This window comes from Lycium barbarum, chromosome 4 (genome assembly GCF_019175385.1).
Source record: "Lycium barbarum isolate Lr01 chromosome 4, ASM1917538v2, whole genome shotgun sequence".
Classification (NCBI taxonomy): Eukaryota; Viridiplantae; Streptophyta; class Magnoliopsida; order Solanales; family Solanaceae; genus Lycium; species Lycium barbarum.
This window is the reverse complement of record NC_083340.1, coordinates 119,947,097-120,019,185: the sequence shown is the minus strand read 5'-3', so window position 1 is coordinate 120,019,185 and position 72,089 is coordinate 119,947,097. Positions and strand designations below refer to the sequence as shown.

The 72,089-nt window shown below is 37.0% G+C and overlaps 4 protein-coding genes across 8 annotated transcripts; 2 read left to right on the top strand and 2 right to left on the bottom strand.

Moving 5' to 3' along the window:
* Window positions 1–13,232: 13,232 nt before the first annotated feature.
* Window positions 13,233–18,347, top strand: LOC132636301 (transcription termination factor MTERF9, chloroplastic). The gene is made up of 7 exons (XM_060353112.1): window positions 13,233–13,653; window positions 15,436–15,514; window positions 15,585–15,659; window positions 15,758–15,771; window positions 15,849–16,541; window positions 17,274–17,706; window positions 17,815–18,347. The coding sequence occupies exons 1-6, from the start codon at window positions 13,408–13,410 to the stop codon at window positions 17,586–17,588; spliced, it is 1,422 nt and encodes a 473-aa protein (XP_060209095.1). The 5' UTR covers window positions 13,233–13,407; the 3' UTR covers window positions 17,589–17,706; window positions 17,815–18,347.
* A 2,570-nt stretch (window positions 18,348–20,917) lies between these two features.
* LOC132636298 (uncharacterized) lies at window positions 20,918–25,256 on the top strand. 3 transcript variants are annotated; one of them, XM_060353107.1, is made up of 3 exons: window positions 20,918–21,125; window positions 23,049–24,093; window positions 24,708–25,256. In XM_060353107.1, the coding sequence occupies exons 2-3, from the start codon at window positions 23,094–23,096 to the stop codon at window positions 25,115–25,117; spliced, it is 1,410 nt and encodes a 469-aa protein (XP_060209090.1). In that variant the 5' UTR covers window positions 20,918–21,125; window positions 23,049–23,093; the 3' UTR covers window positions 25,118–25,256. The 3 variants fall into 3 exon arrangements, with proteins under 3 accessions (XP_060209090.1, XP_060209091.1, XP_060209092.1); XM_060353108.1 differs by lacking the exon at window positions 20,918–21,125 and adding an exon at window positions 21,203–21,398; XM_060353109.1 differs by lacking the exon at window positions 20,918–21,125 and adding an exon at window positions 21,469–21,773.
* Window positions 25,257–25,411: 155 nt separating this feature from the next.
* LOC132636299 (disease resistance protein Pik-1) lies at window positions 25,412–26,114 on the bottom strand. 2 transcript variants are annotated; one of them, XM_060353111.1, is made up of 3 exons: window positions 25,920–26,114; window positions 25,734–25,812; window positions 25,412–25,639 (listed from the first exon to the last, which is right to left on the bottom strand). In XM_060353111.1, exons 1-3 carry the CDS (start codon window positions 25,923–25,925, stop codon window positions 25,497–25,499), a joined length of 228 nt encoding a protein of 75 aa, XP_060209094.1. In that variant the 5' UTR covers window positions 25,926–26,114; the 3' UTR covers window positions 25,412–25,496. The 2 variants fall into 2 exon arrangements, with proteins under 2 accessions (XP_060209094.1, XP_060209093.1); XM_060353110.1 differs by lacking the exon at window positions 25,920–26,114 and having other exon boundaries at window positions 25,734–25,913.
* Window positions 26,115–35,176: 9,062 nt separating this feature from the next.
* On the bottom strand, window positions 35,177–40,560 carry LOC132636297 (DNA-dependent metalloprotease WSS1-like). Of its 2 annotated transcripts, none has more exons than XM_060353105.1 (4): window positions 40,150–40,557; window positions 38,974–39,169; window positions 36,494–37,177; window positions 35,177–35,760 (listed from the first exon to the last, which is right to left on the bottom strand). In XM_060353105.1, the coding sequence occupies exons 1-4, from the start codon at window positions 40,308–40,310 to the stop codon at window positions 35,569–35,571; spliced, it is 1,233 nt and encodes a 410-aa protein (XP_060209088.1). In that variant the 5' UTR covers window positions 40,311–40,557; the 3' UTR covers window positions 35,177–35,568. The 2 variants fall into 2 exon arrangements, with proteins under 2 accessions (XP_060209088.1, XP_060209089.1); XM_060353106.1 differs by having other exon boundaries at window positions 35,618–35,760; window positions 36,594–37,177; window positions 40,150–40,560.
* Between the last annotated feature and the right edge of the window lie 31,529 nt (window positions 40,561–72,089).

The window sequence follows — 72,089 nt, the reverse complement described above, 5'->3', positions numbered from 1 at the left end:
TTGGCAAATGCTTTTGTGGATCACTACAAGTTTCATGTTGAGATCGCTCCTGACAGAATCTCAATTACAAAGTTGAAGAAGAAGTTCACCGAATCATTTCGAGAATATGCTATACGGTGGAGGGAAGAAGCATCTAGAGTACACCCACCCATGGAGGAGACAGAAATGGTTACTTTCTTCATTCAAGCGCTAGAGCCGGAATACTATGAACGTTTGGTGACAATGGGTGGAAAAACTTTTGCAGAGGTGATCAAAGCCGGGGACATGATTGAAGATGGCATTAAGACAGGGAGAATAACAAGTCTTGCGGCTTTACAGTCTACTAGTAGGGCCATACAAACAGGTACTCTCGGAAACGGAAAGAAAAAAGAGAAAGAAGCAGCATCGGTAATGGCTTTGGGAAACACATCATACCACCATCAACAACCCCCGCGATATCATTCTAACGCTCACCACTCACAATATTTCCAATATTCTCCATATCCATACAACCAAGCTTTATCATCTTACCAACCTCAATCACCACAAATTTCCTACCCCGTTTACAACACACAACCAGCATATCGAGCTCCACGACCACCAACATACCCAGCTCCACCATCACAATCTCATTATCCGAACAACGCATCCGCACCTCGCCCAAATAAACCGTTTCGCAATTTTACACCATTGGGAGAGCCATTGAGCGTTGTTTTTGAAAGACTGCAAGCTTCAGGCTTAGTATATCCTGTGGAAGGTAGAATTCCAGATCCATTACCCAGAAGCTTTGATCCCACTAAAACATGTGCATATCATTCGGGGGTAAAAGGCCATTCCACTGATCGTTGTTACGCATTGAAGCATAAGGTTGAGGATCTTATTGAAGCAAAACAGATCACGGTCAAACCACCAACACCAAATGTGGTTAACAATCCACTCCCGACCCATGATGGGGCCACGATAAATATGATTGGAATAGATGAAAATGTTGACGACCCAGCCGAATTTATAGTGCCTGTGGATCGTGTGGAGGATCATGATTTTGTAGCCGTTGCTTCTCCGGCTGTAGTGATAAGGGGTTGTGTGCCTGTCGAGATATTAGGAGCTTCATCAATACCTGTGGAAGTAGTTCGAGCACCAAATCAGTTGCCAGTGCTCGATACAAAAGCCGTACCATGGAATTATCAACAAACTGTGATGGAGTGTCGAGGAAAGGACACGATCACTGACAAGGTTAAGACGTCAGGAATGACAAGGTCTGGGAGGTGCTATTCTCCAGAAGAACTAGTTAGATTGGGGCAACTTAAGGAAACCAACGTACCTCCCAAAAGGGTCGTGACAGAATTCGAAGCAGAAGAATTTTTGAGGAAGATTAAGGCCAGTGAGTACTCAGTTGTGGATCAGTTGAAAAAGACCAATGCCCAAATTCCTATTCTCTCTTTGCTTTTGAGTTCGGATGTGCACAGAAATGCGCTCTTGAAGATTTTGAATGAAGCATATGTTCCAAGTGAAACAACTAGTGAGGCGTTAGCTGGGATGATTGAGCGCGTACTTGATAGCCATCGAATCAGTTTCGATAATGAAGAACTGCCGCCAGAAGGATGCATGCATAACAAAGCACTCCATATAACTGTCAAATGTCGTAACATGTTTGTGGCTAAAGTATTGATTGATGGGGGTTCTGGACTCAACATCTGTCCATTAGCAAGTCTGAAGAAGATCGGATATAATGTTAGTGAGTTCAAGACCAGTGATATGAATATTCGAGCATTTGATGGGGCTCAAAGGCGCCCTATTGGGGAAATAGAGTTGAAAGTGTTGATTGGCCCTGTTGAATTCATTATGGACTTTCAAGTACTTGATATTTCTACATCATACAATATGCTGTTAGGTAGGCCGTGGATTCACCTGGCTGGGGCCGTACCATCTACTTTGCACCAAACTGTCAAATTCGAGTGGGATCAGCAACAAATATGTATACACGGAGAAGGAGACACGTCTTTCTATCTAGAGCAATCCACCCCATTCGTCGAGGCAGAAGGAGGGTTCGACGGAGCAGCTTACCACGCTTGGGAGGTTGTGAATATCACTAAAGAGAGTAAAGTGTGTCAAACTCAAGAGTTCAAAAGATCATGCGCCGCAATTATGGTTGCAAAAGAAATGCTAAGAAATGGGTACCAACCTGGATTTGGGCTAGGGAAAACACTAAATGGGCGAGTTGAGCCAGTCGTTCTCCCTACGCAACAGTTTACATTCGGTTTGGGATATGAGCCAACTGAGGAAGAAGTGAAGAAAGCACGAAAGAATAAAAGGAAGGAGATTGCATTGCCAAAACCTATTCCTACCATTGATCAAACTTTCTCAAAACCTTCAGATCTGATTGTTGAAGTTGCCTATGATGATATCGTGGAGGGAGTCAAGAACCTGTTCGTGGAAGATGAAGATGATCATGCTGCGATAATCAAAGACTTTGCTGAAATATTGACTTTATAGGCTGCTGAGCCAGGACCTGAGTTGCAAAATTGAACTTCTATCTTAGCCTCGGTTCGCCGGGAGTTTCAGTATTTTAAGTTTAAATTTCCTTTTGTAGTAGGCCGGAGGCATCAACTAGAACATTTAGTTCCTTTTGTCATGTTGCCTCTATGTTTTGTTACGGCCTTTTTAAATTAAGAGTCTGTCATTTTGTTTGTAACGAACTACGTTTGGCCTGACTTCCTGTTGGATACGTAGGCAGCCCACATCGGGTTCGGCCACTCTTTTAAAATCATTTCCAGTATCTTTGTTTATGGTTGAAACTACGTTTGGCCTGACTTCCTGTCGGATACGTAGGCAACCCACATCGGGTTCGGCCACTTTTTCAAAATATTTCAGTATCTTTGTTTATGGTTGGAACTACGTTTGGCCTGACTTCCTGTTGGATACGTAGGCAACCCACATCGGGTTCGGCCACTTTTTCAAAATATTTCAGTGTTTTGTTGTATGGGTGGAACTACGTGTGGCCTGATTTCCTTTTGGATACGTAGGCAACCCATATAGGGCTCGGCCCCCTTTTTATCAAAAAAAAAAAAAACAAACTCAAAAGTCTTTATTTTTATCACGAACTACGTCTGGCCTGATTCCTTTGGGATACGTAGGCAACCCGAGGCGGGTTCGGCCCTTCTATTTTGAAATTTTTTATATCTTCGTTTTGTCCAACCATTTTGGTTCCTATAAAATACATAAGGATTTTTATATAAGATTTTGGCCTTCCTACTTTTTAAATTCATATGTCCTAGTAACTTGAAACTGGGACAAAAATTTTGAAATCGGTCAAATCGCTTCCAAAAACTTTCATTATAAGTTCTCACTTTTCAATCGTTTAGAGCCAAGTGTCTTCAGGACTGAAAACTGGGACAATTTTTTTTAGAAGTAGCATAAAAGTGGTCTTAAATGTTTAACAATTTTAAATGAAAGTCCATCCATATATTTCTAAAATGCGGATAAATTCAAAAATAGAGTCTTCCTAATCATTTTACCTATTAGAGCCACTAAGTATTTCCCTTCGAAATCGTCCAAATCTCGTTATTCTTATTTTTGCAAAATACACTTTTATGACTGAAACTCCCCAGGCAAGGCAAAATATGGAATGAGGTATCGAAGAACATGAACGCGACCGAAACAAGGATCAATTCAAAGGCCAAGTTCCCCGACCTGCACAAGTCAACCAATTTTCTTTTAAACTCACAATTTTTCTTTGATGAGACAGGTTCATTAATATGGATGTGGTGCATATTTGACTCTTCTTAAAATTTTAATTATGCACGTGATCAAAGAGTTAGCTTTCTTCAAAAGGCAAAAATTCTTCAATGTGGATGTAAAGTCAGCCTGCGCTAAACGATGGACGTTGTTCCACTCTTCATGAAATTTTGATCGCAACAGTGGACATGAATTTATCTTCCCAACCAGGGACTGCGAGCGTAATTCTTTCAAACTCAGCTATTTACATATTCTCACCACTAACAGTTGTTTTAGCTTGTGGCATTTCTCGATGGATCAAGTGCACATAATCGTGGATTTAACCTTCTTCAAAGTGGATACTGACATTGGACACCTGTTATTGGTTTGAATTCCTCAACTTTGTCATCACTTTGTACATTTTTTATTTATTTCAAGTCGCTAACAAGTTCTTTTAGAATGTGGTATTTTAATAAGATAACAAGATTGAAATCTTGCGTCGTATATTAAATTGTGGGGATAATTATGGATTTCACTTCCCTCACAAACGGAACACGGATTAAGATGTGGATACTTTTCTACAATACTATTTTTTTTAGTGGACGTGGATTTACATTGTGGATGTGGACGTGGAAGTAGAAGTAGATTTATATCGTGGGAAAGAATGTGGATTCATATGAACATTGTGGACGTGCAAGTGGATTTATTTGTAAAGTTTGTGAAAGTGGAGGTGGATTTATTTTCTTGCACCGAGGAAAGTGGGTGTGGATGTATTTCTTTTTGCATTGTGAAAGCGGATGTGGATTTATTTTTTGTACCGTATAATACGGACGTGGAGGTGGATGTGGATTTATTTGTTGGACCGTATAATACGGACGTGGAAGTGGATGTGAATTTATTTTTGGTACCGTATAATACGGACGTGGAAGTGAATGTGGATTTACATTTTTTTTTGTACCGTGAAATGCGGACGTGGATTTATATTTTTGCACTGTGGAAGTGGACGTGGATCTATTTTTCTGCACGTGGAAGTGGATGTGGATTTACATTTTTTGTACCGTGAAATGCGGACGTGGATTTATATTTTTTGCACTGTGGAAGTGGACGTGGATTTATTTTTCTGCACTGTGGAAGTGGATGTGGATTTGCATTTTTTGTACCGTGAAATGCGGACGTGGATTTATTTTTCTGCACTGTGGAAGTGGATGTGGATTTACATTTTGTACCGTGAAATGCGGACGTGGATTTATATTTTTTGCACCGTGGAAGTGGACGTGGATTTATTTTTCTGCACTGTGGAAGTGGATGTGGATTTACATTTTTTGTACCGTGAAATGCGGACGTGGATTTATATTTTTGAACTGTGGAAGTGGACGTGGATTTATATTTCAGTTCAGGCGCCCACCTCCGAATGCGGGTATTTTATATTTCAGCTCAGGCACCCACCTCCGAATGCGGGTATCTTATATTTAAGTTCAGGCGCCCACCTCCGAATGCGGGTATCTTATACTTAAGTTCAGGCGCCCACCTCCGAATGCGGGTATCTTATATTTCAGTTCAGGCGCCCACCTCCGAATGCGGGTATCTTATATTTCAAGTTCAGGCACCCACCTCCGAATGCGGGTATCTTATATTTCAAGTTCAGGCACCCACCTCCGAATGCGGGTATCTTATATTTCAGTTCAGGCGCCCACCTCCGAATGCGGGTATCTTATATTTCAAGTTCAGGCACCCACCTCCGAATGCGGGTATCTTATATTTCAAGTTCAGGCACCCACCTCCGAATGCGGGTATCTTATATTTCAAGTTCAGGCACCCACCTCCGAATGCGGGTATTTTATATATCAGTTCAGGCACCCACCTCCGAATGCGGGTATTTTATATTTCAGTTCAGGCGCCCACTTCCGAATGCGGGTATTCTATATTTCAGTTCAGGCGCCCACCTCCGAATGCGGGTATCTTATATTTTATTTCAGGCACCCACTTCCGAATGCGGGTATTTTATATTCAAGTTCAGGCACCCACCTCCGAAGGCGGGTATTTTATATTCAAGTTCAGGCACCCACCTACGAATGCGGGAATCTTATATTTTAGTTCAGGCATCCACCTCCGAATGCGGATATTTTATATTTCAATTCAGGCACCCACCTCCGGAATGTGGATTCAACTTTCGAAACAGGGTTACAAGTGTAACTTCTCCAACCCTGTCTTATTTATACATATTATTTCTTTTTGCTAACAATTGTTTTTAGCTGGTGGCTTCGAACAAATATCGAAGTTGGCATCACACATCAAATCGTGGAACTTTTTCTTCGGCAGCGAACTGGGGCAATTTGTCGGGAAGGATAATAAGACTTTCCGACACGGGTCAAGGATCTACCTCGAACACTCGTCTCTAATCACAAGTATTCTTTTGCATTCCAGCAATTGAATTCTCAAGTCTCTATCATAATACCCAGTGTTATCATAATTCAACACTGGGACAATATTTTGCAAGATTCGCGCTAATCGGGTTCAGGTGTCGTAATTGTCCCAGAACTACACTCGACCTGATTCTCGTACAGCCCGAGATATGTAGGCAACTCAGAAGCCGGAGTTCGGTCATAATCCTCTCAAGTTTCTTTTAGCCGGGACAAAATAGGCTACTGAGTCAACGTCTTTGCCCGACAACTCTTTCATCATTACCGGGCAAAGAGGGACAAGTTGTTGACACCCAATTTTGTCCCGCCTCTCTTCCAAAATACCTATTTACGCCTCTAATATTTTTAGAAAAATTAAAATATATATATAGTCATTTTTTACTAAATTATCAACTTCTCATCAATACCGGCACTTTATTATTCTGTTGCAGTTACTCTTATTATTATTATTATTATTATTATTATTATTATTATTTATTATTATTATTATCATTATTATTATTATTATTATTATTATTATTATGTTACCAATATCATTATAATTCACAATTTTTATCATTTCGGTATTTTACCAGCTTACGCACACGCATCGCATTTATCTTTGCATAATTAAATAATAGTGTTTATTTACGGTGGATTTTCGAAATATTATTGCACGGCTATTACAACGCCATTTTTTATCTGAGCACTAATAATTGCATATTTTATGTTACGTAATATTTTAACGCAAGTTATTTAAGTAGGTCTTTATTTAAACGCAGTAGCCCAATCAATCCATACTATTTTCGGACCAATTCATAAATCAGTCCACATTTTAATTTACCAGCCCAATTTAATTCATCCTAGCCCAAATAATTAACCAACACTTCGGACCAGCCCATTCATTTAATACCCAGCCCAAAAATTTACCAGCCCAATTTAATTCATCCTAGCCCAAATAATTAACCAACACTTCGGACCAGCCCATTCATTTAATACCCAGCCCAAAAATTGATCCAGCCCATTACCCACGTTACCCGACCCGGTCCAACCCCATTTCCTTATTCTTTTACCCTAAAACCCTTTCCTTCTCTTTCTTTCCCCTTCACCCGCATCGCCGCCTCCTTCGCCTCTCTCTCTCTCCTTCCCTTTCTTCCCTCTCCTCCGCTCCCCCCCCACTCGTTCCTGTTCCCCACCACCGCCGCCCACACCCGCTCCCACTTCTCTCTGTTCCCCACTTTCCCTTGTCTCCCCCCGCTCCTCTCTCTCTTTTCGTCACAAGAAACCCTAAATCGCTTTATAAATATCCATCTCCAAATCAGTTGAAAGGGGGGATTTTTCGGGTTCACGAAGTTACCTCAAGAAGTAAAGGATTTTTTTTTTGGATTGGAAACCCCCAAGAATCAATTTTTTTTTAGTCATGAAATTCCCCAAGAACAAGTTGTATTAACCACAGAAATCCCCTAAAAATCAAAGTTTTTGAATCGCCTCAACTTCTCCAGAAAATAGTCTCTCTGTTCAATTTTTTAATATTTCTTAAGATTCAGTCGAAGTACCAAAAATCGTCCTTTTTATTTTGGCTTTTACTATCGTTTCGGGTCAAAAAGGATTCAAGCTCGGATTTTTGATAGTGTTTCGAGCATAGATCGAAAGCCCGTACCCACTTCGCTGCACCCGAAGAAGGTCAGCATACTTCCTTCCTTTAGTATATTTTTAGCATTTTATTTGTTTTGTTTATCCGCATTAAGTTAATTAGTTATGATAAGTGTTAGTATGAATCGGGCAGATGTACGTTAAGTGTTAGTCTTGTTTGGTCATATTGTCCTAATTGCTAACTTTAGTCATGTTAAAGAGTATTTAATTCCTACTTACATGCTAATATCAGTTTAGGTTTCTTGGGATTTAAGCATGCTAAATGATTAGTTTGATCAGCACTATGCCCGTTTAACTTATGTCTCATATATTAATTAGTTTAAAGTCTCGGTTAGCTGCATTTCTCTATCATTTTGTTTAATGATTCAATGCCCTGTTATGTTGAGAATATGATGTTAGTAGTAATATCTCCCCTGTTAGACTTCATGTGTGTTTTAATCCATTAGTAGTGACTGTTGCTGCATATTTAAGGGTTAATGTTAGGTATGCACATGATTGATAATTCACATAGATTGGATTTGATGTTGCTAAAGAAAATGGAGATAGTTCCATGATAGTTCAAGTAAAAATGAGTAGGCTATCATTGGTGTAGGTTTGTGTACAACCCGTATGTTTCCAGAGTTACTTTGTTGGCCTGCACTAGAAATTGACTAAGGTGTGTCAAGGTGATTATGTGTTTATCTTGGGCTTCAACAATCCTTAAGCATCTTGGAAGCTAGATAATCCACAGCTATAACTATGCACATGTGTGATGTAAATTGATGAAATAGACTTCCTATGGTCATTAAATATACAATTTGTTTGCTGCCAGTTCCCCCCTACCTTTACTCATGCTTCCTTATTTTTGTTAACTCACATGTTGCTTTAAATACTCTGTAGGATCCTAGGAGAACACTGTTTTCTTTCTTTTTCTTTAAATCTGGTTTAAAATGAGAAGCTTGTATCATAGCTTGAATTAGTAAATGCTGGGTTTGAGGAACTAAAATGAGTTTTAAGTCTCTGGTTATTTCATCATAGGGGATTTATGTCTACTTTGTCTTTCCTACTTATGTCGAGACTTTCATTAAGGCCAAATTACTTAGCTTAAATATTCACCTGTTTACAAATCTGTAATGAGTCAGCCTAAGTTCTTACAAAATCTTCATTGGTGGATGAATAGCTGGACTTATTTAGCAGTCATTTGGCTTGAATTGTTTTGAATACTCCCCTGTAATTGAATGTTGCATTGCGAATATGGATTCTCTGTTAATTTGCTATTTGGAACTTTCATGTAGTTAGAAATAGGTTTTTTCAGGAATACTTACACATAAGATCATGCTGCCTGTGTAATGTACAGAAAATGCACAGAGCTGAAGCATAAAAATTGAAATGCGCAAGGTCCAATAACTCTATTGTAGCTAATGTCCTGTTTGAATCATATATTTCCCTCCAGTTAAAAGATGATATTTTGCTATAGCTCTAGTATTGTAAGCCACTGGCAGTGATGATATTTGCTGTAAATATTAGTGCATTGCCTTGTCAATAATGTAGATTATGAACTAAAAATGGACCTGAATACCATAATATCCCTCTTAAACTCAGTAGGTGTTTTGTATTATCCTAAAGCTGCCTCAAACTATCATCTTAGACTATCTTAAATAATGGCATTACTGTCTAGAAAGAGCGATACTTGTTTGCATGCCTGAAAGCGATTTATCTGATCTTAATATCTCAACCTGCCCATATGCTATCCTCACCCTTTTCTTCCCTTTGCGTATAAGTTGCTAAATAATCACCATGGTAGCTCTTAACCCAGAGAAGGCCTGTTGTGTTACATGTCTGTTTAAGCGCGGATTTGTTGTTAAATGTGAGAGTCTATGCTGATTCCCTTAAACCAACGATGCTTTGTTTCAAATGTTTTCCCTTGTCGGAACCTTTCTGAAGACTGCACCTTATGGATACTTTCATTTACTAATAAAATGGGTCTAAAACTTGTAACGAACACCTCTGCATCTTCTTGCTTCCTCCTGGATAGGCCAACTCAGTCCTTCTGTGTTTCTGCCTTGATGTATGTGTGGCTGCTTTACTTAGTTTGATTGTTGTGACATTTTGAAAGTAATGTTTTGACTAGTTGTGAAGACAAATCTTGTCATTCGTTCAAGGCATTGCGGCTGTCGAATTGTACCATCTGTTATTGTGTTCGAAATCTGTTTTCTGCCATAATTAGTGGCTGGTTCAAAGTGTTATATTCTTTGGCTGCAATTTTTGTTACTCATGGCTGTATTATTGGTTGTTCATGGCTGTATTGTTCACAGTTATGGTTATGAGCCTAATAATTGCTGTTTTCTAAGGATTGGACTGTGTGCATCGGAAGCTTCATAATACTTTCTTTTTTTTTCCTTCCCTCTGTTGACTATGTATAAGTATGTATAGGACTAGTATATCTTAGTAAACACCTATATAAGAATATTAGCCTTCAATACATCCTTATGAATGTATATATATGAGGTATATATATATATTAAATATACATACTTTATACATAATCTACTGATCTGTTTTTTTTGAGCTTATATTTTACATGTTGACCTTATTCATCGATTATATACTAATCTTTTTCTTCCGTTTTATGCATGAACATCGCATACGAGTCTGAGGGACTCGTTCTTCTTCCGTATTCGGTGTTTGGGCTAAAAGCCCAACGAAATCCGTCCAAGCCCTCTGTCCGCAGCACATGCCCAAAAGGAAAGAAATAAAATTCTGGGCCAAAGCCCAATAGACAGGAATACAGGCAGCAGCCATAGCAGTCTATAAAAAATAGCTGGGCCATAGCCCAACAGCGGCCTGTTCCCGGCAGCTCAAAATGGGTCAAGCCCATCTCATTATATTTTACACCTCTATTTTATGTTGTTGCATTTAACTTGTATTATGTGACTAACTTTTATTTTGCTTTTTTTTATTTTCTTAATTTAGGTGAACTTTAGTGAATTTAGTGGGTTAGCTTTAGTGAAAGGGTAGTTAAACTTAAGAAAGATCAATTAATTCCATTAGCTTCATTTTCTTTCCCTTTTATGTCAAAACTGTTTGCGACATCTAGTATTTATTTTTTAGAGTAATTGATTTGCAAAATAGCTTGACTATATATTTTCGAGTTAAGAGAATCATATTTTATGCTCACTATCCTAGAAATTTCAACACGTCACTAATATGCAAATATAAGTTCAAATACATTCTATGAATAATTTTTCAAAGTTTATCCAATAATACACTTCTTTTAGCCATGTATAGTTAATATAAAAGAAATTAAACTCATACCCTATCCATCACATTTTAAAGAAAATAAGTTTAGGTATTTTTACATCACCATATTAATATAATACAAAGTTTTTGTCTAAAGTTCACATTTTTGCTAAAAGATTATAGGTTTATATCTTTGCAAGTCTTATTTTCAAGAATATTATTACATTTTTCATTCAAGGCTTTAGCGTGTCCAAGTTTTATTTTAAATAGCCTTTAAAATTTTCTTTTAGGTAATACATCATATTTTCTACAAGTATTATTTCAAATGACATCATTATTACTTTCATTTAAAGTCTTAGCGATTTATAAGTCCTATTTTTAAAAAAAATGGCATTTTAAGTTTTCTTTTATATTATATTTTCTATAAATCTTATTTTCACTAATATGATTTTCCTTTTAAAATTTTAACGACATTTGTGAATTTAAACATTATATTTACTCTCAATTAATTAACCGAAGTTTGGTCGGATAACCGTAAGTTAACGGATTCTAAAGGATGCCTAACCCCTTCCCTTTAGGATAATATAGAGCCCTTACCTAGAATCATCCTGGTTAAGCAGACTATTAACAAAGGTTTAGTTTAACTTTGCCTTAGTCAAACATCTAGGTGTCCTAATTCACCGTTAAATTAATTAGGTGGCGACTCCTTAAAATCAAAACAAAAATAGGAATCACCAATACGTCGTATCCCTAATTTTGACTCCGGGTTAAAATGGGGTGTGACAAGTGTTATGGAATGGAAAAAACTAGAGAGAAAATCAAAGAGAAAGAATGAAACTTGTTGTATTGATTCTTACATAAAAAATAAGAGGCTACATCACTATTTATAGAGAACTAAAAGAAATAAAATAAAAGGAAATATGTTGTTTTCCTTATAAATATTAAACTAAAAGGAAACTAAATATTATGTAATTAATGTAGATCCTAGACTTAGAGCCTGTTTGGATGGGCTTATGCCTATAAGCTGCAAACAGCTTATAAGATAAAAAAAAATAAGTTGGGGTAGTCTAACTTATTTTTTTTGGCTTATAAGCTGTTTTCAGCTTATAAGTTGCTTTAGATAAGCTAAGTCAAATGGGCCCAATTATTTTTTTGAGCTTATTTTAAGCACAAAATGACTTTAAGCTGGCCAGCCAAACACTCAAAAAAGCTAAAAACAGCTTATAAGCAACTTATAAGTCATCCAAACGGGCTCTTAGAAGGAAAATAAATATTCTAGAATATTCCTAGACTAAAAATAAAGTAAATACTCTATAATTAACGTAAATCATAAAATCGAAGAAATGTAAATTTTAACATTGAGTAGATTAGCAAAATTATATTTAAAAATAAACTCCCCCCGTTTATTTTTACTTGTCCTGAATACTAAAAATAATTGGCCATTTTTACTTGTCCAGTATGGAAATCAAGAGATAATTTTACCATTTCATACTTATTTATCCTTATCAGTATCAATTATTATTTTTTTTAAAATTTTTTCTTTATTACATGAGGGGTAAGAGAAGGGGATTATAATGTGGGGATTCGAACCCTCACTAACAAGGTGAAAGTTCAGATACCTAACCAACTGAGCTACTAGATTTAAGGAATTTTTAGTGATTGCATAAATTTTAAAGCATATATTTTTTTTAATTTTAATTATTAGGTTACTTGGCGATAATAAGAATAATATAGTAAAATTATCATTATATTGTTACATGACAAATAAAAATGGGAGGGAGTATATGTCTCAAACAGTGGGCATAAAATAGGCTATTTGCGCACTTCCCTGTCACCAAAGAGTAAAATGTAGAAATTAAAGCGGGAAAAGTCACTGTCACTACTCACTAGGACAATTGGGAGGAGTAAAGACAATGAACAAAGTAAGTAGGTGTTAGGCCACGAAAATCAGATATTTTCACTATATTTGAAATTTTAAAGTTGGAGTTGTGTTTAGTTATAAGTTTTGCAAAAAATATTTGATTGTTTGAGCGTATTAAAACTGAAAAAGTAAAAGTGGAGTTTTAGATATCTTTCTAATTTCAAATTGTATTTGAAAGTTTAATGGTCGAACTCCTATTTTTAAATAAAGTAGAAAAAAAATTCTGTAAAAAAAATGAATAATTCTCGTAGCCAAGTAGGTGCTTAAATCTGTCTCAAACAGTGCCCTTATAGTAACAGGTTATTTGTGCACTTCCTCGATACCAAAGAGTAAAATGGAAATAAAAGCGGGAAAAGTCACTATCACTGCTCACAAGTAAATATCATACTCTGTGGACCGTTCTCCTCTGTCTGCATTTTGTGAAGATAAGGTGTCCTCTCAACACAGATACCATGTACTTCCAATCCCCTAAATTTTAGGGTTTAAGAGCATATTCCTTCCTTGTTCTTTTCCACTAATAATATGGCAGCTGTTAGTTCCATTTTCCTCAATATCAGTGCACACCCAATTAGAAGACTATCTAAGGGAAAGAGTTGTTTCTTCAGGTTTAGTAGAATTTGTGTTGTATCTTCACATACAAATCAAAAGATTCTGAAACCCAATAGAAAGTCTAGGTTTGGGCAGCCAATATCGCCTTATGACTCTGAGTCTGATGATGATGATGAAGCTGACAGTTCTGAAGATGACGACGACGTTTTGACTTCTGATGTGAGTTTTTACTTATTTTTGCATGCCATTAAGGGCGTGTTTACTTATTTTTTCATGTTCTGTGGGTGGTGTGGAAAACCACAAAGAAAATTTAATGGGTACTTGTTTTCCTTATTTTCACTTTCCTCATCTTGAGCACTTGTTTTCTTAAATAAAATATTTTCTAAATTATCTAGTTATACCCTCCGTCTACTTTTACTTGTATACTGTACTGAAAACAAACATTTTTACTTGTTTAGTTTGGAAAAACAAGAGACAATTTATCATTTTATACCTATTTTACCCTTACGATTAATTACTACTCCGTCTGTCCCAATTTATGTGATATTTTTGCCTTCCCAAAATTAAAACTGCATGAACTTTGATCAACATTTTAAAATTATATTTTTTCCACCAAATTGATACTTAATAGTACTTTTCAAATATATAGATTTTAATCTTAAAATATTGAGTTAATCTAATCCAATTTAGCTTCAAAGTTTAGTTAAATTGACTCTCGAAAGCGAAAAGTATTATATAAATTGAGACAGAGGGAGTAATTATTTTCAATTTATTTCTCAATGAGTGAGATGACTTATAACAATTAGGGGTGATATAGTACAATTGTCATTTTATTTATTGCTTCTTAGAGGTGTGCCAAATCAAACATGGAAAAGTAAACGTGGACGGATGGAGTAATACTTTAGCTGCATTTTGGCGTGGGGCAATAGTAGCAGTTAACTAATGCTGACGTGTCTTTAGTTCACATTAACTTTTGTTAGCTGTATAGTTAACTAATAGTGTATATTTACTCTGTCAATAGATAAAAGATTGAAAACTTCAATTACTAGCAGAAAGTAATTACAATTCACGGCAAGATTCGTGATAAAAGTAGAAAAACAATTGAATGTTGGCATGGACACCACGGTTATAAGAAAAACAATTGAATGTTAACCATAACAGATAGTAAATATGTTCTGTAATATTTTAATTGGTTATATTAGCTCATTGTACTAAAGTAGCTGCCCATAAGGTAATACTTTTAGTTGATTCATGTTAGATCCTATAATGTGGCTGGTTTATCAAGAATACGCAAGAAAACCACTTCGAATTGTTGATTAATCATCAGAGATGGATTTAAGTTTAATTAAGCACGGCAAAATTACTGGGGTAAATCTCTTGGCGAATTGGAATGTACCTCCACAATTTAGTATGAGGTAGAGCTAGCTTGTTGCTGGATGTTATAAATCACTAGGATGAAAAGAAATTAATTGTTGAATGGAAAAAAAACAAGTATTACTGTATTAGTACCACAGGGCAGTACATAGTTTGGTTATGGAGTTTTATCTTGTTTCATAAGATGAGTAACTCTTTTATGCTGTTAAGCATAGATTCTACCTGTTTTATCTTCAATTTCACAATGATGAATGTTCGGGTTATGTATCCCCTTCAAATTGCGTGCTCGTTACCTATGTTGCTCGGACTCTCCAAAAATGATGATGTACCCTTGTTGGATCCTCCAAAAATGCACTAATCTTGGAGGATTTGATATGAACCTGTCGTCATATTTGAAGAGTCCGAGCTACATAGCTCGTTACAAAGCTGATAAGTTATGTCTTAAATTGATTTGTTCACATAACCACTCTGTTTGGACAGCCTTGGTTGAGTTCTTTTGGGGTTCTATTCTTGGTTACTGATGCTACAGTCTCCCTCCCCTCCTCCTCCCCATCCCCTTTTCTTTGGTTCGAGGAAACTTGATGCTTCTGCTTTTTCCTTTTTTATTACCATGTTTTAATTACCCAGGATGAACCTCTAGATGTTAAAGTTTCTGTTCGTGATCAGCAGCGCCTGAAGTTTCAGAATGCAACACAAACCAGACGAGGTATACTTCCAGTTTGTTCATCTTAATGGTTTGGAAGGAACATAAATTACATGCTATGTGTTTCATGCAGACAGTCATCACCATTCAGAAAGAGGATTGAACGCAAAGTTGGGACACCGGAGGCAAACTCCTGAGATAACCCAAGGCAAGTTGAGCAATAAAAATGACGAAAGGTCCCCAGAGAAATCCTCGGGTATGCTAATGCTTCAAGTAAACTGACTAGTATAACTTTCTTGCATGCAGATTGCAGAGAAAAGGTATTAAATGTTAGCGTGTCAAGCTGTAAATTTTGTTTCAACCGTTAGCTGCAAAATCATGTGTTGTGGAATTGTAGGAGGCAAGCGGGAGCCTGGCTAAGGACAGATTTAGTCATCTAGCAGAGGAACTAGATCTGGATGAGAAATGGTTTCCGCTTCTTGATTACCTAAGTACCTTCGGATTTAAGGACTCTCACTTCGTCCAGATGTATGAAAGGCACATGCCTTCCCTTCAAATAAATAAGACTTCTGCACAGGAAAGGTTGGAATTCTTGTTGGGTGTGGGTGTCAAACATAAAGACATCAGGAAGATAATATTGAGGCAGCCTCAACTTCTTGAGTATACTGTGGAAAACAATCTGAAATCCCATGTCACATTTTTGGCTAGTTTGGGTATCCCAGACTCAAGAATAGGGCAGATAATTACTGCAACTCCGTCCCTTTTTTCCTACAGTGTGGAAAATTCATTAAAACCCACAGTAACATACTTGCTTGAGGAGGTTGGTATCGAGAAGAATGACTTGGCTAAAGTCGTGCAGTTAAGCCCTCAAATTCTGGTGCAGCGGATTGACACTTCATGGACAGCCCGCTTCAATTTTCTCACTAGAGAATTGGGTGCACCCAGAGATAGTATTGTCAAAATGGTTAGGAAGCATCCTCAATTACTTCACTACAGCATTGAGGATGGATTGCTTCCCCGGATTAATTTCTTGAGGAGCATTGGAATGCGCAATTCAGAGATAGTGAAAGTGCTAACTAGCATTACACAGGTTAGCTTTATTGTCTTTGCAGTTTATCTCTTCATTTGTGAGTGTGGTTGGGTTGTCTCACCAAGTTAGAAAATGGTGCTCTGGCCTACTTCTCACAGAGATGGGGTTTTGCCATCTCATCTCCTATTAAGGATAACATTCTGCTCATTCATAATATATTTACAAGCATAACAGACTTCATTGTTAAAATTAGTACTATCAGAAAAAAGGATTACATTTCAGAAAATTAGAGCTGCGCTAGTATGGAAGTCTTCACTGTTCTGGAAGATTTCTCAAGGTGTGTTCGGTAGGAAGGAAAATGTTTTCCAGGAAAATGAGTGGGTTGCTTACTTATTTTCTTTTGTACGGTACCTAAGCAAAATATATTATCCTAGAAGCATTTATATTTAAGCTAGACAAATATTATGGGAGGTCGTGGGGGTAGGGGTGGGGGGTCGGGGTGAAGATGAGGTGTGTTGGAGGGTGGGGAGGACACAATCAATGTGGAATGACACTTGTGGGACTTGTTTTCCCTACTTCCATTAGGGAAGTCATTTTCTTCATTTTTAAGGAACTTGTTTTCTTAGAAAAAATATTATTCAAAAAATTCTTGTCAAAAAAAAAAATATTATCCAAAATTTTTGACCAATTGAACATGAGAAAATTGGAAAACATTTTCTTTCCAAAATATGGAACACACGCTTAATTTGTTAGATTTTCATGGACATATATTCACAATGGCTTTACATGCAGGTCTTCTCTCTATCACTTGAGGGGAATCTGAAACCTAAGTACAAGTACTTGGTTAATGAACTTGGCAATGAAGTGCGATCATTGACTAAATATCCCACGTACCTAAGCTTATCGCTGGATCAGAGAATTAGGCCGCGCCATATGTTTTTGGTTTCTCTAAAGAGGGCTCCCAAAGGACCATTTCCATTAAGTTCATTCGTCCCAACTGATGAATCTTTTTGTCAGCAGTGGGCAAGAACTAGCTTGGACAAATATCTTGATTTTCGGCAGAGATTGCTTCTAAAGGAACTTGCCAGAAAATATGAAAGACGATAATATGTTTGAGCTCACTGGTAGCAGATCTTCTGCCCTGCGTGCTTATTATATAAGGCTAATTTTGTGGAACGATTTTGTAGCACTTAGGTGAAATTTAAAGATATATACACATACCAAGGTAAGCAAGATTCTCTATTTATGTTTGTTTTGTCAAAAGCTATTTCTTTTTTCTAAACTTGATACTGAATAGTCTTCAATAACTTTCAATCCTTATAATTCATGGCAGGAACCAGGTCATTTTCTTCTTTACACATTTAAGACATACAATTTCAGCAGTTAAAGTGGGACTTCTGCACTACCTTGAGGTTTGACGTCAAATCACACAAACAAAACCCTATATTTTCAAGGTATAGCATGTCTTTTTTTTAGAAAAAGATCTTTTTTGGAAATTTAATTGCAAGTGTAATTATATAATGGTACAGTTTATATTGTGAGATACTGCACAAAATTTTGACATCATCAGCTGGCTGTTGTAATATGTGGCCATTTTACTACATGTTTGTACCTTGCTGCAAATGTTCAAAAGGCAGCTTTGGAGACCCTTTCGTTTACTGAGAAAATCTCAGTTAAGGAACTTATTGAAATCAATTTGTTGGCTAGTTCTCTCTGACATTTGTAAATAATTGTGTTTCTTCTGGTGCATAATCTGAGTGCAAAAACTTTGTAAAATAATACTATGTAAAAAGCTTCTTCTATCCTTCGGTCCTCAAATGTTTTTCTTGGTCCTTCAAGTTATTATATTCAATCATCTTTCTATTACTTCAGACAGAGATTCGACCTTTTGCAATTCTTCTTTTTATTTTTCCTGTGTATGTAGTCTAGCATCAGAATGTCCTCTGGGTATAGTTTACCTTGTATAGTGTTTATGTATTAAAAAAGGCTGGCAAAGCCTATTTTACAGGGTGTATGAGGATAAATATAACGGAAAAGGGCTAAATATACCCCTCGTTATACTTTACGGCCAAATATACCCCTACCGTTATACTTCGGGCACAAATATACCCTTCATTTTAACGGAGGACACGTGTCATCATATTATTGGCCTATTTTAACTATTTTTAAATTAATTAAAAATTGGAGCAAGCTGACGCCGTCGTCGCCACCTTCCGTCGCCGTTGCCGGCACTAGTCAAAGACATATTCACCACCAGCCCGCCACCCTCTATAACATGAATACAGTGACAACATGAACTCTATAACATGGCAGAAAATAAACATAGCATATTCTAAAGACTCAAAAGAGCAAATATATGCATAGCCCAAAAAGGCCCTAACAGCAAAAGGGTAAGTAGCTGCAACAGAAGCAGCAGCAGTTGAAGCAGAGTTTGGCTGAGAAAACACCATGTGAATTAAGGGTTTTACCACTAAAGCTTGTGTTTTTCCTAAGAAGATCCAATACTACAGCTATTCCCGCCATTGAAAGGGAAACTTTTATATATTCTATAAAAATCAAGAAACCGTATTTTTCTTTCAAGATTACTATTCAAGTTGACTTCTTGATTTGCACAACACCAAATATGAGTTAACATTTATTGTCTTTTTTTCACTGGGTTGTTGTTGTATTTATTGTCTTTTTTTGGGTTTACAGAATAAAAAAGATTGAAGGAGTGAATTATATTTGTGGGTACAGTATTGGAGCTGACAAAGAAATCTTGTTAATCAAAATAAGAAGTGTTTGTTTGGGGAACTTCTTGGAAAGAGGGTGGCGGGCTGGTGGTGAATAGGTCTTTGACTAGCGACGGCGGCGGAAGGTGGCGGCGGCGTCAGCTTGCTCCAATTTTTAATTAATTTAAAAATAGTTAAAATAGGCCAATAATATGATGACACGTGTCCTCCGTTAAAATGAAGGGTATATTTGTGTCCGAAGTATAACGGTAGGGGTATATTTGACCCTAAAGTATAACAAGGGGTATATTTAGCCCTTTTCTTATAGTTCAAGGGTACATTTGGCCCTTTTCCGTAAATATAATGGTCTAATTATCAATTTTACCATCGAGGCAAATCAAGTGATAATTGAAGTATTTGGATTATCCGTGTTTCATCGAATATTGGAGATCCTTAAGGGCTCAATTTTTTTTAGATACGTCATCATGTAAAATGTATGATATAATCTGGATTAACCTTGTGATTGTTCCAAACGATGTTTTATTTTTTAAAAAAAAATGTTTTAAGTTTGCTAGCCTCACACGATGCAGGTTATCCTTGGACACCGGTGATTTTTCAACTATTGAATCTGATCAACTTTAACAATGATTTTTTTGTGATACAATATAAAGTTAAATAACTTCTTCATTAGGAAAAATAAGTTAGCCAGTTCAATACAATAAAATAAAAATTCAACGATCATTTGTAAAAATAACATTGAAGATAGATTGGGTTGGCCTTCATCCTAACATTTGATCTCCACTGTAGCTATTTTTCACGAAAAATTAGCGCTGATTGAGGATTTTTCGGACGTGTAACTAAAAAATAGTTAGTATTTGTAAAATAGCTAAAGAATAGCCACTTTTTGATGTAAATATGTGATCTAGACAAAAATAACCCAAAAGTTAAATTTTTACAAATTAAACTCTAATAAAATTAAGCACTTTTAGCCTCATAAAAGTTTGACCAAACAAGCTAGTCTCGCTGGGTGAGACAATGACAAGAAGATCATCAAATCTTCAAGTATTTCCTAAATTATGTAGGAAGCAATATGTGTAAATGCTTTGCTGCTTCACAGTGAAACTAATTTATGAAGATGATAATTAGGCAAAAAGTTGTTTATTTATTGAATTGTTTAGTGCATTAAAAAATTATAGTATACGAGAAGTTTCAAACTCTATAATATTTTTTTTAGAGTTTCATTTGTAAAAGTTAAAATTTTGATACAAAATTCTGTAATTTCAAATGTAGAAGTTTAAGCAGGCGTTTGGCCATAGAAATAAAAAACTTTTTCACTTTTTTTTTTTGAAATTTTGGAGTTGGAGTTGTGTTTGGCCATAATTTTTGCAAATAGTATTTTTTTTTGTTGAAATGCACTTGTTTTGGTTGTGAAAAAAGTGAAAACAAAAAAGTGTTTTTGAAAAAGTGAAAAACTTTCCGGAAAAAAGTGAATAATTCTTATGGCCAAACGGGTCCTAAATTCCAGTGAAATTTCAGGATAATATCGAAATTTAAACTTCTACGAGCAAAACAAAAAAGTGAAAATAAAAAAAATAGTCTCTATGCTCCTTCAAATTGGGAATATTTTGTTACTCCTATTTAAAAATTATTTTTGTCCGTAAATTTGATTAATTTTAAAGTTATTAGGTATTTTCAAAAATAGTAATGGCTATTTGTGAATTTTACGCCCTTTTCACTTCAAATTTGATGGTCCTTAATCCATTTCAATCTTACTCGGTCTTAACTACACAGATAAACCATCATTTTCTTTAAACAATTTATTTCCTTTTCCAATCTTATTCATCATATTCCTTTTTCCCATTTGCACATTCCTGAAATTCAAAAGTGGGTTCTTTCTCCACTACAGATTATTGCTTTAACACAAATCCCTAAGGCAAGTTTTTATTTTTTATTTTTTATTGTAATTATTATTGTTTAATATTGTCTATGATTTGCTAGCTTACTATTCCTCTGTGTATATAACTGTAACTAGAAAAAGAAATTGACTGATACCCGATTTAGAAAATATTAATTAGTGAAAAGGGTTTGCTTTAATTACCTTCTACATGTACTTATTAGCCTGTGCATATTCATTCACTCGTTTATTGTTTCTCTTATGTTCTTCTTATGCAAAATTAAAGTTAGGGCCTGTTTGACCATAAAAATTGTGAGTATTAAAAAGTAGTTTTTGTTTTCAAAGTGAAAAATGGTAGTACTTGGAAATTGGAGTTGTGTTTGCCTATGAATACAAACTGTAGTTTTTTTTTTTTTTTTTTTTTTTGAATTTTTGTAAGTGTTGGTGTTTTTAAAATTTAGGAAAGTTGGATTCCGGAATTTTATGGCCAAACATGATTTCCGTAATTTAACTCTGGAAAAAAGTAAAAACTATTCATGGCCAACGGCCATTTAATTACCCGTAAAAGCCCTTTCCTAAGGCGGGGAACGTTTGCCAAGATGATGAGTGCAAGGATATTAGAAAGAATTGTCTGCTAATGTGTTTCATGGCACAGAGATGAACTATTTGGCCTTAAATTGAGGATAGGTGCAACTTCGATTCCGTATTACCGTTGTTCTTTGTATACATTGATTTACATAGATATGTATAGAATTCATTTAGGTCATGAACAACTGATATTTTTGATGAAGGGAAATCCAAGTTGTCTTTTTTAAGAGGCTAGTTAGCAGATGGTACTATAAAGTAGTGATCTTGTACATTTCAGAAGTTATCAACTTCATTTCTACCTTAAGGAAAAAGCGTTGCAGCATCATTTCATAATACAGTTGCTTTCATATTCCATCAGAGACGAGACAAAAAAACTGAGTGATTTCTTTTCATCCACCTAAATCTTGAGGGTAGAGTTACTAAGGTGTTTGCACTAGTGGGAGGTACCACAAGGGGTGAGTGTAGTATCAGGAATCATAGGATAATAAAAGATTGTAGTAAAGATTGGATTATGGTAGCAAAAGTCCTCCTGTTTCTTCCTTCAAGATATGGGTTGGCTGGTCCTTAATTGAGTGTACAATGTTAAATATTTGTGGTAGAGGTATTCTATACCATGATCTAATCCCTACTATAGTCTTTATCATTCTACGATTTCCAGTACTACACTCATGCCCTTGTGGGTTCTCTTGGTACCTGTGCCATCAATACTACATCTTCATGGAATTTAAATGTAGTGAATTCGGAGATTTAGAAAATTTTGAACAATCACTTAAAATATTTCTGCTATGCTTCAAACATCAGTAATATCAACATTTTATTAATTCTTGTGGATTCACCATATGGATAATAATAAATTTATTCTGTTTAGGCTATTACTATACGGTATGATAAGAGTAACCATGACAAGGCTTGAGAACTTTTACTTTGACAGTTCTCATATCTGTATGCTATTCACTAGTATTCTTGCACAAGAGAGACAGCATGCATATTTGTAACTTTTGGATGTCAACAGTGGTTTTATGCTGTAACCGAACCTGACTTCGTTGGTCTTCCATGTGAGTCTGTTCTTGATAACCTGATTGAGGTTGCAATCTTTTTTAAAAATGAAATTTGTTTGCAATACTTATACTTAATGGCCTTCCTTTTATGTACCTAGAGTAATTATTGAATATGATTCTTGCGGGTTATTCCTAAACTTGTATAAATTATACTCTGCTGCACCCGATTTACAGTGCTATATATCTGGTAAAGTGAGTTTACCCAAACAATTATGTCTATTAAATGTAGCGTTATGACCCCTTCTTTACAATATTTTCTTTCAACAAATGGTGATGTATGTTCGGAAGTTAACTTTCCTTTATCTGATGTTTACAGCGCTTAGAGTGTACAGAGTGACCATAAAAGAGATCCTAGATTGTAATGGCCCAGACTGGTAGAAAAACTGAAAAACTTGGCATAGATTGGGAACAAGCATTTGATCTTTATTCCAATGCAATTGCATGTGATAATGAAGTTTTATGGGTCCAAGCTACAACTAAGCTTGCCAAATTGTCGAAACATGTGCCTGAGGATCTATTAGCGCGCACGATACCGGTTCTTGTAGAGCTTCTTAGAAGGATCCCTTCCACTGATCTGAGTCGTTCAATTCAGGAAGCCACTGCTCACTGCTTGAAATGTGTTGCTTGTCAAGGGGAAGGAAGACTGGCGTTAGTTATTGGTGAATCAGGTGTCATCCCTACTCTTTTGAGTTTATTATTGCATACTGATGGGAGTTTGCGAAGGGTTTTATTGAAATGCCTTAGAAATATTGTCACATTTGCTGCTCATAATCGTGAGATTGTAGTTAGACATGGTGGGCTGGAAATCATTCTCAATTTGTTGAACACCTGCTTGGATGATGCTCTAAAGCGATACTTGCTAGAAATTCTCAGTGCATTGGCTCTTCTGAGAGAAGTTAGGAGGACCATTTTGATTTCTGGTAGTGTTCATTTTCTTGTTGAGTCTGCTAGATGTGGAAGCATGGTATCTAGATGTAGAGCCGCTCAGGCAATTGGGTTGCTTGGATTGGTTAAGAGAGCAAGGCGCACGCTTGTCGACTCGGGCACATTTTCAGTACTCTTAGAACTACTTCAGGTTGGGGATACTTCAACCAAAGTCATAGCTGCTAATGCACTTGGTGTGATTTCATCTCATATTGATTACATTAGACCACTTGCCAATGCTGGAGCGATTCCTTTATACGCTGAGCTTCTAGAAGGATCCGAACCCATGGGTAAGGAGATTGCAGAGGATGTATTTTGCATTCTTGCAGTGGTGGAAGAAAATGCAGTAGCAATTGTCGAACACTTGGTTCGAATCCTTAGAGGAGATGGCGCCGAAGCTAAAGCTGCTGCTGCTGATGTATTGTGGGATCTCGCAGGTAAGGGTGTCAAATGGGCGGGTTGGGTTGAATTTGGATGGGTCAAAATGGGCTGAGTTAATAAAAGGGCGGGTTAACCCAACTTGCCCAATTTTTACTAAGTGTTAATTTCTTTGTTTATTCATTTATAATTTTTTCGTACCTAATAATTTTTGTTTTCTTTATTATGGTTGTATATAGCATATCAAATTTAAAAATGTCCTTTTGAAAATATAGTGACAAGATATCTATTAGGTCAATATGGGCTACATATCAGCCCATTTTTTTATCGTTCTTTATCTTATTTATTTGTGATAGCTACTGCTCCTTTTTCAAACTGCTCTATCATGGCTTATTCACTTTCGTTATTTCCTTTTTCGTATTGTTTTGAATTGCTTGTCCTTGTGCCGAGGGTCTACTGAAAACAGCCTTTACCTCCCAAGGTACGGATAAGGTCTGCATGTACTCTACCCTCCCCAGACCCCACTTTGTGAGATTTCACTGGGTATGATGTTGTTGTTATCAGCCCAACTTTTGATGGGCTGAAAATTGAAATGGGTTGGGCTAAAATGAACTGAACTAATAAATGGGTGGGTCATGTTTTCATGGGTTAATTTTGCCACTCCTACTCGCAGGTTACAAGCATTTGACATCTGTTGTGCGGAATTCAGCTGCGATTCCTGTTCTGGTTCAGCTGTTGGAGGACGAAAATACTGATGTGAGGGAGAAGGTTTCTGGAGCTATCGCCCAATTGAGTTATAATGAAGCAGATAGAGCTACTCTTGCAAATTCTGGAGCTATTTCGCGATTAGTAGATATGTTGCAGGATGAGTCAGAGGAAATGAGAGATAATGCTGCAGAAGCTCTTGTCAATATCTCAGAGGACCCATCACTGGGCGATAGAATAACAGATGTGTTAAATAGTCCTTCATTCCAGAATATGCAAGAAAGACTGACGCAAATTCGTGCTTCAAATGCTTATTTGGATTCATCAGTTAGACATATGAGCATTGAGCAAATAACTATGGACCCTGCTCTTATCTGACTCCTTATTCTGTAACATAATCCATCTTGAATGTAAGAATTATATCTTTTTAAAGGCATTATTTGATTCTTATTCTTCCCCTATGTGTAACTTGTTGGAATGATTCAAGTAAAGGTAAATAAGATTGATCTTGAAGTTATCACACTTAATGATTAATTACAACAACATACCTAATGTGGTCCCACGAGTGGGTTCTGGGGAGGATGAGGTGTATGCAGACCTTACCCCTACCTTTAAGGAGTAGAGAGGCTGTTACATAACTAGTATCAATTAATGAACATAACTAATTGGGATTTGTTTCTTTTACATTACAAATATATGCTTTAAATACATTCCATCGTTACAACTATTTTGAATGCAGCTCAGTTCTGTGACTTCTTCACTTGATTTCATCAACAAGCTCCAGGCTGGCGTGTCCGACCTTCTTCCTCAATAAGCTGGTAATGCCTGTTGCATCTACTGATTCTCCAATTATCACCACTTTATCTTTCTTCTCCCCTTCTAATGACACTGAGTTGACTCCTACATAAATCAAGAAATCATGAGCAAAATGAAGGTGTGGAAACCAATCAGTAGAAACAGGGCTAATGTGAATGTAATTGGAAATTAGCAATACCAGTTGACATAGCAGCAATCATCAAGGATTTTGATTGACATTTCTTGCACTTATGCTGCACTCTTATGACAATCTTTTGCTGCAAGTGTTGCATGGAACTTGTCTGAGCTAAACTAAATTGCATTGCTATTGAAAAAGAAACATCCTGGAATTGAAAAAGAAAATCTACTTGCAGTAGAGTCTTACCTTCATTGCTTAAGACTTAAGAGTAGAAACGGAGTTTGGCTTGGCAGTTACTACTTTTCTCTAAGAACTGGACAAAATGGACAAAGAAGCTAATATCACATGCAGTAGTATATATACAAGCACTTGTAGGCACTCTGACTTTGCAACACTTTAGAGAGAGAAAGAGAGAGAATGTAGGGACATAGTTGTAAATAAAATAAATGTAACTGAAATTTGCCTATGAAGATTTGGCCATGTTCTTGCGCGTAGCGAATTCACTTTACAAGGACAGACTGTCTGGTGGACTTTGTTTACCTAATGGCAGAATCAACCCTTCTCTTCAGGTCTTCCTAGGTAGTTTATGGTTAAAAAGCAGAGTACGCGGAATAGATGAAATTAAATGGACGTATAGCCTGTTTGTCCAAGCTTTTCCGAGGTCAAAAGTATTCTTGAGTAGAAGCAGAAGCTATTTTTGAGAAGCTGAAAAAGATAGCTTCTCTCCAAGAGTTTTTTTTTTTTTTTTTTTTGAAAAATATACACTTAGAAGCATTTTTTTAAAAGTTTGGTCAAACACTAATTGCTACTCAAAATTGTTTTTTCAAATTGATTAACCAAATACAAATTGGTTCTCACCAAAAATACTTTTTTAAAATGCACTTTTCAAAATAAGTTGATTTTAGAAGCTGGACCAAATAGACTAATAATATATATTGCAAGGTGTAGCATCATATGTGAATTTAGAATTTAAACTTTATAATTTCGGCCTTTAAAGTTCGCAGTACTAAACTTATTGAATTTTTGAATAAGTGGCTTAGAATATAATATTTATCATCCATGTTCCATGTCAAAATATTGGGTTCTGTTGAAATCATAGCCAATGAGATGCATTCACCGTGGCGTACAACTTTTTTGCCCGGCTACTTCTTTCTTTCAATCTTAAATTTTACCATAACAATGTTTGTTAGTCCGTTTCCTCAATGGCTTATATAGAATTTTTCACAAACGATCTCAACATGTTATCAACCCACTAAAAATGTTTGTTAATCTGTTTCCTCAATGGCTTATATAGGAGTTTTCAATCTCAACCTATTATCACAATTTAGGTTGTATACGGATTTGGTACGTCAGTGGGTTTCTAGAGCATTACTTTCCATCCCAAATTAATGTTTACTTCGTACTATTTTTTTTTTTTCAAGTAGTGTTGATATATAAGTTATTTTTTAGAATGCTACTGCGTTCTGTAGAATATAGTTCACATTCTAAAGCGGTGATGCGCAAAAGAGACCAAGATTTTATATTGCAAGTAGCAAGATAAACTAATGTTACCTTCAGTACCTTCTTAGAGAAGGTTGGTTAAACCGTGAGTTGGGTACGTAACAAGAATTCTGCGTACTTGACTACACCACGCTAAGTGCCATGAAAGACGGGTATCATGTTAAGTCAACTATATAAAATAATAAGTCAGCACTTAAAATTATGCTCCAATATTTTAAAGCACATGCACTAGTACTGTTACTTACTGAGACCAAGATACACGGCAAGAAAACGAGTTATTTGCATAACCAGTTAACCACCAGCTCTCTCTTTTCCCATCCAATTGAAAAAGTGGCGTCAAAATTTTTGTCAATGATGTATAAGATTTTACACAGTACTATATAAAATATAATACTTGAAATTTATATATGTAATACTCCATCCATCTCAAGTTATGTGGCAAATTTTTTATTTTTAATCAGTCAAAAAATAATGACATATTTATATATTTAGTAAAAATTTAACTTTAAATTTCTCATTTTAGCCTTAATGAGATACTTATAGCCACAGGAATTTTCTATAGGTTATTTTAGATCACAAGTTTCAATTGTTAAAAAATTTTCTTTTAAACTCCATCCTTGATCAAATACCTTTACATAAATCGGAACGAAGACAATATAAATTTCCGACGAATAATATTCAACAGACCTCTCCTTCGACGTATATTATGTAGCTCCACCCTCAAGGCTTAACCAAGATGATACTCCCTCCGTCTCAAAATACTTGTCGTGTTTTTAATTTAAGCGTCCTTTAAAAACATTAGTTATTAGGCGTATTTGACTTTTATCCTTATTTGTATCTTAAGAATTAATTTCTCTTCATTAAATATTTATTCTGTTTATGTGTTGAGGTGTTTGTAGTCTTCAATAACAATGAAAAAAAAAATTGTCTTGAACTTTTAGAAGGACAAGTATTTTGACATAAATACAAGAGAGAGAGAAAGAGAAACTAAAATACTATTCCCTTCGCCCATATTACTAGGCCACATTACTAAAAATATGTTCCAAATTACTTGTTCATTTACAAAATCAAGATAAAATTAATTAAATCTTTCCCATCTTACGCTTAGTATTATATGTTCTTGAAAATAGTCAATATTGATTAAAATGTATTACTGAAGAGAGATGGGGGTAAAGTAATAAAAGATTTCTCAAGAGGCGTGTAAAAGGAAAAATGACCAAGTAATATGAGACGGAGGGAGTAAACATTACTATAAACCGACACATCATGAAGACAATATTTAGTAAGGGACGGTAGAATTGAACTCAAAAGGGCACGACGTTGGCCTTGGTTCACATATGATGGATGCATGACGTGGTACCTACGTGTGAGTTCAAGTTTGACTACGTCAAATGGTTTAATGTATGTTCATCTCACCGCTGACTTTGCCTATTTTTTTTAACGGAAAAGGGTCAAAATTACCGCTGAACTTTAGAAAATAGATCATTCATATCCTTCGTTATAATTTAGGGCCAATTATACCCTTACTGTTATACTATGGGGTCAAACCCTTATGTCTAATGGCTGCCACGTGGCATCATCCTAGTCCTTCAAAATTATTTTACCCTCAAATAATTTTTTACCCACTAAAGTAACCCAACCCGACCCGATTTTTTTTTCCAGCCAAACTAATACGGATTTTTTTTTTTGCCGGAAAAATTATCCGTATTAGTTTTGTTGGAAAAAAAAAAAATCGGGTCGGGTTGGGTTATTTTAGTGGGTAAAAAATTATTTGAAGGTCAAATAATTTTGAAGGGCTGAGATGATGCCACGTGGCAGCCGTTAGACATAAGGGTATAATTGACCCCATAGTATAACGGTAAGAGTATAATTGGCCCTAAAGTATAACGAAGGGTATGCATGAACTATTTTTCAAAATTCAGGGGTAATTTTGGCCTTTTTCCGTTTTTTTAATTTTAATTTTCTCTCTTCTCTATATTTGCTCTTATTTTTAGTTTTAGGTGGACACATGTTAGCACATGCATTTACAAAGAGATATCTACGCTTTCTACACGGAAAGCTTCAAGAATAAAATACAGTATAAGATTTGTATCCTTAAACAAGAAGTTTCCATGCTTTCTACACATGATTGGTCATTCATTTAGACGTAAATGTTGCATGCATCTTTTAGAATAAAAATTAATTGAAGTGTTTAAGAAAGATAACCTTAGAAACCTTAAACAAAGGGTACCGTGATTTTTTTTTTTTTAAGTTGTATTGAATACGTATACTAATACTAAAAATATACAGTAGTTATTTCCACTCTTTTTTCAGCTTAATCTTTTCCAAGTTCTTTCATTTTCCTTTTAACTAACTATTCCAAAAGATGAGGATATTAATCTATGCCGAAACTTTATGTCAGTCAAGAGACACTAATATGACTTGGAGTGTTTGTCATGCTCTATTTTTTTTTCTTCCAAAATATCTCACTTATGCGGTCCAGAATTAAGAATGATTATGAGTTATGACTAACACCATGAACCCTTTGTGATATGAAAATCAAATACAAAGAAGTATGTTAACAGATTACAATATTTGGTTTAAATATTGTCACGTTAATTTGCTGCTCCTAATCGTGTTCGTGACTACAACTGATACATTTGCAAGTACTTTAGTAGGTTAAGACTATAGTACTTGGTTCATATATGATGGATGACGTAGTACCTATATGTTCATAATCTCACTACTGATTTTGCCTATTCTTTTAATTTTCACACTTTTTTTTTTTAATTTGTTCTTACTTTTAGTTTTGGGTGGACACATGTTAGCTCATGCATTTACAAGTTCGTTCCACGCTTTCTACACGGGAGGCGTCAAGAATAAATTAAAAGATGTATACTTAAACAATAAATTTCCTCACATCATTTGACGTTCATTTACACGTAAATGTTGCATGTATCCTTTAGAATTAAAATTAATTGAATTATTTAAGAATGATACGCTACGGCACCTTATACTAACGGTACCGTGATCCTATTAATTTTTTAAAGTTTTATTGGATACTTATACTAATATGAAAACTAAAGTTATTTCCACTCTTTTTTCAGCTTAATCTTTCCAAGTTATTTCATTTTCCTTTTTAACTTAACTATTCCCAAAGACCAGGAAATTTACTTTATGACGAAACTTTATGTCAGTCAACAGACACTGACCTTACTTGGATATACTGTTTGTCCCTGTGAAAGGGAGACCATTTGTTTCCTGAAATTTCTGACTTATGCAGTCCAATAATTAAAAATGGTTTTGACTAACAGTGTTACCCGTCAACCGGTTCAAACCGGACCGGACCGGTAACCGGTTATGGAACCGGCCGGTTTCCGGTTTATCGGTTTGAAACCCCAAACCGGAACCGGTCCGATTCAAACAGTCCAAAACCTTTTTTATTTTTATCTTTTGTATTATATATATATATATATATATATATATATATATATATATATATATATATATATATATTATAGTATTTATTAGTATATTCTAGGTATATTTACATATGTTATATAAGTTTATAAGTAAAGTTTAAATATTTACTGACTAACAGGCTAACAGCAATACAAAATATACGTGTATATATATATATATATTAAGTTATATGCTTAAGTTATAGTGTTATACTACATATACCTAAAATACAGTAAGAATATACTTATATATATCAATATACTTAGGTTATATAACTTATATATATATATACAGATATATGTTTAAGTTATATCTATATTAATATATATATGTTTAAGTTATATGTATACTATATATTATAAGTATATTCTTACTATATTTTAGTTATTTTTCAAGTATATAACTTTCTAGTTTTTAATTTAAGTAGATGTATATCATAAATATATTCTTAGTATATTTTAGGTATATTCCTAACTTAATATAAGTAAAAATATGAACACAAGTAAATAGAAGAAAGCTCAATGAGCCATATATTTTATTCATTCTTGGATAACATTTATTTGCAAGTTGTAGTTTTTTTTTTAACTTGCAAATAATACATGAGTTGTAAAGAAATAGTAGAATAATAAATTCACCAATTCTGAATCATTTCGTTAATTTCCCCCATATCATATTCGGTCATGGAGATATCTTCAAAGTCTTTCATTTGGTCCGGTCCACTTGCTATCAAATCTTCAATTTCTTCCTCTTCGCCTTCCTCCGCTTCTGAGTTTTTGGTTGCGTCGCTCCGATCTAATTCAATCGCGAATGCACACTAGTACTTGCAAGCTAAAGCCGGATAATGAATGTCTATGGTCTCCAATTTGCTGTCTTCCTTGGTTAAATGCGCTCTCCGAAGCCACGGTTGATACTTGAACCGTAAGGATATCTCGAGCCATTCTTTAGAGTATCGGATGACTTGCCTTGTATTTCTTCCACCATGCTAAGACGTCCAATTCATCCAGTTCCTTGATATCCACATTTGGCTGCATCAAATAAAAGTTATATTCATCAAAGTTTGCATTACAAGAAGAAGTTGGCTGTGAATGTAAAACTTTTAAATGCGACAAACTCGACAAGCCCTTTTTGCTACTTTGAGAAGTAGTAGGGCGTGGAGCAACGGATGTAGCACGTTCTTCCAAATTAGAATAATGAGTAAAAACTTTTCTAAACTCGTCATCAATAGCGAGTTCGGTTTCAGCTAAAGATGGTTGAACTCCCTGTTCAATTTCTAAAAATGTATAAATTTGACCAACCAATGCTTTAGTATAAGACACTTTTAAACAAGGATTTAAAAGAGAACCCAAAATAAATAAAGTTGGGATGGGAAAAAAAATACTTCTTAAATTTGATTATCATTTCAAAAATAACCGCTTGATAACCGGGTTTATATTTATACTCTTGTAAAACTCTAGCTATTTCCGCTAAGTAGACTAAAATTCCGATTACCGTGGGATAGAATTGTCTAGAAAAAGCAAGAGTTGCATTATAAATTTTTTCTAAGAGTTCAACACATTCTTTAACATCTTCCCAATGTGTAAAATTTAACCAATCATCACTATTAATATTATATTTGTTGTGAACTTGTTGTATGGGATCCTATACTCATATGCTTGTTGTAGCATAATGTAAGTGTAGTTCCACCTAATCTCAATTTCTACTTGAATTTTCCTAGGTCTAAGGTTATTTTCCACACAAGCATTCTTAAAATCTCTAAGTCTTGCCCTATTAGCATTACAAAAAAGAAACGCAACCGCATCTCTAACTTTTTGAATAGAATCGTCAAAACACACAAGACCATCTTTAACAATTAAATTTAAAATGTGACAACTACATCTCACATGAAAAATATTTTTTAGCGGAGGGTTTATTTCTCTTTTTAAAAGACCAATCGCCTTTGTATTATTAGAAGCATTATCTAAAGCAATACAAAGTGTTTTTCTATAAATATTAAAAAAATCTCATTATAGTAGACATTGAATCCGCTAAAAATTTTTCATCGTGACGACCTTTTCTTTCATCATATAAAAAAGCTATAATTCTTTTTTGCATAACCCAATTGTCATCAACCCAATGACATGTAATAGCAAAAAAATCTAACTTGTTAAGACTAAAACCCAAATCAGCGGTAAGAGAAATATTACAATTTAAAGAATTAAATACATGGCGCAAATAAAATCTATATTTTTTTATACAAATCTATAACATCCGCTCTACAAGTACTTCTAGGAATACACTCAAATAACGGATTATAACAACGTTGAATGTAAGTAACAAACCCCAAACCCGAGGGAAAGGAAAAGTAAATACTTGTCCACATAGGGTACATGTAGCTGATTGGTTTTCCCTATCCTTAGTCATAAATTTTCAAATTTTAGCGGTTGGCTTACGAGTTCTAGGCGGTTTGTCTTGTGTATGTGATTGTGCAGGACATGTATCTCCTATGAGATTTTCAGGGGGTTGTGTTTCATCATCATCATCATCAATTTCATTAAAAGTGTTGGTAAAATGTTATTGTATTGCCTCATGACCTAAAAGTGGATTATTTCCACCAACATCAATACCTAAATTAGGTGTTTCTTCCACAAATGTTTCTTCATTAAGCCCACTCCCAACAATACCACTACTACTTCCGGCACCACGTCTAAATCTCTTTGCCATTATTAAATAGAATTAATTTAAATCACAATCAAATAAATCACAAGAAAATAAATTGCAACAAATTAAATTGCGTAAATTAAATTGCGAAAAATAAAGATAGAGTTGGAACGAAGATACCAAATTGCCGGATTAATTTCCAACAAAGTGAAGGCGGCTAGAATTGCAAATCCACCAAAGTTACTTCGGATTGTTGCAAAATCACCAACTCCACCAACAATATTATAATTGCAAAATTAATAATTGAAACTAGAATAAGACTTTATAATATTTATTTGAGAGAAATTTAAAGTGGCTAATTATTGCAAAGTAACTATAATTGAGAGATTGAGATTTGAGAGAAAGAAAAGAGTGAATTGGTGTGGATTAAAATGAAGAAAGGTTTATATAGGGGTGGGGAATGGATTAAGTGTTAAAAAAAAAAGTTCGGGGGGTTGGGGGGGGGGGGGGGGGAGGGGGGCAAAAAATGAATTTATGGCCATTTGACAACGACCATTTTTGCAAATGGACCGTTGCCAACGGTCCAATAACGGTCAGCAGCCCAGCAACGAATATATCTATTTTTTTTTTTTAATTTCACCGGTTTAACCGGTCCGGTTCCGATTTTACCGGTTTAACCGGTTCCGGTTTCAAAAAAATCGAAACCGGACCGGTAAGAAATAAACGGTTAACTGGAACCGGTTTCGGTTCCGATTTTACCGGTCCGGTTACCGGTTTGAACCGGTTAAACCGGACCGGTTGACGGGTTTAACTAACACTATGTAACGTTTCTAATGTGAAAATCAAATACAAGAAGAATATTGACAGATTACAGCATTTGATTCTAACGTTTAAGAGCTTGAGCTTGAGCTTGAATTGGAACTATTTGTCACGAACACTTCATTAATAATAATTTGGATTTGCTCGCCATGAACAATTAACTCTAGTTCGAACTAGGGGTGGGCGTTCGGTATTCGGTTCGATATTTCTAAATTTCGAGTTTGGTAATCGGTAATTAAAAATAGATGCCAAATACCGAACCAAAAAAATTCGGTTCAGTTCGGTAAATTAAACTTCGATTCCGTAAATTCCAATACGGTATTCGGGATTTACCATTCAAAAGAGAATGATCAATAATCTACTATACTAATTTAAAATGAACTGTCCAATGCTACATGAAAAAAGCAATTCAATGCTTCAAACAGAGTTTTGGAAGCAAAATATGTCATGCAAAAGTGCAATGCTATCAATTGAAGTATATCAAAGTACAACATCTCTTTAACAGCAGTAACTTACAGGGATAACACCCAACACCCCTACTTCAATGATACCAAAAACATTTCATTCCTGTATGGGCCTGTGGCTTTGGTAGACTTACAGTCATGATCAAGTTGTTCTGCAGCAACCATATATACCCTTTGGTCTATGCGAAACACTGTGAACTGATGGGAGGCCTAACCTATTGGGCTTGAGTTGGACTAGTAATTTAATAAATTTGGCCTTTAGGGTTTATTGATATTTATTTCGGTATTCGGTATTTACCGAATTACCGAACGATATAATTGTAAATACCGAATATCAAAATCGAAATACTGAATTTTATAATTTCAGTCCCGAAAACTGAACCGAAAATCGAAATACTGAAATAGCCGGTTCGATTCGGTAATTCGGTTTTCGGTATTTTATGCTTTCGAACCATGATTTGAACTTAATTTAAGGGCTTGATAATTTGAAAGTGATAATTATATCATCTGCCCAAAACTTCGATGATCATCACCAATAATATTTTGAGTTTAATTCCTTGAACAAATGAATGACAAGATGGAGTTGAATTTGATTTAGATGCTTGAACCTTCTTAGAGAAAGATCGTAAATGGCAGTTTCAATTTTAACAGAAAGAACAAAAACATATTGCTGATACATTGGTTCTTTCTTTCCGAATGCAAATAGCATATTTCTTGATGAAAAAAATTGACATGAAGAAAATTGAGAGAGAAAAGTATGGCCTTTAAACATAGTGTTAATGTTGGAGCCTTTATCTTTGATATATATTTTTTTTTCCCAAAAGGCATCACGGAAAGTGGTTCTTGTCAAAAATGCTTCGGCTGGAGATTCAAAAGTACAAGTACCACTTAGCATAATTAGCAAAAACAAAGAGCTTTTCCAGTTTCTCAAGTTAGCTGAGCTATTTGAGTATTTGGTCAACTGATCGGCGACATCATACAGAGGAGTCACAATTTCCAAAAACAATGCGAGTACCAGGCAATTCGTGCTCACCTCAAGTGCCAAGATTGGGTGCTGGTGTTGCTACAGGAGGGCCATGAGAATATCTCCATTCTCCACAGGCTGTGCACTGATCTAACTTCAGACTGTTATCCAGCGTACAAAATTTGCATGACCATATACTATTTCTGTCATCCACATCTTTGGGCTTTTGGGTCTGGCAAAGTTTGCATACAGGAGCTAATGGCTGCACATAACGTTGGTGAAGAAAAAGAGGAAGTCAACTCCAGGAATTGGTGAAGAAAAAGAGGAAGTCAACTCCAGGAAGTCTAAAAAGATTTTAGAAAACTAATAGGAACAAACAGAAGAAGTAAAAACTGAAGTGGATGGCCTGAGGAAAAACACAGTTATTAGTTACATCCTGCTAATAAACAGGAGAAATAAGACATTAAGAATTTCACAAACTTAAAACCGAATTAAACAACAGTAATTGAAAGAACAAGAAGTCAACAACTATCAAGCTTTTTCCACTTAAATGCACATTGGTTAGCATATCACATGAATATCAAAGGGTCTGGAAATGAGTCCAAGCCCACACTAATCAGGACACCAACACAAACCCTGACATCTATAATGAAATGCTTGTTTATTTGACACTTCGAGAATATTACATAAGCAGTGATGTAATTATAATGCCTCTACCACATATTCAGCAGAAAAAGTCACAAAGATTGGAAGTCTCCTAACATACCAGAGCAACTCATACTTTTGTTAATGCTAAGTTCTAACACGATCTTAAATGTAAACCTATGACTGTTCCGCTAGGAGCATGTGTGAGAAAGCTACAGTAAAAGCATAATTTGTCTACACAACTTCCAGAAGTGCAAATTCATCTGGCACAAAAAAATCAATGCTTATTGAGAGAGAAAGAAAAACTAACAGAAAAGCACTCAGATTAATCTAAAGAGGGAAAAGCATACTGGGTTCAACAACGTGCACATTAAACACTCCCACATCATTGATTCCTTGGGACTGTGTAGGTTATCTTGGCCATGCATTGATGTAGAACACGAAGCATACCCAGTTAAATCAATAAAGGACTCTGGACAACCTCTTGATGGCACAGTATGAGAGTTTGCTTCTGCCTGACCAACTCCGCGAGCAATTTCTTTATCATGGTTAGACAGGGGCTTAGGTACTGACTTAGTCACAGTATGGCCATGCAAAGACCTTGAAGATGATACAGAATTCGATTCTCGACTTCTTTTTCGAGATGTTACCTTGGAAGACACTGCATCAACCCCATTCGAAAGCTTGGACCCTAGTGGTAAAGGTTCAGGTAGTGAATCAGAAGTTTCATCTACGTCAGATAAGTCACAAAACTCAGAGCCACACCAAATATTATCCTGTAATCTCCTTTCTGCAGCCATTGCTGCAGCTTGAATTGGAGTAAGTGCAGATTTGATAGAATGGTCGCCACCCAGGCGTCTAGGCCCAGATGGTAGCAAGGATTTAAGACGTGCTCGATTTTCAGCAGCAGCTGCTGCAGTTTGGCGGAGAGACGACAGGGATGGCTGTGGGTGAAGGCCTCCTAATCGCTTTCCATGGAGATCAAACCCTTCTCCTGTTCCACTTATCCCTTTATTAATTAAATCTTCACATTCCTATCCAAAAAAGAAGACCATAAATTTTCATGGCAGCAAAAGAAAGCAAAAGCCAGAAGTACACAAAAAGAAAGCAGCATAAATGTTAAACATAAATCATGCATTTTCTTCCTTGAAGCTGTACCTAGTAATAAATGGTAGAAAGCTTCAATCATTACAGCTTCAATTTCCAGGGTTCAGGAGCAATGCCTGACATTGGTTTTTCTTCTACATTATGTCATATTGAACAAGATTTAGACATCTCAAATTTAATAATGTGTTTTCCATTTCTTTTACAATTATAATGCTTATTGTGATATTCTTTTGATAATATTGCTAGATAAAGAATAGGTTATTTTAATATATTATAGAAGATCAAATTGTATTGTATCCATATGATTAAAACAATTATTGTATGTCTGTATTATATGCATTCCTGAAACTATATCCACATATGCACCCATGCTACATAGGAAAGAGAAAACACATAAGGATCAGCATAACCAGACCGCCACCTTTTTCTGTTATAATAAGTTTTAGCTTCTATGACATTTGAAAGTCTAGTTGATAATGATAACATGTCTCAAGAGACAGCATTAAGATAGCTATTACTACCGAGATTCGCAAAGATTTTATGCTGTGTGAAAGTTAACAAAGAACGGCCAGCATACTTCGGAACGAATTTAAATTGAATTCTGCCATGGCATTTGCTTAGGCACAAAAAGGGTAGCTTTGGCATTAAAAAAATTAAAGCTCTAGACGTATCATAATTTATTTGTCTTCTCTTAATAGCCCTGGCTATTCAAAATTGGTTTTCTGAAGAGGAAAACCAGATAAGTTTGTTAGGTATTTTCAAATGCAATAACTCCAAAAAGTATACTCCCTCCGTCCCATATTACTTGTCCACTTTCTACTTTGCACGTCCTTTAAGAACTCATAAATAAAAGTGTATTTTTATTACATTACCCTTATTTCTCTCAAATTAATTGCACCCTAATCAATATTGGTTACTTTAAAAAAAAAAATTAATGTTAAGGGCAATAGAAAAAACTTAATTAATTCTATCTTGATTTTATAAATGGACAAGTATTTTGGGATGGATATTTATAGTAATGTGGACAACTAATATAGGACGGAGGGAGTATTACAATCTCAATTAATTAATGCAAGTTCATGTTTCCACTGTCTCATCAGACTAAATTAGTTCGTAAAATTCTAAGTTATAGTTATCTAATATAATTTTCAGGAACTTAAACTTACAGACTTACAGTATGTACACAAAATATGTATACTATGAACTCAAACAACGGTGAAAACAGCCAACAAAATATACACAAGGTTTTTAAGTAACATAAGATTATAAATTCTTAACCATAACCCACGCATAGTCATAGCACTAAATTAGAATCTTCAAAACAAGGGCTAAGTGACTAGTTTAGCTTGTAATAGCAGGCCGCCATTCTAAACTATAGAAAGGAAGATATCAACTCTATTTGCCATGAAAGCATTTGAAAATTGAACTGGCAGCTCCATATGTTACATTGTTTACATAGGAGGATTAAAAAAAAAGCTCTTGCAAAAATTTAGAATCCCGGACTTAAAAAAGATCCAGACTCAACCGTGCTTATTTGGCAATTACCTCTCTATAAAGGGTATCTATAACAACATTTCACTATAACAACCATGTTTTCTGTGGAACTGATCTTTCATGTTGTGTTATATTTATAAGTTCTCTATAACAACATTTCACTATAGCAGCCAAAAAAAAAAAAAAAAAACGAAACAAACGACGCTGTTAGAGAGAGATTTGGCTGTACCTTTCTAAGTTCATCCCAGAGTTTGTAGAAACTGGCATTGTGTGGACCATGAGCATTATGGCAAAGTTCATGAAGCATTGTATCCAGAACTTCATTGTAAGGGTAAAATTCCTCATTATTGTTCGGCCTTCGAAGTCTCAACTTTACATGTATCCCAGCTCCTACATTCAACCCCAAAAGGGCTGCCCTTTTCGGGCTGCAACATTCACAATTTATTTAAGACAACACTGGATTAGTTTAAGTCGACACGAAGTTTAAGAAAATAAAGCAGACTTTTGAATCTTGTGGTTATAAACCAAAAATGTGCGTAATGTAACAAAATGCCCTTAAATTCTTGTGGTCTTAAATATGTCAGGTAGGACGTTGAGTGTTAAGAGTTACTCCCTCCGTTTCAATTTGTTTGTTCTTAGTTAGACTCGACACGAAGTTTAAGAAAATAAAGAAGACTTTTGAATCTTGTTGTCATAAACTAAAGATGTGCGTAATGTACCAAAATGCCCTTAAATTCTTGTGGTCTGAAATATGTCAGATAGGATGTTGAGTGTAATGAGTTACTCTCTCTGTTTCAATTTGTTTGTCTTACGTTCCTTTTTAGTCCGTTTAAAAATTGAATGCGCACACTAGGTATGTTGTTGTTAAAAAAGAATATATCTTTCCTTCTTTGGCAACCCTTTAGTTCCAACTTTTCACATGGCATGTTTCGGACCACAAGATAAGATTAAAGGGTATTTTTGTACATTCTACATATCTTTAAATTAAGACCACAAGATTCAAAAGTCTTTTTTATTCTTTTATACTCTGTGACAAGTGAAAATCAGACAAACAAACTAAAACGGAGGGAATTCTGAGCATAGAAGGTGACATTCTTTCTTTAAACGGATTAAAAAGAAAAGTAAGACAAACAAATTGAAATAGAGTAAGTACTAAAAATAGAAAGCTGACATTCCTTTTTAAACAAACTAAAAAGGAAAGTAACAACAACAACAACAACAACAACATACCCAGTATATTCCCACAAGGTGGGATTTGGGGAGGGTTGAGTGGATGCAGACCTTACCCTACCTTGGGAGGTAGGAAGCCTGTTTCCAATAGACCCTTGGCTCAATTACATTTACCACTGTATATATGAATAAACCATTTTGTGAATAGAAGAGTAAAAAGAGTGAGAGTAATTACCACATTTCAGAGAGAAGTTTAACTCTCCAATTATGTTTACGCATGATGGGCTGAACCTGTTTAGCAATTCTTTCAAGAATCTTGTTGGCTTCTTCATGTTTGGGTTTACGCTTCAGAGCTCTGATTTCCCACACCTTATTAAGATCCCCCAAATTATTCATCGCAAACCCTAGATTCTGAGGCTACATATCTTTTACGATCAGGAAATTGAAGAAGCGGTTTCTGTTGAGAATTGAAATCTTAATTCTATGGATTGAGTGGAATATGGAAGCTATGAGGATTCGGAAATCGAATGTTTGATATTGGCGGGATTTTATGTGATTGCGCACCAGTCTCACCTTCAAAATTCAAATGGTCATGGAGATTTTGTGTTACCCACTCCCTTCATTTTTATTTGGCCCGTACTAAAAAAAAATACATTTTTCAATTTTAGTTGTTCAGTTTAGAAAATCAGGACAGAATTTAACACTTAGGGGTCGTTTGGTGCATGATATAGGCTGGGATATTTCAACGCTAATTTTTTGTACAGTGTTTGGTAGGAGGTATAGATAAATTTATAACTCCTACCAAACACGGTACAAAATGAAGTGTAATCCCAAGGATGGGATATCCCTTCTTATCCCACTTATCCCGGGATTATTTTATACCATCTTTTAGATGGTATAAAATAATCCCAAGAGATGGGATAAATTAGTCCCGGGATAATTTTGGCTACCTACCAAACAATCACTTAGGGTGTGTTTTGTACGAAGGAAAATGTTTTCCAAGAAAATGCTTTCTCGAAAAATAAATGATTTTTTTTACTCATTTTCTTGTGTTTGGTACGCAAGTTGAAAATATCATTTTAAGAGCATTTGCGTGTACTCAAAGCAAAATCACTATGAAATTTTTGAATAAAGTGTGCAACTTTTGGTGGTGGGTTATATACGAGTTGGAAGGTGGGGTAGGCGGGAGGTTGGATGGTGCAAAAAACAAAAGAAAAACTTTTAGAAACTTTTTTAAAAATGAAAACTAAATGTTTTGGAGGGTGGGGTTGGGTTTGTTGGTGCGGGATGGAGTTGGCGGTTGTGGGGTTTGGGTGTGCGGGTGGTTGGGGAATGCATTTGTGTTTTTTTGTTAATCCGGAAAATGTTTTCCCTTTGACTATAATAAATGTAACGTTTTGGGAAATGCATTGAGAAGAAATTATAATAAATAATACTGGTAATTAGGAACTAAGGGTGCAAATGTTTTCCTCCAAATAGGTGATTCAGTAAATTTGTCATTCTATTTTTTGTTCCTTAATAAGCATGTTAAGTGTCACGCCCCAAATCTAGAGAGGCATGGCTGGCACCCGGTGCCACACTCGGCCCGAGCGAACCACTCTGAATCTGTAACTTTGAATGGTTAACCTCAACTTAGGCCAACAGGGCCTACCTGCACACAAACAATACCAACAAGCTGATAAGGTTGCAATCTAGATATATATAAACACTAGCTATCTCGGCCGAATTGGGCACACACACCCAAAATATGTATACATAACTGAGCAAGTCAACGAAGCTGCTATGATCGTACAAAGCCAACAATACCCAAACAAACATATACAAACAGGAAATGACTCATCTACAAGCCTCTAAGGAAAGCATAACTATATCATGTCCCGACTTACCCATCAAGCCTATAATCACAAAAGTAACACTCCAAAAGACCTGGCGACTCCGAACAAAGGGAGCTCACCAATTAGCTGATATCAGGTCCTATCTACTGGGGAGTTCGATCGGTCTGTCTATCTGTACCTGCAGGAATGAATGCAGCGCCCCTCGACAAGAGGGACATCAGTACGAAACAATGTACCGAGTATGTAAGGCAACATATAACTGAAACTGAAACTGAACTGAAAATAATATACTCTGGAAGCCAAAGAATGCCTTGAATATCTCACCTGATCTATCTCATATGAAATGCAATATAATAGTTCATATATCTCACTGACCAAGTGGCCAGGCAACTGTAAAATACGCATATATATATATATATATCTGACTACAAGTCCAAGCAATCTGTCTCATTGGCCCGTCGGTCAGGTAATCTGTCTCACTGACCCGCAGGCATATCTGTCTCATTGACTTGTCGGCCAGGCATGTTACACCTCGGAAAATTTCATGTCGTCATATCGTAGATAGACTAACGTAGGGTGAGAAGTATATGACGTTTCTATAAGTAAGAAGTAGTACTTGACGGCTCTAATTTAGATTCCAAAGACATTTGAGACAAGGGAAGAAAGCTCGTTGAAGAATGACAAGTATAAGTCGTGTTTTGAAACAGGGTTTGCAAAGTACCGAGTTAATGTTGACTTAATGATGTCTTAAAGAAGAGTTATAATACTCCTTAGATTGCTAATGAAGTGTTAAACAAGTGCTAAGAAGGTTCCATAAGGATTGAAGATCAAACGAAACGACGAAAATAATTTCCGAAAAGTAGAGTTATACGACCACTTATACGATCCGTATAACTCTATAAGGTTCGCATAAGGGTTCGTATAACCCAACAGAAACGATGATTTCTCAGATGGTGAAATACGGTCACTTATATGGACCGTATAATGTTATACGGATCGTACAAATGTCCGTATAAGTCCCGACGGGCTGAATAATTTCCAAGTATAAATACATGTTCCCACTTCTAATTTTTCATTATTCCCACTTCTCCACTTCTCTCAAGACCTCTAGAAGGTTCTACATATGTCCCTAGCATAAATCTAAGGCAACTCAAGGATCAACATCATTAATCCAAGGGAATCAAGTGTAAGAAAGCTCTTTGGGGTTGCTAGAAGTCAAGAATTTCTTTGGAAGAGGAACTAAGGTTTTCTTCAAGTGAAGCTTTTCTATCCAAAACCCATTTCTACACAACCAAAGGTGAGTTTTATGATCATTTCAGGTTATTAAGAATATTGAAGGGTTGGAAGATTTAGATTATGGATGAAGGTAGAATATGAAGCTCAAATGTGAAAATAATGGTATTCTTGAATAGTAGTTGACATGAATCATAATACTTGAGATGTTATGAGTATAATCTTGTTATAAGTGATATTAAGAATGTTGGAGAAACCTTATATGAGGATGAATGTAGTGTTATATTATGGCTATTGTTATGAATGACTTTGAGAGGGAATTTTGGGAATTGGATAATGTCGAACTTGTCAAAGTTGTGAATTATAATATTATGAATGTTGTTATTTATGTTTGGGAGTTGTTATATTATATGGAGAAAGTAGTAGACACAAAGGAGATGCTGCCCAATTTTTGTTAGCTTTAGCCTAAGCTTAAGTATGTTTCCGATTATCTAATCTTAGCACGAATTCCTTTGAATGTAGAATTACGAACTTGGAAGGAAGAGTATAGTAGGCAAGTTAGAAAGGCATAAAGGTATGTGAGGCTAGTCCCTTCTTTTTTTTAAGGCATGATTCCTATGACATGACTCACTCTATTTTTCCATGACCTTTTTACATTTCGGAAACATAAGCCTATGACTATTAAGAACTACTCATGAGATAAAGATAAGAGATATGTTATGAAAATGATAATGATGACTATGAGTCTAAGTCTAGAGGCCTCAAAGCTTACGATATGATATTTTTATGAAGTAAATGATTCCTTGATATTGCTTATTGTTTCTAAACTCACCTTATAATGCTAGTTCCTCCAAGGTGAGACATGATGATTATGATTACTCCATAATGGAATCGGGGGTTCTCGACCTTACGTCACCCCGATAGAGTTATAGTTGTCTAGAGTTCTTATGTATGCTTTATGATAAGTACATAATGATACGATTACACCGTGCCTAGATGGCCGAGCATGACACCGCGAAGGCGGGCGGCTTATGATTACACCGTGCCTAGAGGGCCGGGCATGACACCGCTAATGTGGGAAGCTTAAGATAACACCGTGCCTAGATGGCCGGACATGACACCACTAGTGGGCGGCGTGATATGATTACCCCGGATGCGGGAGGCCCGGATGCGGGAGGCCCGGATGCGGGCTAATGATGTGATTGATTCGGAAGGCTTACGTATATAGATATGTGTGACAGTTTTAAAGGTAAAATTGAGCATGCATAATTCTGCCTCAAGAGGCGAGCAGTGACACTCATCTCTTTCATCTTATGCTTTCTGCCTTTCCTTGTTATGTTATGATGTATGCCTTACATACTCAGTACAATGTTCGTAATGACGTCTTTTATTTTCTTTGGACGCTGTGTTCATGCCCACAGGTAGGCAGGGAGATGGCCTAGATTCCTAGGAACTACTCAGCAGATTTACAGGAGCACTCCACTATTTCGGAGGTGCCATTTTTGAGATATTATTTTGTGTATATGTATTTAGGCATGACGGGGTCCTGTCTCGTCCTTATGTCTAGTACTCTAGTAGAGGCTTGTAGACACGGATGCGTAGGTTGTTGTTGTCTTATAGATTCTTCAATGTATATATTGTATATCATCTTTGTAGCCATGAGAGCTTGTATATATATATATATATATTACCGTTGAGATTGTGTATGTTAAGGTTGGGTGTGATGACTAGCGTAATGAGTGGCGCTCGGTAGTCAGCTCCGGGTACCCATCATGGCCTCCTAGTCGGGTCATGACAAAAGTGGTATCAGAGCAGTTCCGTCCTAGGGTATATCTATGAGCCATGTCCAGCAGAGTCTCGTTTATGGGTGTAAAGCGCGCCACACTTATAAACAAGAGGCTGCGGGGCATTTAGGAAAAATGACCATTCTTCTTCTCATTAGAACGTGCCATAGAGCCATGTTATAAGATTTTCTCTTCCCTAATTATGCGTTATGATTTCAGCGATGCCGATAAAGAGAAAAGCTACGGTTGCCCAGAAGGGCAAGGCTACGACAGAAAGGCGGATGAGAAGGGAGCCACCAACAGATATAGAAGAAGGTGAATCTCATAATGAGGCTTCATCCAATACCTCTCGCACTCCGCCTATTCTAGAAAAACAAGAGGGGGCTTCAGTTCAAGTTCCTATGCCTCCAGTTCCTTCACCGGGTGCTTTGGGTCAGCAAATGACCGAAGCTATTTAGCTATTGACACAGCTAGTTGCCGCTCCGGCGCAGCGGCAGAGTATGGGTCCAGGTGACAGGGCGACTAGTGCTAGAGCCCGTGATTTTATGAGTCTAAATCCCCCAGAATTTTTCGGGTCAAAGCCGGATGAGGACCCACAAGGTTTTATTGATGAGATGATAAGAACGTTGAGAATCATCCATGCCTCTGATACTGAATCTGTGGAGTTGGCATCTTATAGACTCCGGGATGTGGAGGTTCTTTGGTTTAATAACTGGATGTCTTTGAGAAAGGAAAATGCACCTCCCCCAGTTTGGCAGGAATTCGTAGATTCTTTCATCCGCCACTACTTGCCACCCGAGGTTCGTCGGGCCAGAGCTGATAAATTCTTGAATCTAAAGCAAGGGAACATGAGTGCTCGGGAGTATAGCCTTCAGTTTAATTCATTGGCCCGGTATGCTCCCACTGTGGTGTTACACCTCGGAAATTTCCAGACTTGTCGCCTTGTGGATAGGCTAATGTGAACTTAAGGTGATTATGAAATCCTTACGAGATTAAGGAAGGTATTAGATAACTCAAGGAGTATACAATAAGATTTCAAAGTTATACGAATATGTGAAATGTAGCTTATTGAAGGAAGTGAAATATAAGTCGTGTTCGGAAAGGTTTTGCTATAATTGAGCTAATAATTATTTTGTGATGTCTTGAGGGGCTACTACAGGGTCTATTGTATGGTTAATGAAGTATTATGTAAGTGCCAAGAAGGTTCCACGAGGATTAGAAGTCAAACGAATCAACGAGAGAAAGTTCCGCACAACTGGGAGTTATACGACCACTTATACGGTCCGTATAAGAGGGGTTCGTATAACTCGACCTTTACAGAAAGGGGCATTTCCATAGTGGTGTTATACGGACCGTATAAGTGGTCCGTATAAAATCCACTGGGCAGATTTTTAAGTGTTTGTATAAATAGATGGCCTTTGCTCTTTTATTTCATTTTTCATCTTCCACAAGTATTGAGAGCTCAAAACCCTTCTCCAAGCTTATTCCGCCCCAAATCCAAGAGAAAACAAAGATCAAGAGGCAAGAAAACAAAGATCAAGAGGCAAGAATCAAAGTGTTCACGTGTTAGAGTGTTTCCTAGGGTTTGTAGACTACAAGAGATTCTTGAGTATTGAAGCTAGGGTTTTCACCTAAGTTGATAGCTGCTCCAAAGCTCTTTCCCATGAGGTAAAAGTTTAGTTTTCATGCTTATTTCATGCTATCATGAATACTTAGTTGTTAAAGGACTTGGGTTGAAGAAGAAGATAGAAAATGAAGTCTAAATGTAGTTTTTATGATGTTTATGAGTAGTAAACTAAATTGAGTTATGATTCTTATTATGATATGGATATAATCATGTTATGGAAGGTAATAATGGTGATGAATAAGAATTATATGAAAATGTGCTAAAATGAGTGTGAAATTATTGGCATAAGTTGAACATAAGGATGAATTTTGAAGGCTTAATGAAGTGTGATTACTTGATTATGATATTATGGGTGTATTATGGATGTTTGAGAGTTGTTTTGTAATATGGTGGAAGTTGATATAGGGGAAATGCTTCCCAATTTTCATTAGATCATAAATTGTTCTAGTTTGAATTTAAGAGTGTCATTAAAGCTTAACCATGGTATGAATCCTTCTAAATGTAGATTTTTCAAGCTTCAACGGTGAACGTTAAATAGTTAAGAAGACGAAGAGGTATGTAAGGCTAAACCTTCTTTCATTAAGGCATGGTTCCTTTGCTATACATACTCTTTCATGAGTTCCATAATGTCTTCCAAATGACTCTATCTCTAAGAGTACCAAAGCTTATGATTCTCGATACGTTCATGATTTTAGTGCACCCCTTATATGATAGTTGGTCCTGCAAGGATAAACGTTGCAAAAATGATGATGATAATGATGTTGATGATACTTATTGGCCCTTATGTACACATGTCTATGTATGCATGGCTATTATGTAACACCGAGCTTATATGGCCGGGTATGGTACCTATCGCGCGCACACCACTGCAGTTGGGTATGGATATCACCGAGCCTTGTCATGACCGGGTATGTGAACCACCGAACCTCCATGGTCGAGTATGCTATGAATATGAATATGAATACGAATAGGAATAAGAACATGAAAATGATGATGAATATAGATACGCATACGAATACGACTACGAATACGATTACAGACATATTTACATGCACACAGTCATGAGTAAACATTGGACGTAGAAGGTCCCTACGAGGGATAAGTAAGTAAATATGACGATGGCCATTAAAGGTACAGGTGGCTCTACTATTTCCTGACTCTCCCAACTTATGCTATATTTTATGCTACCTCTTGCATTATTCCTTATACTCTTATTATGATGTTGATTATGCTTTACATACTCAGTACATTATTCGTACTGACGTCCTTTTATTTGTGGACGCTGCGTCATGCCCGCAGGTGGACCGGAAGACAGGCTCGATCCATAGATTTCTTTTCAGGGACTACATCGAGAAGCTTCATTTCATCTGGAGCTACAGCTTTTGGGTACTATTCTTTTGTGTACTTACATATGGGCATGGCGGGGCCCTGTCCCGCCTATATGATGTTACATACTCTTTCTAGAGGCTCGTAAATAGTTGTGTATGATTAGATGTCTTTAGCCTTTTCGACTTATATTTTGTATATCATTTTGATAGCCTCGTCGGCTTATGTATATTGATATGTGCATAGTTGTTAATGATGATATGAATGTGTTGTTGCCCAATGAGATTAGCATGAATGATAGATAGAAATTATGGCTAAGCTATGTGGTTCACCTAGGTGCAAATGTGAATGTACGATAAGAGGTGCCCGGGTGGGTTAGCACCGGGTGCCCGTCATGGCCCTCCTGTTGGGTCGTGACATATGGTAGCCGATATGGGAGAGAGGGTGCATAGATTTGTGAGTGGCTTAGGGCGACATTTTTTCAAGGACTGCTTGACAGCTTCATTGCAAGGGGGGATGGATATTTCCCGTATTTAGGCCCATGCCCAGAACTTAGAAGAGCAGCAACATCCGCAAAAGGGTGAACGCGATATTGATAGAGGGCATAATAAGAGGGCCAGATCTGCTAGTAGTGAGTATAGAGGGGGTTAGCAACAGTATTCCAGGTATTCGGGCTAATCCACGACTAGTGCATCTCCTTGATTCGCGGAAAGGAGATTTGATCGCCTTATTTGTTCCGGTTTGGGTCAAAGTTCGAGGGTCTTAGGTTCCCAGCTTGGAGGTGATCCTAGCCAGAGGAGACCACCGATTCCACGATTTAATCAGTGCAGAAAGTTACATTCGGGACCGTGTCGCCACATTTCAGATGCCTGTTATGTTTGTGGGCAGATTGGGCACGTGATGCGTGATTGTCCCTCGAGGTACGGTAGAGGTGGGTTTCAGCCCACAGGATCAGCAACTGGGTCTTCTTCGTCTGTACGCCCGATAGGGCAGACTCCCCAGATTCTAGCAGGCCGTGGTAGGGGCAGAGGGGGAGCGTCCAGTTTAGGTGGTACCAAGCCCCGTATTTATGCTCTAGCCGGACGTCAGGATCTTGAGTCCTCTCCAGATGTGGTTACAGGTATACTATCCATATTCTCTCATGACGTTTATGCATTGATAGATTCGGGTTCTACGTTGTCTTATATTACTTCGTATATTGCTGGCCGCGTTAGGGTAAAACCTGAGCCAATTAAACCTTTTGAGGTATCCACTCCGGTTGGTGATCCCATAATAGCTAGGCAAGTATACAAGGATTGTGTAATTGGGGTATGTAATCGTCAGACTCAAGTTGATTTAGTGGAGCTAGAAATGTTAGATTTTTATGTGATTATGGATATGGATTGGTTGGCCTCTTGTTATGCTATTGTCGATTGCAGAATGAAAGTAGTTCGATTCCAATTCCCAGAAGAACCTGTACCAGAATGGAAAGGTAATATGGCGTCTCCCAGAGGTAGGTTTATTTCCTACCTTGAGGCAAGGAAGATGATAGCTAAAGGCTATATCTATCACCTAGTCCGAGTTCATGACACCGAAGCAAAGCCACTGACTTTTCAATCCGTCCCGGTAGTAAATGAATTTCCAGATGTATTTCCAGATGAGCTTCCAGGCCTTCATCCGAAAAAAGAAATTGATTTTGCTATTGATGTGTTGTCGGACACCAAGTCTATATCTATTCCTCCTTACCGAATGACTCCTGCAGAATTGAAAGAGTTGAAGGCGTAGTTGAAAGATTTGCTTGAGAAGGGATTCATTAGGCCCGGTTCATCACCGTGGGAGCACCCGTCCTATTTGTGAGAAAGAAATATGGTTCCCTACGGATGTGCATTGATTATAGGCAGCTGAATAAGGTGACGATAAAGAATAAATATCCGCTTTCAAGAATTGATGATTTGTTTGACCAATTACAGGGTGCTAAATGACTTTCAAAAATCGATCTAAGGTCGGGGTATCATCAAGTGAGAGTTAGAGAAGAAGATATTCCCAAAACAGCTGACTATGAATTTCGGGTGATGTCATTTGGGTTGATTAATGCTCCGACGATGTTTATGAATCTGATGAATAATGTATTCAGGCCCTTTCTAGACTTATTTGTGATCGTGTTCATCGATGACGTCTTAGTATATTCTCGGTTAGAAATGGAGCACGCAGATCACTTGCGTATTGTCCTTGGAATTCTTCAAACTCGAGAATTGTATTCTAAATTCTCAAAATGCGAGTTTTGGCTAAATTCTGTGACTTTTCTGGGCCATATCATTTCAACTGATGGCATTCGAGTTGACACTCAGAAAATTGAGGTTGTGAAGACTTGGCCAAGGCCTATAACGCCTACAGAGGTGCGTAGTTTTCTGGGATTGGCAGGTTACTATGGAAGATTTGTGGAAGAGTTTACCTCTATTTCAGCATCATTGACGAAGCTAACTCAGAAATCGGCAAAGTTTTAGTGGACTGATGCTTGTTAACGCAGTTTCCAGGAATTGAAGGATAAATTAACTTCGGCCCCAGTCCTGACACTCCCAGAAGGGCAAGATGGTTATGTCATGTATTGTGATGCCTCCGGTGTTGGGTTAGGCTGTGTGTTGATGCAGCACAGTAAAGTCATTGCCTATGCTTCAAGGCAGTTGCGGAAACATGAGAAGAATTACCCAACTCATGACCTCGAATTGGCTGTGGTTATTCATGCACTAAAAATGTGGAGACATTATTTGTATGGCGTTCATGTGGATATTTATACAGATCACAAGAGTCTCCAATATATCTTCAAGCAGAAGGAGTTAAATCTATGGTAGAGGCGGTGGTTAGAACTACTGAAGGATTATGATGTGAGTATTTTATATCATCCTGGGAAGGCGAATGTAGTAGCTGATGCACCTAGTCGCAAATCAATGGGTAGTCTATGTGAGGTTCCTCTGGAGAAAAACGAATTAATCCGTGAGCTGCACTAGCTAGCCAGCCTCAGAGTTCGTCTAATTGATTCAGGCATTGCAGGAATTGATATTCACAACCCAACTATTTCATCCTTAGATATGGAGGTGAGAGAGCGCCAATATGAAGATCCCCAGTTGAGCCATTATAGAGATGCATTCCATGAGAAAGAGAAGTCGCAATTTGAAGTTTCTATAGATGGAGTTCTTAGGTACCGACACAGGCTATGTGTTCCAAATGTTGCCGAACTATGTCTTCGGATTCTAGAAGAAGCTCATTGCTCTAGGTATTCCATTTACCCAGGAGCGACAAAGATGTATCATGATCTTAAGCTAATGTATTGGTGGGATGGAATTAATAAGGATATAGCGGAATTTGTAGCTCAATGTCCAAATTGCCAACAAGTGAAAATTGAGCATCAAAAGCCAGGAGGATTGTTACAAGCCATGGAAATTCCAACCTGGAAATGGGAAGCGATCAACATGGATTTCATTGTGGGGTTGCCTCGTTCCCGACGCAAGTATGACTCCATATGGGTGATCGTGGACAGACTCACGAAATTAGCTCATTTTCTTCCAGTCAGAACCACATATTCGGCGGAAGATTATGTAAGTGTTATCTTAAATAGATTGTGTGACTTCATAGTGTCCCGATGTCCATTATTACTGATAGAGGAGCACAATTTACAGCTAAATTCTGGAAGTCTTTCTAAGAAGGTTGGGGTACTCAGGTAAGGCTTAGTACAACGTTTCATCTGCAAACTGATGGGCAAGCCGAACGCACTATTTAGACCTTGGAAGATATGTTACGGGCATGTGTGCTAGATTTTGGTGGTTGCTGGGATGACCACTTACATCTTATTGAGTTTTCTTAGAACAACAGCTATCATTCCAGTATTCAGATAGCTCAATATGAAGCCCTATATGGAAGAAAGTGTAGATCCCCAATTGGGTGGTTTGAAGTAGGGGAGATACAACTAAGAGGTCCGGAGTTGATTGGACAAGCGGTGGAAAAGGTCAAGGTCATCTGAGATCGATTACTAATAGCCCAAAGTCGCTAGAAATCTTATGCGGACCACCGTTAGCGAGACGTAGAATTCCAAGTTGAGGATTGGGTATTCCTAAAGGTATCACCGATGAGAGGTGTGATGAGATTTGGAAAGAAGGGTAAATTAAGTCGTCGATGCATTGGACCTTATAAGATTATCCGCAAGGTAGGCCAAGTAGCTTATGAACTGGACTTACCCCCAGAACTTGAACCAGTTCATCCAGTTTTCTATGTATTAATGCTCCGTAAGTATGTGAGAGATCCTACTAGGATCGTGCCAGTAGATGATGTGCAAGTTACAGAAATATTGGATTATGAAGAGGTACCTATTGCTATACTAGATAGGCAAGTACAGAGACTTAGAAACAAAGAAGTAGCTTCAGTCAAGGTCTTATGGAGAAATAATAATCGAGAAGAAATGACTTTGGAAGCAGAAGAAAATATGTAGTCCAAATACCTGCAATTGTTCCCACCCCCGGAAGAGATCCAAGATGAGACATCAATATTATGAGGTATGTATGCTTTCTTTTCATGCTTTTGGTCTTGTGTGGCCATAATTTCTTGATATTGTGTTATAGCCCTGTGAGATGTTGTTATTGTGGGCTGTTGTGATAGGATGGTAGCGTCATATTACAGGGGAAACTGTGGCGAAATTTTTGTAGAATTCCCGAGAACTTAACATTCGAGGACGAATGTTTTTAACAGGGGGAAGAGTGATACACCACAAAAAATTTCATGTCGTCGTATGGTAGATAGAATAACGCAGGGTGAGAAGTCTATGACATTTCTATAAGTAAGAAGTAGTAGTTGACGGTTCTAATTAAGATTACAAAGACATTTGAGCCAAGGGAAGAAAGCTCGTTGAAGAATGACAATTATAAGTCGTGTTTTGAAACAAGGTTTGTAAAGTACCGAGTTAATATTGACTTAATGATGTCTTAAAGAAGATTTATAATGGTCCTTAGATTGTTAATGAACTGTTACACAAGTGCTAAGAAAGTTTCATAAGGATTGGAGATCAAACGAAACGACGAAAATAATTTCCGAAAAGTGGAGTTATACGACCACTTATACAGTCCGTATAACTTTATACAGTCTGTATAAGGGTCCGTATAACCCAATAGAAGTGATGATTTCCCCGATGGTGAAATACAGTCACTTATACGGACCGTATAAGGGTTCGTATAAGTTCCGACGGGCTGAATTATTTCCAAGTATAAATACATGTTCCCACTTCTAATTTTTCATTCTTCCCACTTCTCCACTTCTCTCAAGACCTCTAGAAGGTTCTACATATTTCCCTAGCATAAATCCAAGACAACTCAAGGATCAACATCATTAATCCAAGGGAATCAAGTGCAAGGAAGCTCTTTGGGGTTGCTAAAAGAATTTCTTTGGAAGAGGAACTAGGGTTTTCTTCAAGTGAAACTTTTCTATCCAAGACCCATTTCTACACAATCAAAGGTTAGTTTTATTATCAATTCATGTTATTAAGAATATTGAAGGGTTGGAAGATTTAGATTATGGATGAAGGTAGAATATGGAGCTCAAATGTGAAAATAATGGTATTCTTGAATAGTAGTTGACATGAGTCATAATACTTGAGATGTTATGAGTATAATCTTGTTATAAGTGATATTAAGAATGTTGGAGAAGCCTTATATGAGGATGAATGTAGTGTTATATTATGGCAATTGGTATGAATGACTTTGAGAGGGAATTTTGGGAATTGGATAATATCGAACATGTCAAAGTTGTGAATTATGATATTATGAATGTTGTTATTGATGTTTGGGAGTTGTTATATTATATGGAGAAAGTAGTAGAAACAAAGGAGATGCTGCCCAATTTTCACTAGCTTTAGCCTAAGCTTAAGTATGTTTCCGATTTTCTAATCTTAGCACGAATTCCTTTGAATGTAGAATTACGAACTTGGAAGGAAGTGTATTGTCGGCAAGTTAGAAAGGCATAAAAGTATGTGAGGCTAGTCCCTTATTTTTTCTAAGGCATGATTCCTATGACATGACTCACTCTATTTTTTCATGACCTTCTTACATTTCGGAAACTATGAACCTATGACTATTAAGAACTACTCATGAGATAAAGATAAGAGATATGTTATGAAAATGACAATGATGACGATGAGTCTAAGTCTAGTGGCCTCAAAGCTTACGATATGATATTTTTATGAAGTAAATGATTCCTTGATATTGCTCATTGTTTCTAAACTCACCTTATAATGCTAGTTCCTCCAAGGTGAGACATGATGATTATGATTACTCCATAATGGAATTGGGGGTTCTCGACCTTACGTCACCCCGATAGAGTTATAGTTGTCTTGAGGTCCTATGTATGCTTTATGATAAGTACATAATGATACGATTACACCGTGCTTAGATGGCCGAGCATGACACCGCGAAGATAGGCGGCTTATGATTACACCATGCGTAGAGGGCTGGGCAAGACACTGCTAAGGCGGGCAGCTTAAGATAACACCGTGCCTAGATGGCCAGACATGACACTACTAGTGGGCGGCGTGATATGATTACCCCAGACGCGGGAGGCCCGGATGCAGGCTAATGATGTGATAGATTCGGACGGCTTATGTAGATAGATATGTGTGACAGGTTTTAAAGGTAAAAGTGAGCATGCATAATTCCGCCTCAAGAGGCGAGCAGTGACACTCATCTTTTTCATCTTGTGCTTTCTACATTTCCTTGCTATGCTATTATGGATGCCTTACATACTCAGTACAATGTTCGTACTGACGTCCTTTCTTTTCTTTGGACCCTGTGTTCATGCCCACAGGTAAGCAGGGAGGTGACCCAGATTCCTAGGAGCTACTCAGCAAATTTACAGAAGCACTCCACTATTCCGGAGGTTCCATTTTTGAGATATTATTTTGTGTATATATATTTAGGCACGACGGGGTCCTGTCCCATCCTTATGTCTAATACTATAGTAGAGGCTCGTAGTTATATATATATATATATATATATATATATATATATATATATATATATATATATATATATATATATATATATATATGTGTGTGTGTGTGTGTGTGTGTATATATATATATGTATATATATATATATATGTATATCTATGTATATATATGTATATATATATGTATATCTATGTATATATATATATAGATGTATATGTATATATGTATATATATATGTATATCTCTATATGTATATGTATATATGTTACCTTTGAGATTGTGTATGTTAAGGTTGGGTATGATGACTAGCGTAATGAGTGGAGCTCGGTAGTCAGCTCCGGGTACCCATCATGGCCCCCTAGTCGGGTCAAGGCATGTCTGTCTTACTGACCCTCAGGCCAGGCATATCTGTCTCATTGACCTGTCGGCCCGGCATGTCTGTCTCACTGACCAAGTGGCTAGGTGAAAGAAAAATATATATGTAAATATCATTCTGTATAGTATGTGTAAACTGAAATTTGTGGAGGTGTCAATATGTCTGTTTCTGACTCTTCTATTAACAATGAACTAAGGAGTGGATAGAAATCCCTCGGAGGATACAGTACCACATCTACAAGCATTACATCTCTATGACAACTCTAAACAATAGTTTTCTTTCTTTAAGATTCGATAAGCCCTTACTATCTACGGATCATGCTAAGAAAAGAAAGGATAGCCATCACATACCTTTGTTGCTAACAACTCAATATATACTGCCCGCAATACTTCAACCTACATCAAGATATTAGAACTATAGTTAATGCCATTGAAGAACTCAAAACATTTTTGTAAGCTAATAGCTCTCTTACGGAAAATTAGGCAGTACTTCCCCTACATTTCCTCACTTCCTCGAATTCAAAACAACACCAAACAACAATATTAACAATATCAACAACCAATCCCATCCATTGTTCCCCTCAACAACATAAGAACAATTATCACGACCCAACTAGGGGCCGCGACGGGTACCCGGGGCTAACCACCGAGCACCGCTCCTAGTATTTCTTATCATGCTCATGTAATCCTCTTTTATCATTTTTTTGCCCAACTTATGAGAAAAATCATCTGTCATTTGAGAACATAATATACTTTTATAAACACAAACCTTTAGGCTATCAAAATAATATATATATATATATATATATATATATATATATATATCTCGTGAGACCATCTAACCCACACTGCGTATCTATGAGCCTCTACTGGAGTGCTAAGCATAAGGACGGGACAAGACCCTGTCATGCCCAAAAATAAATATACATGACTATATACACAAAGGAATAATCATAAGCACCTCCGGACAATGGAGTGCTCTCAAATCAGCCGCTAGCTCCTATGAGTCTGGATCAGGATCAACTCTCTGTCTACCTGTGGGCATGAACACAGCGTCCAAAGAAAACGGACGTCAGTACGAACATTGTACTGAGTATGAGAGGCATAAACAATGAAATAAGACAATGATACAAGGGGAAATATCAATATGGGACATCTATATCTGACTGTCAAGTATAAAGAAAATAGGTGACGCTGCCTTACTCATACTTACCATTGTATTATATATGCATAATGTATAAGCTGCCCGTCCTTATAGGCACGGTGTGATAATATGCAAGCTGCCCATCCATATCGGATCGGTATAATAATCATAACATTAGCCTGCGTCCAGGCCTCCCGCGTCCGGGGTATAAGCTGCCCACTATAGTGGTGTATGTATCTGCCCGACCATATAGGTACGGTGTATCATCATTATCATATGCTCATTATCATAATGTACTCATTATAGTATGCTCATCATAATATATGCATGAAAACTCAAGGACAACTATACTTTATCGGGGTGACGTAAGGTCGTGATTCCCCGATTCCATTATGGAGCACTCATTAACATTCTGCCTCACCTTGAAGGAAATAGGGTATGAGGTGAGTGCAAGCAATAAATGACATCATGAACATTTTGGGAATCATCATATCATGTACATCAAAAATTTATATACTCTAACTCATTACCTTGTGTAGCAATTTAGGGTCATAGGCTCGTACTTTCCGGAACTTAGGAGATTCATGGATAAGAAAGAGAGTCATACTATAGGATTCGTGCCATATAAATAAAGGACTAGCCTCACCTACCTTTCTCGCTTAATTAGTCTATCATTCGCTTGTTCTCCTTCAATGTCACGTGTCTACCTTCAAGAGAGAATTCACATTAACGTTAGTTACTCGTCCCTAAGAACGCGCTATTAATTCTAGGGAAAATTGGGCAGTATTTCCTTTGTTTACACTACTTTCCTCCATACTCCATATTAGCTCCCAACATCCATAACAACAATCACAATGTCATAAACAATAAGCATCATCTAATTATTTTGCCCACAATTCACAATTTCACTCCAATTTTTCATAGCTATGACCAAAGCCCATTATCGCGTTCTTTCTCGTACAATACTTATTCCATGTTCTAAATGTCATTTATAATGTATTTATAATCTCAACATACCAACATTTATGATTCATTTCAAACCTTCATCCGACAGTGTCACTATTCACCTTTCATGACCCATTTCCTACACTCTTCTTCAATCCAAGTATTTTAACTTATCAACACTTTAATCATCATGAGAGAGTCATGAAACTTACCTTATATAGTGGTTGAACAAGTCTTGAGTGGAGTTACTCATCTAGCACCAAAATCCTACTTCACTTCCCTTGGGTTTTCTTGAATTAAATGAGCTTTGGCTAGGTTTCATACACTTGGGTTCATGGATTTGGTGTTATTGATCATGGATTTCCCTTGAACTTTCTTGTGGATGAATGTTAGAGAGTATTCTAGAGGTTTTCTTGACCAAGAATGGTGAAAAATATGATTTTTGGTCGAGTTGGGTCTATTTAAAGTGGTCCAGAAAATTCTGGACCGACACAACATGCGGCACACTTTGCTAGACGCAAAGCGTGCTCTGCGAGCCGCATGTTGTGTCGCAAAGCTTGCCAGCTGACCAAATTCCACTGGCACACTTTGCTGTGCAACTGCGTGGCTGCATGGCGTGTTTGCTGGACGCATGTTGCGCCGCAAAGTGCTCCAGAACATGAAATTTTCCAAACTTCCCCTGAACCTTATCTCCGATGATCCAACGAGTCTTAAACCTTCCCGAAGCTTACTAAACATGATTTTTCTCCGTTATCTACTCAAGATGGACACATCTACCTTCATGACCTTAAATGACTTATCCTACTTCCCAAAACTAGGGCAATTAGCCTTCGGCGGAACTCAATATATATAAAAACGAGAGGTGTAACAACAATCCCAATAATTCAAACAATAGTACAACGAGCGAAAAGCTCGGTTTACGATTAAACAATTTATAGATTTAAAAATCCTTTTCCTTCAAATTCTGTTAGCAACATTAATCACAACATATTCCATTACCCCTAATGATTTTCAGCCACAACATAATATTACAATGAACTCATAACAGTCCACATGCTACAAGCATCTCAAGTAAAACTTTCAAACTTTATTTCACAAGTTCTTAATCCAACAACACCTCTCCAAGCTTCTCTTCTTTTAAAACATGAAACACGATAAAAAATACATGTATATAAGTCTATTAGCATGATAATCATCCATTGATTAACTTAGAAATAGCATCATAGACAGCCCACCATGGAACTACATCAGAAATATGTTTTTTTTTTCAAAACTCACAAGTTCTATCTTTTACAACTTGGTTACAACTCATAGAAGCTCAACCATATGAAGGAGAATGAAAACTAACCTTAAAATAGTTATAATAGCCCTATATTGAGATTACTTCACTTCAAATTAACCTTCTAATCCACCACATGAATCAGAAAGGGGAACTATCAACCACCTCGGAAGTTATGGCACCCCAATCACTTAGTAAACTTGATTTTTCCTAGGGTTGATATGAGAACCCTTAGAGGGGACTTCCATGGGAAGTTTTATGTCTCTCACAATCTGAATATCTTCCAATTACTTGATGTCCTAGAAGAGAGGAGATGATTTTATAGGCGCTTTTGTAAGAGAATTGAAGAACAACTCAAGAACCCTAAGGGAGAAAGAGGGATGGTCAGTTTGACAGAGAGAATTTGGTGGCTTCTCTTGTGTCTTACAAATATTTATCCCCAAACACATGTCTCGTCCCTGTTTAATAATCGTGACATGTGTTAAGTAGCTCAAGCAAGTAGAGCGGAAAGTAAGTTGGTGAAGCAAGCACGTCAGGTAAGTAAGCCGTTCATTTATATTTGCCCAAAATCTCATTCCTAATGATTAAGTACGTTCTTCCACCTCAACTTAGTCGTGTATATGTTGACGAAAATACGGGAGGTAACATTAAGTCAATACATGACAAGTAAAAATACATGGAGGGAGTATTTTATTTAGAGATTAATTATGCAGGGTTTAGTTATTCATATATTAATTATTTTATTTTTCATCCTCCATAAAACATTTTACCCTAAAAAGAGAACAATTAAATTTGTTTAGTGGTTTAAAGGATACGTGATTTGATTTTGTTATAAGCAGTGAAGATAAGCTAATTGAAATGATAATAGATGAATTAATTGACTAAAAGAAATAAAGTATAACGCAATTGAGCTTGGGCTTGAGTGATTCTGAAAGAAAATCCTTTGATAGGTTTGCATCAGTGGAACTGTAAAGCCCTCAAGCTTTCTAAGAATAAGTATACAAATCTGGAGCAAAAGAGCAATTTAAAAGAGTAAATGTGAACAGTAAGCTTGTAAGAATAGTGTGCAACCGGTGTTATTCAATGATCCTTCTTTTGGGCCGTTAAGCTCCTTTTATAGAAATACATGGACTTTTTACCAAGTAATTTAATCATAATAATGAATAATAATGATCAATGAATATTGCCTTTAATTCTAAATCTTAACGTTTGCTTCAGTTCCGGTCCGATCTTGTAGCGTTATTCCGCTATAAATTACTCGGTGTGGCTTTTCCTTGTAATTGACATCGGATACAACCGGCGCTTCTTACTTATATTAAATGTTGTAACTGGAAATGTTTCATCTTCCTCTGCCTCGTGTCCCAATACTGTTTCGATACGTGCCAAGCTGTATTTTGCAATGTATACAGATAATCCCCCCACTCTTTGATAAGATGAATGAATACCGTGGAGTGGATTTGAAATCATTTCGATTTTTGCTACCATTTTAATGGCGGGAAAACGAATCTCCCTACTGATTCATTCAAAAAAGCAATCGTCAAATTCATAATCAATGCGACCACTAGGAAACGCCAACGACTCTTCAATCAAAACGATTGACATAAAATTACAATTTTTTTTGGAAGTTGTAACCTTTTGAATACCAAACGCTTCATCTCCCCCATTCGAATTATAAATAAGGAAAGAAATCAATCCCAAACTCAACCAAATTTTCCTTTCCTTTTAGACGAACAAGACTTTTGCTTTTGAAACTTCTTCTTTTCCGCAAAATTCTAACAATGTCAACTCCTTCTTCATCGCCCAACCACTCTTCTCATAACGATACTCCATCTTCTGGACGTCATTCTTGGAAGGCCCCAATTTCTCCCACCAGTCTAGAAATTGATCTACAATCCCCAGCTGTAGACATCCTACGTGTGGGTTTCAAATACTACGATGATTTTGGCATTGTTATCCACCACCAATTTGTTGAAAGGGTGGAGTCATTTATCGCTGCCGAGACTATCCCCAAAGTTCATATTTGTCACGCCCCAAACCCAACCCCGGACATAATAGACATCCGATGCTATGAACAACAGCGGAAGCACCTTATTGTAAATAACGAACACCTAATATTTTCTGTTAAACAACTATCTTAACAAATATGAAACAAGTCATTTATAATTAAATGAAAACATAACCGCTCTTAGAGATAATTCAGCAGAAGTCAAATCAAATACTCAGTTAATAAACGTGGAAAAATGCCTCAACGAGTCATACGAGACTCCAACACACTACACACAATCTGACTACTATCTATGGAGCTTCTAAGATAATGAATAAATGTCTAACTCATCGGGATGGAGCCCGAAAACTAAAATATGAAAAAGTAATGATTTCCCACGAAAAATAAATTATGTGGGCTCACCGAATGGTCTCGAAAGTAGGAAGTTCTCCTAAGTCATAGGCATATCACGAACCTGCTCTTCTACGTTGCCTGACACACTATAAACAACAACAATGGTATGCCTGAGTACTGGTTACTCAGTGAATGTCTAAGGGGTAATAGTTAATAAAACCAAAATAAGTTAGTAAAATCAATAAAACGATATCAAAAGAAACAGTTCGAACTCCAGAGAATAAGTAAGCCAGTAAACTAGGGAAATCACTAATAAGAGTCAACATACAGTAATATATCAAGTTCGACTTATGTTACCATTCACATCATTATATGTTTCATTTACGAACTCAAGGTTTCCACAAGCCACTCGCAAGCAACAAAGATACGAAACAAGCCACTCTCAGGCAACTAAAATATGAAATAAACCACTCACAGGCAAATCAATCAATCGATACTCCAGGCTAGAAAACCACGGAGGCTAATCGTCTTCTGGACTAGCACAGCAATAGCTGCACCGGCTACTTGCCTCAGAGGTCAATCGTCCTCTGGACTGACACAGTAATAATCGTATCGATGCATTAGGATCCATAATGTCTAATCATCCTCTGGACTAGCACAACTTGCAACACAAATAATTACAATCATGGCATATAACCGAATCATCAATCATGACTTATAGCCAAATTCACTTTTCAAACCATCTTCTCACAATAGAGGTATTTCATGTCACATTCCGTTTAGAAATCATGTTCAAATCATCTATTTAATTTCACAACACATTTGAAACTGTAGTCTTTTAGAAATAAAATAAAATTCAATCATCCTATAACAGGCATAACATGTTCATTGGAAGAGTTTTATTCATTTAAGGTTCAATGCGGGCTTGACCCTATACCCGCATGACCTTGATCAATTGTCATCTTTTAGTTCGAAAACCAGTTCAACAAAAAACAACCACCAAACTATGGTTTTAACTTATACAAACAATCAAGGAAGCATTCTCAAATGCAAATCATGCTTTCACAATATAAACATACTTCAAAAATAGACATACTTGAAAAGACGATTTTTGAAATATAGACATACCTCAAATCCCGCTCACACGTAATTTCCAAGGTTCTACAATCATTCTATAATGGTTTTAGATGGGAAATATTAGAGCTGTAATATAATTCTACTCATATATCCCTTTATAGAAAAGCTAGGGTTTTCATGTCTAGCACATGTTCTTGAACACTTCATGAATCATTCATGCACTCTAATCTCATATGATAACCTACACTAGTCTAAAATATTTCAATAACATCAGAAAAAAATCAAGGATCATACATTTTTGTAGGAGTCTCAAAGTCTCCAATGTTCCGTTCTTTTTCTTTTTCTTGGGATTCAAGAATCTAGAGTTTTTGAAAGATGAACTAGTGTTAATTCTTGTTACTTTGATATAGTTTAATCATAAGATGATTAGGAACTCACCTTGTAAGGTTTGGAGAAGTTATAGTGTCTTTTATCCTCAAAAAGTTGGCTAAGAATGAAGTGGTTTGGAAATTTCAAGAAAATTATGTTCTTATACGAAAATTTCCCGCTTGAGTATGCTAAGGTGAGTTTGCGGTCGCATCTCGAGTTTGTGCCAGCATACGAGCCGCATTCTGGATGAAAATTCACTCCAAAAACTTTCAAAATTTGGCCAAATGCGACGTCGCATCTTGAGTTTGCGGCGTCGCATTCTGAGTTGCGGTCGCATCTCAGCCGGCGTCCTAGACAGGCTTCAGTAAAATAGTCATAAATTTTTACTCACAACTCTGTTTGAGCTACACTTTATACCGTTGGAAAGATATTTCAAGGATCTACAATTTCTATTAGATGAAGTTTTCCAAAATTCTCAACTTATTTTCACGAAATTGGCCTACAAAACATATTAACAAAAACTTAGCGAAGTTTAAGAACTCTTACGAATTTCTCTACTTGGTCTTGATCTTAAATCAATTATTTCCATACAAAATCATATTGATAGGACTTCATATGCCTAAAATGTCACATTACTTCTCATTTAATACCTTTACACCTAACTCGAATTTACGGAGTGTTACATTAAACCCCCTCCCCTCAAGATCATTCGTTCCCGAATGGAAGTCATAGCCTAAGATATTCACTAAGCCTCAAGCTATCTCAAATAAACTCAATTAATAATCTAACAATAACCATATGGTCCTCACGAGGACTCATTACAACTCTCCCAAACTAGCTTATATGCATAATGTTACACCCCGTACTTTTAAAGAAGCACTTATTAAATTTGAACGTAAGTATGTCGAGCTATGACTAAGTAAAACAACTTTGGATTCTGAAGAACGAAGTATTATTAAGTATATTGCATGAGTAAAGGATGAATTATGATCTTGAAAGTCATAACCGGGAAGGACAACCTTGAATCCAAAGGAAATGACCCTTATCAAGTATAATTAATGATAAATATCATGTATGGAAAGTCTCAGGAGATTCCGGGACCAAGCAAATCAAAGAAAATAAGGTTGTCGAACATTTGGAAAAAAGTTTGCCGAATTTTGGACAGAATTTTGTTCAACTTTGGAGGGGTATATCTTTAGTATATTAGGAGTTTTAAGGTATTTCAAAAGCTTAAAATGAAGTTCGTCGAGTCTAGTTTCCAACACAACAAACCGCTCATCGATATGACATCAGAGTAGAGAATTATGGACATTACTATTTAGGCGGACAGAGCAGAAACACGTGCTACAGTAACCGAGCTGCTACAGTATCGGGCTGCTACAGTACCTGAACCGACTCTAGAACCTTATAAAAGGAGTTTTACCCCTTATTTTTCATCCAAAACACCTCTCAAACATTCCCCAACCGTCTATAATATTTCCCCAACCTCCACCCATGAAATTTCACCTCAAATCAAGTGAAAACAACCCAATCTTCCATCAAGAAAGTTAGAGACTACAAGAGTAGCAAACCTATGGTGTTGTCTAGTGATTGAGGGTAAAGTGGAACTGATGCACCTGTGATTCTTGGGTTGTATGCGTTGCTTAAGGTATGTATAACACCTCTTTGGTCATGTGTTAGCTTAAATTGATGTTGATAAAGTTGTTTGAGGCTAAACACAGCAAGACTACATCGAAATAAGTTAAGTTAAGCCACTGTTTTGTAGGGGCTGTTTTGAATGTTTAAATATGACTTCTAATGGTTGTAAATTATGGACTATAACCTGAATATATTATCCCTATGATTATTGGGCATATTCATGTGTTAGTTGGAAAAATGAAGAAGAAAGTATATGAAATCTACGGATAGAAAGTAAAGGATGAGGCGTAGGAGTATGGATTGTGTTGGAATACATTTAAGGAATTTTTGAGCTAAATATGATATGGTAAATATATGCATATTGTTATGGAGGGTGCGGACTGCAGTATGAGAGGAGAGTTGGGTTTGGATGGCATTTGTTATTCGTTAAACGAGCTTGCCACTCGATATGATTCTTAAAGTAATCAAAGAGGGTTATATTGGATTATATTGTAGTTATTGCTATTGTTGATTGTTGTTGTTGTTGTTTGGCTGTTTGATGACCCTTAGTGGTCTTTGGGATGTAGTATAAATATGGGATGTGCTGCCCGATTTTTCGAAGATTATAATATTAGCAAGATGTGATAGTTATAATACTGTTTGTCGATAACGGTATCATTTCACTTGTTGTAGACGCAAGAGGATTATGTTAAGATTTATTGTGGATTGAGAAGGAGATTATCCAGGTATGTTAAGGCTATCCTTTCCTTCTTTTTGGCATGATCTATGACAAACGCGAAGCGTAATAATATCCATAATGAATCCACTCCTAGATATAGGATATCCTGAGTTCTTTGACTTCTCAAGCCCGAAGGGGCATCCATAAGTTGTACGATTTCATAACGATGTCTAATTCCCGAAGGGGACATTCATAAGGTTTCCTTATTCCTATGCATTTCAAATTTGATTTTTAAGTCTCGAAGGAGACAAATGAAAAGGGGAAGAAGTTCCCATTTTTAAAAGACGGGAAAGAAGTTCCCATTTTGAACTAAAAGTTGCTCCGAAGGGAGTCTTTTGATGGTTTCCAAAGATTTTTATGCATTTGCATATTTACATACATGCACGACATCAGTTCATAGGGAAGCGGAAAAGGGCTAAGGCGTTATATACGCAAACCACCTGATCAGCTGGTATACGATGGTTATGATGCCCGAAGGGGCCAGTATGCTATTTTGCCCGAAGGGGCTGCGAACACGGAAAAGGCATGCATTATACACACACACACACACACACACTCACACTCATGATGCATTAAAAGTTCATATGCACGTACATGATTCCAATGTATATACACTCATGATGCATTAAAAGTTCATATGCACGTACATGATTCCAGTATTGGTTACAGGTACAGATTGAATCTGTTACTTTTTTATCATTCGAGTCGAGATATATTGTTTCAGTTCTACCTTACATACTCGGTACATTATTCATACTGACATCCCTTTGTCTGGGAGCACTGTGTTTCATGCCACACAGGTGCAGACAGTTGAGTAGAGGACAGTTGCCTCAGGACGTTCCTGGGCTATCAGCTGGATTGGTGAACTCCTTTTCTATTCGGAGTGTTGCCGAATCAGAGTACTTATGTATGTCCTCGAATCAGATACATTATGAGTATGTTGGGGCCCTGTCTCAACTTATGTTGTGGTAGCTTGGTCCTTGTTAGAGAATTTTGTAGACAGTGTCCTATAGATAGTGTGTCGAGACGTCGCCAGTTGTGTAAAACGGCCATGTAGGTCGATATGTTCATATGCATTGTGTCATGACCCAACTACTGGGCCATGACGGGTAGTCGGAGCTGAGTACCGAGCACCACTCATCATGCTCTCTATTATACTCAACCTGGACATACATCAACCTCGACGCAAGACTTATCATAAAACAATCTCCAAATATCTCCCAAAACATATATATATGCATAAGTCCACGAGACTACAAAAATGATGTATAGTGTATACAATAAAGAGGTCAGATAGCACCTACAACCCATACATAAGAATCTACGAGCCTCTAACTGAAGTACTGAAGTCATGTGGGCGGGACAGGACCCCGCCATGCCCTAATATATACACAAAAGAATATACCAAGAAATGACGACTCTGAAGTAGTGGAGTGCTCCTGTAAATCTGTTGAGTAGGCTGCTAACCATCTGCACCATCTCCTGGTCTGCCTGTAGGAATGAACCCAACGTCCATAAAAGAAAAAGAAGTCAGTACAAACAATGTACTGAGTATGTAAGGCATGTAAATCAACATAATAAATTAATAAATAAGAGAACATGAGCTGAAGAGATAACCTGTAACTGATTGCCTCTTAAGGCGGAATCATGCATGCTAATAAGAAACATCATATCATGCATACATACATATAAACTTCCCGAAGATATAGGTACGGTGTGATCATCATTAACCCGCGTCCTGAATAAACATCTCAAGCCGCCCACTAGTGGTGTCTGCCCATGCCATATAGACATGGTGTAATCATCATCATAGCTGCCCACTACATCTGTCGTAGTGGTGACTGGCCGGCCATATATGCACGGTGTAATCATATACATAATATGAGGCGTGCATGGGAGCTCAAGTAAAGGCTATAACTCTATCGGAGTGACGTAAGGTCGGGAACCTCCGATTACATTATAGAATAATCATCATCGTTATGCCTCACCTTGGAAGAACTAACATCATGAGGTGAGACAACAACAAGAAGTAACATCAATGAAATCATAAAAATAGGTTTATCAAACTCGTGAAAGAACCATTATGATCATCATTATCATAGAACATATCTCATGTTTATCTCGTAAGAAGCTCTTAAGAATCCTTAACTTCCATCTTTTGGGATGTAAGAAGGTCATGGAAATATAGAGAAGAAATCATAATGTAGGAGTCATGCCTTTGAAAGAAGGGGACTAGCCTTACATACCTTTACGTCTCCTTAGCTTTATAAACTAAACGCTTCCCTTCCAAGCTCACGACTCTACATTTAAGAGAATTTGTACTAAGGTTAGATCATTAGGAACACGCTTAAGTCTAGGCTAAAACGACTAAGGACTAACGAAAATTGGGAAACACCTCCTTTGTTTCTACAACATTCCCCATACAATAAACAATTTCGAAACATCAATGACAACACTCATAATATCATAATCAACAATCTTTACCAAGTTAAGCATTATCTAATTCTCAAAATTCCCTTTCAAGGTCATCCAGAACCATAAATATAACACAACGTCATACTGATTCATATATAACACTTCTTCAATATTCTTAATGTCATTCATAACTAGATTATACTCGTAGCATATCAAGAACTATGATTCATGTCAAGTTCTATTCAAGAATACCACTATTTCCACATTTAAGCTTTATATTCTATTTTCTCTGTTAATCCAAGTCATTCAACCCCTCAATACTCTTAATAACATGTAATGAACATGAAACTCACCTTTGATGATGTAGGAATGGATTTTGGATAAAAATACTTTACTTGGAGAAAAACCCATCTTTAACACCAAAGAGATTCTTGGTTTCCACAAACCCTAGAGAGCATCCTTGCACTTGATTCTACTAATATTTTGGTATTTAATCTTTGATTTACCTTGAATTTATGCCAGAGAGGTGTATGGAATATTCTAGAGCTTTCAAGGCTGTTGGAGAAGGTAAAATCTTAAAAATGAGAGCAAGGGTCGTCTATTTATAGCTGGAACCAGAAAATTCTAGAGAGGCGGTTTGACGGCTGGGTCGACGGTCCCGTCGAATTGCCCCTGCAAATCTCAATCTGCAAAAACATGTTAATGATGCACAGGGACGGTTCATCAACATGTCAACGGCCCGTCGATACTGACTGGTGTTTGCAGAATTCCCTGATTCAGTTTAGATTTCATTGATTTGATTCGTTCAGCTTTTAGGTCCCTAATTTACCCAGAATACCCACTGATACATTTGTACACGAAGTACAACACTTTACGTCCCTAAACTCAGGCACGGGTCTCCATTCTAAAAACATACTCAACTAGGAAATCATTAGTTTTATTATGACGAAGATGAGGGGCGTAACATTCCCTCCCCCCCTTAAGAACATTCATCCTCGAATGTTAAGTTCTCGGGGATCCTACAAAAATTTTGCCAGAGTTTCCCCTGTAATATGGCACTACCATCCTGTCACAACAACCCAAAATAACATCGCCACACAGGGCTACAACATCAACACTAAGAGACATGGCCACACACGACCCAAAAGCAAATAAAGAAGCATTTCATACATGGGGATAATAGCATCTCATCTTGAATCTCTTCCAAGGGTAGAAATAAATGTGGATATCTGATCTTCATATCCTCTACTTCTTCCCAAGTCATCTTTTCTCTATTGTTATTCTTCCACAGAACCTTAACCGAGGCGACATCTTTAGTTCTAAGTCTTCACACTTGCCTATCTAGTATAGCCATAGGCACTTCTTCATAAGCCAACGTTTCAGTGGTTTGGACATCATCTACAGGTACGACTCTAGAAGGATCTCTAACACGTTTACGGAGCATTGACACATGAAAAGCTTGATGGATAGATTCAAGCTCTGGAGGTAAATCTAGTTCATAAGCTACTTGGCCCATCTTGCGTACAATCTTATAAGGCCCCATATACCGGGGACTGAGCTTGCCCTTCTTGCATAATCTCATTACGCCCTTCATCGGTGACACTTTTAAGAACACCCAATCATTGATTTGGAATTTTGTTGATTTGGAATTTCAACTTCCGTTGGAGATTATCCGCATAGGACTTTTGGCGACTTTGGGCTGTCAACAATTGGTCTTTGATAAGCTTGATCTTTTCCACCTCTTGCTGAATCAGTTCTGGACCTATCAATTGTGTCTCTTCGACTTCAAACCATTCAATTGGCACCTACACTTCCTTCCATACAGAGCTTCATACGGAGCTATCTGGATGCTGGAATGATAACTATTGTTGTAGGAAAATTCAATAAGTGGCAAATGATCATACCAATTTCCTCCGAAATCCAATACACATGCCCGCAACATATCTTCCAAAGTCTGAATAGTGTGTTCAACTTGTCTATCGGTCTGTGGATGAAATGTTGTGCTGAGTCTCACTTGAGTTCCCAAACCTTCTTGAAAAGACTTCCAGAATTTAGCTGTAAATTATGCCCCTTTATCTGTAATAATAGATATTGGGACACCATGAAGTCGCACTATATCCTTAAGATATAGCCTTGCATAGTCTTCTGCTGAATATGTAGTTTTGACTGGAAGAAAATGGGCTAATTTCGTGAGTCTATCAACAATTACCCATATGGAGTCGTACTTATGTCGAGAACGAGGTAAGCCCACGATGAAATCCATATTGATTACTTCCCATTTCCAAGTTGGAATTTCCATGGCCTGCAATAATCCTCCCGGCTTCTGATGCTCAATTTTTATCTGTTGACAATTGGGGCACTGAGCTACAAACTCTGCGATATCCTTCTTCATTCCATCCTACCACTACATTAACTTGAGATCGTGGTACATCTTCGTCGCTCCTGGATGAATAGAAAAACGGGAACAATAAGCTTCTTCTAAAATTTGATGTTGTAGTCCTGTAATATCTGGAACACATAACCTACCTCGGTACCTGAGAACCCCATCTACAGAAATCTCGAATGGTGACTCCTCTTTCTAAGGAATTGTATCTCTATAGTAGCTTAACTGAGGGTCTTCATATTGGCGCCTTTTCACTTTCATGTCTAAGGATGAAACAGCTGGGTTATGAACAACGATTCCTGCATTGCTTGCATCGATTAAACGAACTCCTAAGTTGGCTAGCTTGTGGAGCTCATGGACTAATTCTTTCTTCTCAGGTTGAATGTCACATAGGCTGCCCATGGATTTTCGGTTAAAAGCATCGACCACCATATTTTCTTTCCTAGGATGATATAAGATACTTACATCATAGTCTTTCAACAGCTCTAACCATCACCTCTGCCTTAGATTTAACTCCTTCTTTTTGAAAATATATTGAAGACTCTTGTGATCTGTATAAATATCAACTTGAACACCATACAAGTAATGTCTCCACATCTTTAGCGCATGAATAACCGCAGCTAATTTAAGGTCATGAGTCGGATAATTCTTCTCATGTTTCCTCAACTGCCTGGAAGCATAGGCTATAACCTTACCGTGTTGCATCAACACACAACCCAATCCTATACTGGAGGCATCACAATAGACAACATAACCCTTTGATGCTTCTGGAAGTGTCAAGACTGGGTTGAAGTTAACCTATCTTTCAATTCCTGAAAACTACATTCACAAGCATCGGTCCATTGAAATTTTGCCGACTTCTGAGTTAGTCTCGTCAGTGGTGTAGAAATATAGAAAAATCCTTCCGCAAATCTTCTATAATAACCCGCTAAACCCCAAAAGTTACGGTTCTCTGTAGGTGTTGTAGGCCTTGGCCACGTCTTTACGGCTTCAATTTTCTGATTATCAACCCGAACGTCCTCAGCTGAGATAATATGGCCCAGAAAAGTTACAAAATTTAACCAGAACTCACATTTTGAAAATTTAGCATATAACTCACGAGTCTGAAGAATCCCAAGGACAGTACGTAGATGATATGCATGCTCTACTTCTGACTGAGAGTATACTAGAATACCATCGATGAACATGATCACAAATAGATCCAGAAAAGGCCTAAACACGTTATTTATCAAATTCATAAATACTGTCGGAGCATTAATCAACCCAAATGGCATCACTCGAAATTCATAATGGCCATATCTAGTTCTGAAAGCCGTCTTCGGAATGTCTTTTTCTGTAACTCTCACTTGGTGGTACCCTGATCTCAAATCTATTTTAGAAAATCACCTGGCACCCTGCAATTGGTCAAACAAATCATCGATTCTCGGAAGAGGATATTTATTCTTTATCGCCACCTTGTTCAATTGCCTATAGTCAATGCACATTCGCAATGAGCCATCTTTCTTTCTTACAAACAAGATAGGTGCTCCCCATGGCGATGAACTGGGTCTAATAAATCCCTTCTCGAGCAAATCTTTCAGTTGTGCCTTTAGCTCTTTCAATTATGCAGAAGCCATTCTGTAAGGAGGAATAAAAATAGGTTTGGTGTCCGGCAATACATCAATAGTAAAGTTAATCTCCCGTTCTGATGGAAGACCTGGACGTTTATTTGGAAATACATCCGAAAACTCATTTACTACCGAGACAGATTGAAGAGTTGGCGGCTTTGCTTCGGTGTCATGAACTTGGACTAAATAATAAATGTAGCCCTTAGCAATCATCTTTCTTGCCTTGAGATGGGAAATAAATCTACCCCTTGGGGATGCTGTGTTACCTTTTCATTCAAGCAGTGGTTCTCCGGGGAATTGGAATCGAACCATCTTTTTCCTGCAATCTACATTAGCATAACAAGAGGCCAACCAATCCATGCCCATAATCACATCAAAATCTAATAGTCCAGCTCAATCAAATCAACTACGATCTGACGATCACATACCACAATCGCATAATTTTTATACACTTGTCTAACTATTACCGATATACCAACAGGAGTAGACACCTCAAAAGGTTTAATTTACTCGGGTTTTACCCCAATACAATCAGCAATATACGGAGTAATATAGGATAAAGTAGAACCCGGACCAATCAATGCATAGACATCATGAGAGAATACCGATAGGATACCTGTGACAATGTCAGGGAAGGACTCAAGATCCTGGCGTCCGGCTAAAGCGTAAATACGGGGCTCAAAGCCATCTGAACTAGATGCTACCCCTCTGCCTCTACCACAGCCAGCTGAAGCCTTGGGATTCTTCCCTACGGGGCGCACAGACGAAAAAAAAAAACTGCTACTGATCCTGTAGGCTGAGCCCCAGCTCTACCACCCATCGACGGATAATCACGCATCATATGCCCAACCTCACCACAGGCATAGCAAGCATTTGAACCTCAGCGACACTGACCCGAATGTAATCTACCACACTGGCTGCATCGTGGTAATGATGGTCTTCTTTGACTAGGATCGCCTCCAAACTAGGATCCCAAAACTCTCAAACTCTGACCCTGTCCTGAATAAATGAGGCGGTCAAATCTTCTGCCCGCAAACCGAGGAGGTGCACTAGTCGCAGACTGACCTGAATATCTGGAATATGATTGCCTCTGACCCCCTCTATACTCGCTACTAGCA

What these genes read in the sequence shown, in the direction of transcription:
- LOC132636299 (XM_060353110.1), bottom strand. Translation starts at nt 25,857, where the DNA reads ATGCAATTTAGTTTAGCTCAGACAAGTTCCATGCAACACTTGCAGCAA. An exon ending in GATTGCTGCTATGTCAACTG is followed by an intron (nt 25,640 to 25,733) that starts GTATTGCTAATT and finishes TGATTTATGTAG; the next exon opens with GAGTCAACTCAGTGTCATTA.
- LOC132636298 (XM_060353107.1), top strand. Translation starts at nt 23,094, where the DNA reads ATGGCCCAGACTGGTAGAAAAACTGAAAAACTTGGCATAGATTGGGAA. An exon ending in TGTATTGTGGGATCTCGCAG is followed by an intron (nt 24,094 to 24,707) that starts GTAAGGGTGTCA and finishes TCCTACTCGCAG; the next exon opens with GTTACAAGCATTTGACATCT.
- LOC132636297 (XM_060353105.1), bottom strand. Translation starts at nt 40,310, where the DNA reads ATGAATAATTTGGGGGATCTTAATAAGGTGTGGGAAATCAGAGCTCTG. An exon ending in AAACTTCTCTCTGAAATGTG is followed by an intron (nt 39,170 to 40,149) that starts GTAATTACTCTC and finishes TGAATGTTGCAG; the next exon opens with CCCGAAAAGGGCAGCCCTTT. An exon ending in TGTGCACGTTGTTGAACCCA is followed by an intron (nt 35,761 to 36,493) that starts GTATGCTTTTCC and finishes CGTTATGTGCAG; the next exon opens with CCATTAGCTCCTGTATGCAA.
- LOC132636301 (XM_060353112.1), top strand. Translation starts at nt 13,408, where the DNA reads ATGGCAGCTGTTAGTTCCATTTTCCTCAATATCAGTGCACACCCAATT. An exon ending in ACGACGTTTTGACTTCTGAT is followed by an intron (nt 13,654 to 15,435) that starts GTGAGTTTTTAC and finishes TTAATTACCCAG; the next exon opens with GATGAACCTCTAGATGTTAA. An exon ending in TGCTAACTAGCATTACACAG is followed by an intron (nt 16,542 to 17,273) that starts GTTAGCTTTATT and finishes CTTTACATGCAG; the next exon opens with GTCTTCTCTCTATCACTTGA.